Source organism: Zosterops lateralis (assembly GCF_965231275.1).
Source record: "Zosterops lateralis genome assembly, chromosome: 2".
NCBI classification, from domain to species: Eukaryota; Metazoa; Chordata; class Aves; order Passeriformes; family Zosteropidae; genus Zosterops; species Zosterops lateralis.
In genome coordinates, this window is record NC_139763.1 from 4898574 (window position 1) to 4959451 (window position 60878).

Genomic DNA, 60878 nt, shown 5'->3' on the forward strand with positions numbered 1-60878 from the left:
TCCACCAACCACTGGCCAAACCTTTGGACTTTGAAGAGAATTGATGGACGGGATGGGGGGGAGATACATTGGAAAGGATGGGTAGGGATTCATCCCGGGGAGGGACCAATGGGAGACAGTCTCTGGGCAGAGACCTGGGTTGTCTTGGAAACTCTTATCCACTTCTGATAAGAACATTCCAGGATAGGGACCCACTTAAGGTAGCTAAAAAACTACACTAAAGTTACAATTAAAAACTATACCAAACTTATAACTAAAACCTATAAAACAATTCCAGCATCCCCACAGGCATGGAAGGCTTGAATCTGTTTAATAATGAACCAGAGCTCAGAGGAACCTGAGGATGACATCCTGAATGCTGCTTGGAGAGGGTCAGTCTGAATCAGACACCAGCAAATAAACCTTTCTCAGCAGTATAGGCTGGTACAGAATTTAGGAGCAATAAAACAAATAATCATGGACAAATAATTCTTTGACCCTTTTGGATTTAAAAGATGCTTTCTTTTGCATTCTGGAGGATGAGCAGAGCCAGACTGTCTTAGCACTCAGGTGGGGAAATCTGACAGCAGGAAGAAAGGTGCAGCTATTCCTGCAGAACATCAGTGGTGGGACACTCTTTTGGGATGGTCACAACAGCTTGCAGGGATTTTCAGTAATCTATTTCACCCTATTATCCTTCTCTTAACACTAACCCTATTATGCTTTGTCTTAATGGCATCACTGAATATTTTGCATCTGAAAAAAATCATAAAGCAATTGACTTGCCAGTCATCCCTGTGATTAATTTCGGGAAAACATGTGATGTTCATAAAAAATGAGGCTTTTGAGTGCTGTTGTGGCTTCAGAACCTCAACTGGAGGTAATGATGAACAGCTCCCTAAAAGATAAATTATGTTTAATGTGTCTCAGCAATTGCAGCAGCTGTAGGAAAAGAAAAAAGAATAGAAGGAACTTGACATAATGTATCAACTGCAGCCAGGCATAACTTACTAAGATAATGCTGGATAGCAAGGAACAAAGTAAGGCCAGCTCATCAAATCAGGAAGGAGTAATTTTGGCAAGAGGAGATCACAACCACTGCCTGATCCCCCACCAACCCAAAAAACTCACTGATTCAAGAGAAGAGAAAGACTGAGCATGAGGACTAATTAGCAAAAGAAGTGAGAGAATCATTTAATCAATAGAACACAAAATCCTAGTTAATTCGAGAACTCTGTGACTTGTAGCCAGTGAACATTAATGCCTTTGTTTGTGTGTAAATAGTGACAAGTTTTGATAGTCGCTGTTCTGGCTTTGTGGATTTGCCACCCAGAACCTCCTTCTGTGCACAACTGTAAATGAACCAAATACCTAAACTCTGTGTGAGGATCAGCCTCTTGCTCTCAGGGTGAAAAAAAGCCATTTTTGGGACAAGAGTATGACTGAGAATCTCCTTCAGATTGATCTCCTGTTGTAGGAGCATCCGTGGACGGCAGGGAGAGGGAACTCTGCAGACCTGAGATATTCTAGAAACACGTGGTTTTATTGCAAGGGTCGTGGGTAAAAAGGGCTTTGCCTTCAGCCACCAGCCTGGGCTGAAGGGAAGCCCCAAAGAGAGTGGGGGAGAAAGAGAGAGAGGGTAAGAGGCAAGAGAGGCGGCAGGGATAAGTGAAGTGAGTGGGCCAGGAAAGAGAGGTAAGGTAAGAGAGATGGGCCAGGGGTAAGAGAGGAAAGGTAAGGGGTAAGGGAGGTAAGACCCCGAGGACCTTGTTACAATACATTATATCTCCTTTTGTGTTGAATATTCTAATTTACAGTGACCAACCGGCGCGAGATACAAAACCTACAGACTTTGCATGCAGCCTACGAGAACTGCTATATTACCATATCATCCTATATTCTAAACTCTGAAGACTACTTTTCTTATCTACCTTTTCCCTGATACCTTGGCAAAGTGGAGAGGCGCTACATTCTTGGGTCTTTTTGTTTTCTATCCCTCAACCCATCTCCAGCTAATCACCATCTTCCTGCCTGCCATGATCACATCTCAAAACTGACTTTCATTTCTATTTCACTCACAGGTTTTATTTTTTTAGTATTTCTTGCCAGGCAATAATATTTATAAGCTTTTCTTGTCTCATCTTTCCCAACATCCTGTATGATTAAGTGCAAGGACAGGGATGGTGAAAGAGGCCAGGAGAGCTCAGAGCTGTGGTGTGTCCTGCTGCAGCTGTGCCCAGCCCCCCTGTGTGTCACAGTCTGCCACCCACAGCCAGAGCTTGGGAACAAGTCCTGTGAGTCACTGCCAGGTGGGAAATGAGGAAAAAGGGCTGGGTCCATGGTGGAACCCTAGAGGCTGAAAATTCCAGCCTTTATGACCCTCAGGCAGGCACCACATTTAACTTGAGGTCTTGGAGCAGTCTCCCGAAATTGTGACAGCACAGGGGTTGTGGGTGTGTGGTTAGAGTGGTGTTGTGTGGTCTCACAGGGTGAAAACTTAGGTTTGGGGTTTTGATATATAGTGTGAGCCAAGATGGAGGGGTCAAGGTATTATCTGAGTTCTTCTTCTTCACCTTATTCCTTCTTCTTCACAAATTTGAGTGGTTTTCTCTAATTGGGTGAAAGATGTCTGCATTGCAAACCTCGAATGGTCACTATTGGGTCGAAAGCATAAATAATATAGGTGTCACTTTAGTATTGAGTAATTATCTCTTAAATAGCCTTGGTGAGAGTTAGAAGATCTCCATTTTGCCTCGTCTCTCTAACTGGCAAGTTGGAGCTCACGCTGTAAATACTGTAAATAGATCAGATATAATAAACAACCAAGACCAAACTCGACTCTACATTTCCCTTTAATCCTGACCTCAGCTGAGATAAAGCAGAACTGTAACAGGTCCAGAGAAGTGTGACTGCTGTGCAGTCAGGCCCATGGACCTGAGTGAGGCACTTTGAAACCCACCAGAGCACCCAGGAATTGAGAACAGCTGATCAATCGAGACAAGGGGCAAAACCAGAGGGAGTGAGGAGCAAGGGGGATCTGCATCCAGCTTGGAAAGCCCTTGACTGAACAAAGTATTCTGATGTTGCTTAACAGATTAGAGCCTATTAACAACAAAGAAAAAACCCAAAACACACACACAAAAAAAAAAAAAAATAGAGCAGGACAGCAAAAACAGCAGAAGAGGAATATCCTGACCTAGTGATGTTGAGAAAACACCACAAGGTCATGAGAAGCAACTTGGAACTGTCCTGAAGCTGTTCATAACAGAGATAAATTACACTGTGTGTCACTTTGCTGTCCTGTCACCCACATCCAACAACCTCAGCCATACCCTGCAGCCTCTGGCAGCCAAGGCACAGCCCCAGGTGAGTGGTGGCATGGTTTGCCACCCAGGCTGGGATGGAAAGTCTCACTGGGAGGTGGAAAAAATCCTCCTTCTCCTGTGGAGAGGGCCCTCACTCACTTGCTTTTTGCATGGAGGGTTGAGGAGGCTGAAAGGGTCCCCTGGATGGCACAAGACCAGCATCCCCAACCAGTGGGAGTGGGACACAGCTTGAATCAGCAGCTTCTGCCCCAGGTGTGAGTTAACTGGCTCACTGAGATGCCTTTTGGTGGGGAGGAAAGGCAAGTTGTTGCTCAATTATTTCCAAGTACCTCTGCTGTTTGTCCTTGAAGGAGGAGCTCAGCTGTGTTGTGAGGAGTTTCATTTCTGCTGTCCACTAAACATTCAGGGAAATGAAAGGAAAAGCCCAACACATTGCATTATTATTTCCAGAGCTATTACAAAGCTGTCACAGTATGAATTTCACATTTGCCTGACAGAGCCCCTCCAAGGACTTTCATAGAGACACTTTTGTCAAATCAAGAATTGTGGTTTGAGGTGACAGCTGCAACAGATTAAGAATTACCTTTGATAAATGCATTTGATGCATTAGTGCTGAATATTCTAAGGCTACACAGTGATTGATTAATAATTCACAATTCACTCAAAGTTCAGCAATAATTAAGCTTATCTTCACCTGGGTATCATCTGTTCAATAGCACTACAGAGGTGTGGCTCCTCTTCTGAAAGGCATTATGAGAAGACTGAGAGATTTTTACAAGGGCAGGTAGTAACAGGACAAAGGAAAATGGCTTTAAATTGAAAGAAAGTAGGTTTAGCTTGGATATTAGGAAGAAATTCTTCCCTAGGAGGGTGGGCAGGTCCTGGCACAGGGTGCCCAGAGCAGCTGTGGCTGCCCCTGGATCCCTGGCAGTGCCCAAGGCCAGGTTGGACATTGGGGCTTGGAGCAGCCTGGGATAGTGGGAGGTGTCCCTGCCCATGGCAGAGAGGTGGAACAGGATCATCTTTATGTCCTTCCAGCCCAAACCATTCTAGGATTTTCTGGCTCTCTGGACTTCTGGTTGTGAGGTCCTCCTTTCACTGTGAACACAATTCATGTGTTAAGATAAGATATCCATGTCCTAAATTGAGCCAGGTGCAAGGTAAGCAAGGGGTGCCCACTTGTGGCAACTCTGTCTTTTGAAACACCCTGATCATTTCCACAGAAGCCAAATATTTCTCCTGTGATAATTAGTTTCGTTTCTGCTGTTTCTTGTCATAAAAGAAAGGTGGAGCCTGTAAATAAAAAAGCATCTGAAGAAGTTTCAGAAACTCACTGCTTCTCCTTCCTACAGGACACTTACAAGGGTAAGTTTCTCTTTTCCTTCTTCTGAAAAGAGTAATGCAATTTTTTTACTGCTATCTTCATTCCTTCTAATGTGATAAGGCTGTATAAAGTGTCTAAAGTAAGTGTGGCTAAACAGGGTTACCAGGAGCAGGATTTTTTTTTTTTTCCCTGGGGTGGAAAAAAAAATAAAAAAGAAAATATGTTAGTATTATTTCCTCTTTAAAAGGAGACAACTGAGAGATGGCATTTAGGGATTTTTTAAAGCCATTATTCAGCAAGATGATCTAGCCGGCACTATTTATCAGTAGGATCATAAAATTTGCATTGCTTCATCTTCTTTTTAAGAAGACAGCTAGAGTTAATAAACATACAAAATAGCAACTGTGCGGTTTACCCAAATATCCTCAAGTCACAGGACGTGTCAGCCAGAACTCCATGTGCTCCTCTGGCTGGACAGAGAGTGAATAAATCCAAGAGCTGTGTGGGTCCAGCAGTGCAACTCTGCACCCTGGGTTTGAGAGGGAATTTTTTTCAGAAGGGGCTTTTCATCTCCTACAGATGCAAAGCCAAAGGGTCGTTGCAGAAAAACAAAGTGACTCCTCTTCTGACCCATGGGCAGGTTGGTGTCTGTGCAGGTGTTGTGCTGGGACAGGCTTTCTACACACAGGCAGGCAAATTCTAAAAGTGCAGCTCAAGGAAATCAGTATTGTCCCGACAAAGGAAGCAGGAGCAGCTCTGGAGAGAGGAAATGGTTGGCAGATTTTCAGTATCACACGTCATCCGGGTGAAAAGTCATCCGGGTGTAGTGTTTCACATGTGGATTCTGGCCCATTGTAAAAGGGCTCTTTACAATTGCAGCTTTTTTGTTTTCCTCTTCTCCTTTCTTCCCTCCGATGTTGTCAGGGCTCAGTACACAAAGAAATGGCTATGCCCGTGTGGCACAGGGAAGAGTCACAGAGCCCACTCACCCTTTCAGGGTAGAACAGCTCAGGTGTAGGCTCAGAAATCCACAGGGTTGTTTATCCTGGTGCTGACTGCAGGTGTCTGTACACACCCTGTGGTCTGCACCCCATCTCCATGTTTGGAAAGGGTGACTAAAGATACTCTGGTCTCCTCATGCATCCTCAGCCTTCCCCACGTCCCTTTCACCTCTGTGACAGCCACGGGGTTTGTCCTAAACAAACACACCAGGTGGGTATTGCGGGATGTCCGGATGTTTGCAGAATTAATTAATTCCAGAGATCAGGAACTGAGATGTTTGCGATTGACTTTGGTGCACATTGGCCACAAAAAGGATATACAACAGGGCAAACTGGTGGCATGAAGTTGCAGGAAGTTTCTGGGTTGATTTTCCCCCCTCCCCATCCCCTTCTCTCCCTACCCCAGGGATGCCCACAAGGTACCTCCAGCTCCAACGCTTTTGGACAGGTGTTAAAATACCCAAGGTCCACCCAAATACAGACATAAAATCCTAAAACAGCTCCAGAGGTGCTTTGTGGCTTTGCAATGGTGAGTTCTTCAAGGTCAAAGACAGTAAATCTGTACATTTCCACCTGAACCTGCTCATATTGTAAACCTTTAGACATGGACTGCTGAGCAAATCTGGGACTAAGTGGAGCAGGTTGCACCTGGACTGCTCTCAGAAATTTTGGAAGTAAGGGGTCTCACTTCTGACTCAACAGAAGGACCATGACCTGATTATAATCCATTGTAATAGATGATAGAGTTGTTATTTTGATGTTGCAATATTTACATACTGCATTAGCAATAAATCTAATTATAAACACCCACACAGTCACTGTGTCCACTTCCTTGTGCCTGGCCCACAACCTTCTCTCAATTGCTCTGCTACAATGTGTGTGCTTTTTCTAAACTTGTTTTACACATTGAAAGTATAACCTGCATCATGTCTGATCATCCTATTTTGGCATCAGAAATTAGAAAACCTGTAAACTTAATTCAACAACAACAAAAAAAATAATATAGCAGGAAGTTATTTCTAGCAAAGATGTGGTTCTTCTTATTTGTTTTCAGAAGTGGTTGAGTTAAACAGATCTTGGTTTTGGTAGAGGAAGGCTTGACAAAGGACTCTTGGTTTTTTTCCTTCCTAAAATCGCTCTCTCTGGAAATCCCCTTCCCTGGATAATGTCGCACCAAAAGCCACTGATTTCCTCAGTCACCCACAGAAAACAAAACTTCTCCATAAGGAAATGCTGAACAAGGAAATAAAAAGCCCCTAGACCTCCTTTCTCTAACATCACCTGAAGCAAGGTCTGCTCTTGGCAGAGGGTTTTAAGGTATAGAAGAGGGGACCAAGATACAGAGCTTCAAAAATGTGTCAGACTTGCCTCTGATGGGTATTTCTTCCACAAAAGAGGTGAGATGGCCACTTAGCAGGCGATGGATTGGAGCCCACAGCCCTACACTTCTGACCCCAGGAAGTTAAGGATTCACACTCCCTGCAATCCTGCCCTGATACTCACTGAGTTTCTCCAAACACCTTTCAGCAAAATATTTCATTGAGGAGGATCAGCTTTTTGCAAAAACTGCTCTAACATTTTTTTTTTCCAAAAAACAAATATTGGTTTTTCCCATGCTTTGTTTTTCTTAATACCAACATAAATAAATAAATAAAAGTGAAGAGTGGTAGGGAGGAGTGTTTCAAGCCTGTCCTCTGCAGACCAATTTTAGCGATTTGTAAAGAGCTGTGGCACTCGGTACCTACCAAGGGTTTGGAGCAGGAAATAAAGGTGATGTTTGATTTTCTTTGCTCTGATCACTGTTGCAAGGTGGAGTCACTCACTGCCCCATGTTTGGTTTCAGAGGCTGCACCTCTGGTTGGAGCCGGCAGTGATCAATTCTTCATCAACCACTCATGGACAACCTCCGTGGAAGCCTACAAAATCAGCAAGCCATGGATAAAAAGAAAGCAGCATTCAAACCACCTCAACCTTTTGAAATAAACAAAAATACCCTAAATAAAGATGGGTTTGTATTTTCTTTTGGAAAACCATTAGAAGCCTCTGCAGTGCCTCTCCCACCAGAACCAGACGAAGCTGCTGAGATGTCAGAGGATGTGTTTGGGACAAGACCTAAACATGAACAGAAGGACTTGGAGAATGGGATTTTTGGAGAAGAGGACAAAGTAAGGCAAGGAGAGGGCACAGATCCTCCCAGCTCTTACTCTGTATTTTCACTTCATGCCCCAAAATTAATTCCTTTGTGTCTTTGGGCAATCTGCACTTGTTAGGTCTAAGGAGAACTTTTGGGATGAGGCCTAGCAGCTATTCATGTAAGTGGGAAGAGAGGTACCTGCAATTAATCTGCAGGCATTAATTAATAATGCAGGTCTGAAAAAAAGAGATGGCTGCAGCCTGGAAGCCAATTTAATGTGTGGCATGTGTCTGCTTCCATCCTAGTAACAAATGTTGGACAGAAATCATAAAAACTCAGGGTTTTTTTTCCTTGAGGCTCTTCAACCCTCAACAGAAATGCACAAGAAAGTTTAATAATAACCTGCTTAGATATTTTTCACTGAACACAGATGGGTTTTAAGTCTGTGACACAGTTATTGAAGTTTTTTGAGAATTTACTAGCTATTAAACATTGTAGTGAAGAGAGTGGGCAGGGGTTACCAAAAAGGGCTTAAAAATGCCTGGCTCCATTAATGTGTTCTGCCTTCCTCATCCTAACCAAAAAACCTGCTTTGTTTGAGTTCATCTGGTCCATAGACATACTTCTGGAGGTATTTTTATTGGATAAAACTGATGGAGAGAAAATTCAAATTTTCTTTTCAAAAGGTTAGATTTGAATGTGCCTGGCCCAATATGTCTGAAACATATTGGTGTTCCCAAAATTGCATCTCTAAATGCAGCAGTCAGACTGGAACATGGAGAGAGGAACAGGGAGAAGAGACCAAGCTGATCTTTATATACTTTAGCTGAGCAGATGGACCAGTTTTGCCAAGGACTGGAAATTATTTGGTTTGTTTTCATGTAAGTGGAGAGCCTGTGTTAATATCTGGACCTGAATCAAACCCAGAAAATGACAATAATCAGTCATTTAAAACAACCCACTCCTATTCATGCCTTATGTGAGCCTAAAATGAGGCAAAGAAGGAAGAGCCATGATGATCTAAAAGATTTCAGCCACCTGTTAAAAACATTAGAGCAGAACTCTTTTGGTGTCTGTGCACAAACTAAATCTTCAAACTCTGAAACAAAGATCTAATAAGCTATTTTTTACCAAATTCAGTGATTTCTGGGATTAGTCTCCTTTTGCATACACGTGCTTCAGTACATCTGTGGATGAGTGGAACAAAATGGCAGTTATTAACAAAAAAAATTAACAAAGCACACTTAGTAATGTGTTCTTTACCATCTCAGGATGGCTTCCAAAATTTGGTATTTGTACTAAGGATGGTCTGTGAGCCAAACTCAACTGTTTCTTTCATATTTACAGACACCTGTTTATTACATAGAGATGCAAAGATGCACAGTGATATAAACTAGAGTTTGATGCCAGTAAATAACTTTTACTAAAGAACGATGAATAGAAAAAGCATCTTCTTTTTTTTTTTCTCTTTAATTATGGAAAATTCATTGTAAGGTTAACTCTAACAGGTTGCAGAACACACTTTGTACAACCAATATGAGGAGAAGATTCGACCCTGCATTGATCTTGTTGACAGCCTGAGGGCTCTTGGGATTGAAAAGGATCTGTCCCTGCCTGCGATTGCGGTGATTGGAGACCAGAGCTCCGGGAAAAGTTCTGTCCTCGAAGCCCTGTCTGGTGTTCCTCTCCCCAGGGGCAATGGTAAGAATTCACTTTCTCACATTTTTACTTTGATGAGAGGTGGAAGGGAATTTTTTGTGTGTGTGTGTTTTTTTGGTTGGTTGGTTGGTTGATTGATTTTGGGGTTTTTTGGGGGTTTTTTTTGTTTTGTTTTGGTTTGGTTTTGGTTTTGATTTTGGGGGTTTTTTTGTGTGTGTGTGGGTTGGTTTTTGGGTTTTTTTGGTTTGTTTTTTTTTTTTGTCCAGAATTGGATAACTCCATAACTGAGAAATGAGGTGCGAGTGAGGCACCTCAGGGTAAATCCAAGGCAAGTGTTCCAGGTGGTCAAGAGACCAGGAGTAAGAAGTGTGACTGACTCTGTGCATTTCCCAGAAAGCAACAGTGCAGCAGGATATTAATTTCACATCGAAAAACAGTTTATAAATTTGATTTTGGGGTTGTTTTGGGTTTTTAAAACAACATTTACTTACAGATATCTTTATTATCACTATGTGCAAAAAGTGTACAAAGATCTTTACTTAAAGCATTATTTAAGTCAGAGATGATTGTGGGAAGAATTCACAGCTCAAAATCCTCTTTCCAGCTGTGTGGTTTTTTGTACATATAAATTCTGCAAGTTCCATGTGAGTGTACAATATAATCTAGTCTTTTGGACTGGAGTTATGGAAAGGTTTTTCATAGGATGTAGTTGCAGCACTTAAACAGATCATCCAGAGAGGAGCAAAACTCCATCTGTGGAGGTCTTCAGGTCTGGGAAAGAGCCATGGTTGACCTCATCTAGCACTGGTGACAATCCTGCTCTGAGCAGGAAGCTGGACAAGTCCCCTCTGGGGCAACATCTCCTGGAATATTTCCATGTTTTTTGTGTGAAAACTTAGGGAACCCTGTGTACACCACACACTCCAAGGCTCTGTTTAATGCACAACCTCTGCCTTTGGAACTGCTGCAGGTATTGTCACTCGGTGCCCCTTGGAACTCAAACTCAAGAGGTTGCCTGAAGGCCAAGCATGGCAAGGGAAGATCTCCTACAAAAATGTCACCAAGGAGCTCCAGGATGCCTCTGAGGTGAACGGAGCAATAAGGATAGGTGAGTGGATTCGGCTGGCTCCAACTCCTATGAATCCTCCTCTTAGACTGAGCAGCATCCACAGTGATTGTGGAATAACACCAAGAGCAGAGGAAGCTGGGTCAGCAAAACTCAGTTCTCTCAAGGGAGTTGTACCAGTGCTTCAGTGGTGAAGATGATCTGTGATGCTGATCCCAGAATGGCCTGGATTGGAAGGGACCTTAAAGGTCTTCTAGTTCCAACACCTCATGCAGGGATGCCACCCACTGGATCCATGATCCTTTTATCCTGATCCATGATAAAGGCTCGGGCTGTGTCCTTACCTGGGTGGTGTCTTCCTGGTTTCCTGGTTTGGGGAGGTTGTCTGTCAATTTGAAAACATGGAAGCTAAATGGTTCCTGTTGTCAGTTCAAAAGCCCAGAGAGTGCTTGAGGCTGGAAATCTTATTATTTTGGAGAAAATTGCAAGAAGGCAGAGTACAGGACAGAAAGATTCTGCCAGGTACTGTGACCATGGGCTCAGTCACTGCCCTTCACATGTCTCAGCTTTACTGTTGTGGCATTTCATGCTGGGTAAGAAATCAGTGTTCTTTACCCACAGGGCAGTAAGCACTTGCCCTAAGTGTAAAGTTGGATTGTGCTTACTTCCTTGACAAGCACAGCTCTGAAAATTGTTATTCTTTCTAAATTTCTTTAATTAGCTTTTCAATAGATTATTTGGATATTCTCAAAACTGGTCAGGCAATTGGTATGAATTAAATAAGGTGATTAAAGAGCTGAAAATCTCTTATGAGAATGACTGTGAGGTTTCCTTGCTTCTCTGTGTTCACAGTTCAAGCATCATTGCCTTGTAGCATCTAGGACAATCTCAATCTCTAAAAATTATTTACTCCCAATCTCCCTATCAAAATGTGAAGAATATAGAACAACACCTATTTTTCTTTCACGACATCCAAGGTTTAATTAATGTTTACAAAGTCTCTTGTGGCTGAGGAAGCATTTCTACAGCTGACCAGTATATATGATCCCTTTTGTTGTGGTTTATTGACATGTAGTTTGTCTGCATACACAAGAGTCCATCTGTAAAATATTACAGCTCATATTCCAAAAGGACTTCACATCAACTTGTTCTGCATGATAATTTCCTTAGATTTTTGCATAAGTGGATTTAAGTGTGTGGCTGGATCTGAAAGAAAAAGACAAGCCTGAAAGAGCCTTAGGTGGTAGTTGGTACTTTTCAAAGTCATTGTGCTCAGCTTTGGTTTGATGCATCATTTGAAGCTTGCATTCATTGCCTTGCTCTTCTCACAGCCCAGGACTCCTTGGCCGGTCCTGGAGGTGCCATTAGTGGGAATTTAATTTCCCTGGAAGTTCGGTCCCCTGATGTCCCAGATCTGACACTCATTGATCTTCCTGGAATTGCCAGGGTGGCCGTGGGGGACCAGCCAAAAGACATCGGGGAGCAGGTAAAGCTCAGCCTCTTGTGCCAGTCTGTGCCCAGGATCTCATCCCTTGAGGGCTCCCAGCAGACTTTCTGTGAAGTAAACAGAATAAGTGGAGGGAATCTCTACTCTTCCTCTGCCTGCTTTTAGAAGAAATATTGTATGGGTTTGTTATTTTCTTCTGTTAGAGCTGGGATTAAAGGCTGGAGAGATGCAGTTCGTGTTTGGACTCAGATGTTTATTCACTCTTATCTATGTTACAGTCTCACAAGTTGTGAGCTTTGGCTAACAAAGTGAAAAATGGCTCTGTCTCTAACTCTTTCCAGGGTCTTTTAAGCACTAACTGTTCAATTAGGAAATGACACCTAAATTATTTTTACTTTTAACCCAATAACCAAACACATGTGGTCCACAATGTGGATTTTTCTACCCAATTACAAAATACCACCCAAACCCATGAAGAAGAAGGTGAAAAAGGACTTAGCTTACACCCTAAAACCTCCATCTTGCTTTATATATATTACTATATTCTAAAATCTTAAAATCTATGTTTTCCACCCTGTGATATCACACACTTCTATTCAAACTCCACACCCACAATCCCAGTGCTGTCACTCAATTTTGGAAGCCTTTTCCATGGCCTCAGGTCAAATGCAGAGTTTGCTTGGGGGTCAGTGCCTGTCAGCACAGAAAGCCTAAAATTCTCAGTGCCCAGGGTTCCAACAAAACTGGGGAATGGAAATAAAAATGTTTGGATAATGCCTGCAGTGAGGGTGATGTGCAGGAGCTGGGTGTTTTGTTTCTCCTAAAATACCTTTAAATAGGAACTTGGAATAAAAGGAGCCCAAACTAAAGTAGATATACCAAACAGAAATGAGACAAGATCGGATTGTCTGGGCTTTTTGCTGGGAGGAGAGTAATTTAATTCCACAGTTAGATAGTAATCTTTGTATTGTATTGAGAAGAAAGCAGCAGATGTGATAAAATACAAACATTTCCATTGTCCCCAGATGTCTGCATGCTCCAGAGATGGAGTGTACAGCTTTGCAGCCTGTCAGAAACCAGGATGGGTGGGAAGTAGAAAAGAGGGGCATCTTTACCAAAATTCAAGGGGGGGGGGGGGCAAAAGAATTAATTTACTGTGGAATAAGCACAATAGAGCTCTGTAAATCTTCTGCAAAACACAAATTATGAGGAACTTATTTAGTTTGGCATTGAAACATAGAAAAATGACAACCAGATGTCATTTGCATCTTCAGTTTTGGCTTTTTCCTACAAATATTCCACTGGAGAATAAGCCAAAGACATTTGTGCTTCCTGCAGAGATAAAAATTTGAGATTTATCAACATAATTGAGCTTGTTTCCTTTCCATAAGTATGTACCTACACGTCAGAACCTGATTTTCTTACATGTGATTAGATATCAAATACCTTTAATATTTCCATAATGAAAGGTTATATATGCACAGGAGATTAAACTCCATGTAGGTGTTGAGACAGGCTTAACAACAATGGTCTGGTCTCATTCATGCCACATGTTTGGATTTATCCTGACTTAAGAAAAGAGTCTGCATTCTTCTGCTGACCCCTTTCCATGCCATCCTCTAGCAGGTAACACTCTCCTCAGCATTTGTGGCATTTAATGTCATCAGGCAGTGGCTCATATTGCTAGAAATTGTCACATTCTACGAGCAAGTGCTTGATTTCACTGAACCTCCTCACTGAATCTCACTGAATTGCAGATCAAAGCGCTGCTTAAAAGACTCATTGGCCGCAAAGAGACACTAAATTTGGTGGTGGTGCCCTGTAACGTGGATATTGCAACAACAGAAGCACTGAAAATGGCTCAAGAGGTGGACCCCACTGGAGAAAGGACATTAGGTGAGAGAATTTTTAAGCCATGAGCTGAAAAGGAGGCCAAATCTTTTTTCCTCTCCCCCCCGCCATGAGGTCTGATGTTCTGTTCTGCACTAGATCTAGAAATTAGAAGAAGAGGAAAAAGAAAAAAAGAAAAAAAAAAAAAAAAAAAAAAAACCAGCCAAAAGAAATATACTTGCAAGTATTTCTAGTCACAGTTCTTGAGCGGCTCCAAGAATCCCTTAGTTTGGTATCCTGCTGGCACTCCTGTTATGAATAACTGGAAGCTGAAAACCTCAGTTAATGGCAGTTGATCTGAAGTTAATGGTAAAAAAGCTTTGCTTTTTGCCTGTTAAAAAATGGTTTGCAAAGCCAAAGGCATGGTGGGAGGCCAACTGTAGAGTGAGTTTTACAGGCTCAGCAGCTGAGAACTTTCTAGGAGAGAGAATTGAAAAAAAAAAAAAAAAAAAAGCTTTATAAAACATGGTACAGAGTGTTCCTGCTTGGTGGTTAAATTTATTTCTTAATTTCACAGGAATCCTCACCAAACCCGACCTGGTGGACAAGGGGACTGAGAAAGCCATCATTAACATCCTCCAAAACAGGGTGATCCCCCTCAAAAAAGGCTACATGATTGTGAAGTGCCGTGGGCAGCAGGACATCTTCAACAGACTGACCTTGGCTGCTGCACTCCAACAGGAGAGACACTTCTTTGAGAATCACAAACATTTCAGGTACTCCTCACACAAAGGTTTCCCATCAAAAACGTGTTAAAGTTACCTCAAAGTTTCCTGTTGATTTGCTGGGATTTAACTTAGGGGTTGCAAAGAGTTATACTTTATATTGAGTATAATAAAATATAGTATATATACCTTATATATTATATATTGAGTATTAGTTATACTCAATATTTCTCATTGTCCATGTAGGGTTGTGTTTTAGTGACCCAGAAGATTTTTACATACTGAATAAACTTTTTATTTGGGTTTGGGTTGGTTTTTTGTTTTATTTTTTGATGCAAACTACATGGGGGAAGTGCTATGAAATTCAAAAGTCTCAAATAGTCCCAAAGAATTCAAGTTAAAGCATCTGAGCACTTCAAGTCAGGCACTGAAGTATTTCTGTTCACTGGAAAACGTGGAGGAACAGCAGGAGAAAGAAAGGCTGTGCTGAGGGCACAGGCTGCCCAGATGACTCAGCAACAAATTAATCATAATACAGAGAATGCAGAGAATGGCATCTGACAAGGGTTTTGAATCAGTGAAATTCACACACGAAGAAATAATAGAACAGCACATTAATCTGCTGTTAGAATTTGCGTTTTTCAGATTTTTCTCTGTTCCCCTTTGCTCAGTCAGAAGCTGGCAAATAGCTCTTGGATAAACGTGCCCAGAGAGTCCTGGGCTGTCACCATGTCTGCACCAGCATGGCCCAGAGACCCTTCCTTTACTCAAACTGTGAAATAGAATTAGTGAAAACAGAGCAGAGCATCAGTGCTGCCTCCTTGCCCTGCACAGCCTGGCTATCCAAACCCACCTTTTCCTTTTTTTTTTTCCACAGGGCTGTTATGGAACAAGGAAAGGCTACTATCCCCCATCTGGCAGAGAAGCTCACAAATGAACTTGTGAAACACATAATTGTAAGTAACAGAGGTCCCATACTGAGCTGGATCAGTTTGTATCAGTTATTACCTAAAAACAAGTTCAACTCTTCAACCTTGGAGTGTAGTTGGATTTCATCTTTATGTGCTTAAGGATCCTTCAACTCAGTGATCTGAGGACAAACTGAACTGAGAGGCAGAGGTAAAAAGCCTCATGCTCTGTCCTCAGATTTGTCTTTTAACTGCATATCAACAATAAGCAAATTATTTCATCTATTTGTGACTCATAATTCCTGCCTTTTCAATGGCAGCTCTGATATTTCTTTTTGTTTGAGTGTTGATCACCTGGGTGACAAGTTACTGCTGTCAGCTTACTGAGACAATGATTTCTATTCAACTGAAAATGTCTTCAAAACATTCAGATGTTCTATTTCATTAATATATTAATGTAAGGATATTGGGGGGGGGGGGGGGTTATTTGGTACAAATCTATCTGCATGCAATATATCTTATTCCATTAAGAGAAGATGCTAAAATATCAGGAAAATCTAAATTCAGTCTCAGAGGAGGAAAAAAAAATTATTTATGTAAATTTACAGAAATTAAGCAACTAAACAGCCGTGTTCCATCAGGTATTTATCAGGAATTGAGCAGTCACCACTTCCCTGGCACAACCTGTGAGGAGATTGGTTTTGGCTCACTGTGGGTGAATTCTTGCCCTAGACTTGCAGCTTTTCTGCCCAACCCTCAATGAGGTCCAGCCTGACCCCCCAGGGAGATCCTGGCTCCTGCATTCCCTCAATAAAGGCCATATTTGCTCTTCCATGTTATCCCAGTATTACACATGGGACACTGACAGCAAGCTCTTGGATTTGTAAAAACAGCAAAGATCCCGTGCAGGTGTAGGTCACTCTTAGAGGGATTTTATTTTCCTTCCAAAAAAGGTTCAGCCTATCTCAGTGTCCTTCTTCACTGTCTCCTCCCCAGAAAACTATGCCAGCACTGGAGAGCCAAATTCGTGACACCCTCCACAAAACATTAGCAGATCTGCAAAGGTACAACAGAGGCACACCCCAAACAGAGTCTGAGAAGCTGGTTTTCCTTACAGACGTAAGTATCAGTGTTGGTCACAGAGCAGAGCAAGGAGGTGACTGTGGGAGAAAAAGAAACTGCCTGAAATTATCCAAACATCAGCATGGATCACCATGGGAAGTTCGTGGTATCCATCATTTCTGTGAGGGTCACACAGACAAACCACACCTGCAAAAATAATGGACCACAGGAGCTCGTGCCCCCTTCTAGCAATTTTTTTTCCTGTGATTATGGGACAAGAAAACTAAACAATTTGGTTGATTGGGTCAGAATCAATCATCTCAGCAAGGGAAAACTTAAACTCCTGCCTGCTCAACACTTTGAAGGGTACCCATTGTTTACAGCACTCGTAAGATCAAATGTATTCCTGATATCAAAATGTGGTTTGCAAGTCCATCTAAGTGCCTCATCTCAGGGAGGGACTCCCTGAGTAAGCCTTCAGTGGGTATTAGAGGTGTTTATGGAAGCTCATCAGACTTCATTCAAGTCTGGCCTATTAGAGTTTAGTAAATGGTTCTAAAAGTCTACAGGGGAAAAATCAAGAGTATCAAGTTTGTTCTCCTCTAGCTGTGACAGTTTGGGGGGAGCAAATGAAAAAACCAAACATACCAGGAGCTAAGTGTATTAAAGATGTAAGAAAGGGATGGTTTCTATGAACTGCGTCCCTGCTTTAACATCAAACAACTGCGGATTTACACTTAACATCCACAAATTAGTCTGAAGAGATGAAACTTCATTAAAATGCCTGCTTGTTGTTCCATTCACTGCAGCTGATCAAGCTCTTTAACCAAGAAATCTCCCGGAGCACACGGGGGGAGGAGGAGCTGTTTGGAGATAGGGTCAGGCTGTTCACTGGGATCCGCAAGGAATTCCGCACGTGGGGCGTGACTCTCCTGGAGTTTAATGTGAGGGGTAAGCACAGAACCCACCCTGGCAGCTCCCCTCAGAGCCCATCCCCTTGCTTTGAAACCCAGGCACAGCATCTCCAGTAAATATTTCTCAAGGAAGTTTAAGAGCAAGAAGGCAGGAGCATCCACCTGTGGTGGTGTCTTGGGGACACAAACAGAGTTTGTGTTAAATGATGTCATTACAGAGAGTTCAGTGCTTGTTCCTCTTCTCCCAGCACAGCAATAAAATCAAGACCCTGGCATAGAATTTGCTGGTGATTTCCTGAACCATTCTTCTAAATAACAGCAACACCAATGAATAATAATAATTAATAACAATCTAGATAATATATTTCATTATTACTCTTAATGTTTTTATTATTTCTATGAATGTTTTAGAATCTGGATGGGGTTTGTTCCACTTTACCTCTGGGTTAAGGTGATACTTCAAAAAAAAAAAAAAGTAGCAAATTTGTATAATATCAACAAAGAAATATTGACTGTGGTATCTTAAATAAGGATAACTAGTCAACAGTAGATTCCCTGGAAAAAGTGTTTAGTGAGCTTGGGGATTTTTTGTTTTGTTCAGGGTTTTTTATAGACTTGGAAGTGACTGGTAATGGCCAGCTACTTCTGTGAGGGTAAAAATACCAAGAAAAACCTGAATTTTTGCAGCCCATCTTAATTTCTGTCAGTCAGATGCTTGATGCAATGTGTGAGATGGTTCATTCAGGTGTTAGCTCTGTTCTGTGGTAACAAAAAACCATCTCAGTAGTTTTTCCTCTCAAGAACAACTCAAATAGGAGAAACAGACTTCTTTTTTAAACTTGAAACATATACATGGAGTGATTTAGTAGCAAAGCAATGTTATTTTACCATTACAGCTAAAAAAACTGTCCCTGATAAAGTGTGGAAATACGAAGACCAGTACCGTGGGAGGGAGTTCCCAGGCTTCAGCAACTACAGGACTTTTGAGGACATCATAAAAGAGCAGATCAGAGAACTGGAGCATCCAGCCATGGAGATCCTGAACAATGCAATGAGTATGGCCCAGTATGGCTCTTGTGTGGGGGACACTGCTGGACCTGACAAGTTTATTTTCCAGGAGAAAATCATCAGCTCTTGCTGATGCTCTCAGGATCCTTCAGAGTGTGGAAATAAATCTGATTCAGCTTGGGTATTGCTCCTTCTCTAGAGCCTCCAATCTCCAGCATTTGTTAATACTTTTCCCAGGGGCTCTTGGAAGGGAGATAGAAAATAACTATATAATAAATAACACAGCAAGGACTGGTTATACCTGGTGTTAAGTGGTCACATTCTTGGCCCTGGAAATCTAAATTTCTACTTGTCTGTGTGTGTCATAAAGGCAGTGCACCAGTACAGCAGCTCAGCTATTTCTGAATGAATACAGAAAATGAGTAGTCTCCCAAGTTTCATATTAACAATACCTTAAAACCCTCACTTACTTACCTGACTTTGTCTCTCTGTTTTTCCCTTAGGACTGGTTGAAGAGAAATTCATGGAACTGGCTAATAAGCATTTTGCTAATTTTCACAATCTGAGCAGAGCTGCCAAGGTGAGGCACCACCTATAAGCTGAGATTCTCAAAAGAAAGAATGGCATTTGTAAATTTGTAAATACATTCATGCTGATGGTACCTGCCTCACTGCATTACCCTTACGCAAGTGTGGAATCTTTTGCAGGAAAATAAGAAAGAGCAAGACAATGATACCATTATTATAATGGCACTAATGAAACTGCATTCTGCAGAACTTTGACAAGATCTAAAATATACATTCTTTATTCATTCTGCTCACATTCTTGATGTTTGCAACACAATGCAAAGAAAACCTGGTGTGGCTACCTTGAAGAGTTTAACATTAATTTCAGATTTAAGTCCTGCAATGATTTGTCAGAGTACTGAACTGGTTTTCCCTCTGTGAAAGCAAGCCAGGGTTTTAGCCAGTGCAGGAATCTCATCTCTGATGAAAGTTAGCAGGAACAGACAAACCAAAAACCATCCAGCCATGTAAAAACTACGAGATGGCTGTTCACAGTTTGGGCCACTGGCATGTTTTGGGGTGGAGTTCAGTGATATGGAGGTCCTTGAAGGCCTTTTCTCAGAAAGAGCTTTGAGGAAAAGATGAGAAGCAATGCTGGGAGCCAGGAAACAGTTCACTTATAGGGTACTGCTGAAAGAGGAAATTCAGAGGTAAATGTGTGTGAAATAGGTGGTTTGCTTTTTCACTTGCATGGTCAAACCTTGCTGAGCTCCCAGGCCAACCAGATAGTGAACAAATAAATTATTCCACCCCAACACAGAAGTGTTCAGGCAGGTTCTTTAGGTGTAGCACAGTGAGAGGAATGAAAGAGGGAAGAAGTTTTGGCAAACACTGGAAGTGAGAAAAGAGATGCTAGGGATCTAGCACCTTAGGGATGCTAGGAAAGCATTTTAAGGTAATTTGAGCATGACTGAGGGAACTTTGCTGCCCACAGATTTTTAGGTGGAAGTATCAAAAAGTGTCAGGTGGCTGCAATAAAAGCACCAGACAGAGGTTACACAGGCTTGGTTTGCTGACTACAGATATTGTCCTTTGGGTTTCAAGCACCAGGGTTTGGACTGATCTGACTTGTGTAAGAGGGGACAAAACTGCCATATTTTCCTGCTCTTTCACAACAAAGAGACCACAATCCAAAGCTTTACTCCATATTCCCATGTTCTGGGATTAGGCAGTATTGCACGAGGGCAGTTGAACACTCTGTCCACTTTGCCATTCCCTGGGGACACTGCTGAGCACTGGCACCTTCCCAAAGGAAGGAAATGTCTCAGAACTTCTTGTTCCTTTCTTTCCTAGATGAAAATTGAAGACATCAGAGACAAACAAGCAGCAGAGGCTGAAAGCCGCATCCAGGCACAGTTTAAAATGGAGAGAATCGTGTACTGCCAGGATGACCTCTACATTGGTGATCTGAATGCTGTCAGGGCAGAAATGGGTCCCACCGTGCCCTCGGGGAAAGGGCTGCAGTTTTCTGCTCCAAAGGAGACCTCTATTGCCGTGGAGATGCTTTCTCACACCACTGCCTATTTCTCTGTGAGTTGCCAGGCTGTGATACAGCAGATTTGCTGCCCCCTGAATGCTACAGCAGAGACCCCTCAGCCAGATCTTGCTGGAGTCATTACAGCCTCAGTAGCACTGTGCAGGGAACAGCCAGGGGGTCTCTCAGTGCCTCATTCAGGTTCATGCTCAGCTTCTGTATAAACTGCTTGGAGCTTCTGACCAGTGGTGAGAGTGTCAGGGCAAAGCAGGGCTGCATCAACAGGCTGCAGGATATGGTGATTAGAAAAGCCTGAAGGTGGCAGAGTGACAGCTGGCTCCTGAATCACTTGTAAGCTGCCTCCCAGCCTGGCTCAGGTCAGCCTCAAGCCACTGTGCACATTCCTGCAGCCAGCAGAAAGTGGTGTCAGTGGTTTGCAGTCAGGTCCTAGACTACTACAGCAGGAGGAGCAATAATAAAATGTTACATTAAAATATATCAGCTGCCCGTAGAGATCAGAGTGCATCTGCTGTATTGCAGATAGCACCCTGTAAGTGAAGTCTCTGAAGACAAATGGGGTGTTTTAACAAAGGGTCATGTTACAGAAAGACAGAAAAGAGAACATGCAGTATCAAGATTTGCTTTGCTGTAAAGCTCCCTCAGAAAGCACCAAGTTCAATATTAATAACTCAGGAAGGCAGGTAGCACCTCACTTTGAATTCCAAGAGCAGGCTTTGTGACAAATTCCTGCAATTAAATGGTCAGGCTGCTCAGGCTGACAAAGAGAAAACCGTTGGCTTTCATAGAAAAGAAACAAAGCCAGAAGTGCATGAGGCACTTCCATCCCACCTTGCTACACACTCTGCTCTATGTCTATATCTGCAGTTAAATATTTTTGTAAATGCCCTGAGAGCCATTTTCAACAAACCCCCAAATGCCAGGGCACCACAGCTCTGTGAGACTGACTTATGCAAGGCCAAATATGGTTTGGATGAGATGGAAGCTCTTAAGTGTCCATGGCTGCCCATAAGACCTACGAGTGCCATTTTCAAGTTGTACTACAAAAAGAAAGACAGAACTCTCAATTGCAGCCAGGCACTTGGGTCTAAGTGCTCGCCCAGCACCAGCCACTTCCCAGAGCTGGGAGAGGTTTAGAACCTCATGTTGCCTAAAAGCACCAGCTGGGCCCCCAAACCCTGTGGATGTCCATGAGGAAAGGGTCCTACAAGCCCTTCTGGGTCAATCTATTTCCATTTCATAAATCAACCAGGCAGTTGGTCAGGTCAGGCAGGAGATTTATCTCATGGGGATCTCAGATGGAGTGCAGGCACAATCTGGTCTCACTACTGCTGAAGACATTTCTCCTTACGGTTAAAGATTCTTCCAAAGCTGTCTTAAAAGGACAACCACATCAGAAAAACCATCTAAACACCACCAGCTAATAGAGGAATTTTTCAGCTTTAGGAAAAATCACTCTCTGATTTCCTACATCAAAACATATTGTTAGCATTCAGTGAAGGTTGGACACCAGAAACTCTGCACAAGTTCTGTTTGTCATGAACATCCTCCTATAACTTGTCCCAGGGACAGATGATAGGGCTGAGCAGAGAATAACCTGCCTTGGCTTTAGTTTGCTGAAGGAAGAAAAGCAACAGCTGACATCCCCATGACTCCTAACTTTTAGATTTCAGGCACAAAAGACATTGGTTGCAAACATTTTTTATTTCATAGCAGTACTCCCCTCTTGAACAGTCAGCCAGCCTAGCATTTTAAAACCTTGGAACCACAGATTACCTATAGACCCTTCATTTTTCAGTTCTTTTTACCAATTTAGTATTTTGCATTTTTTTTCCCTCCTGTCATTCAGGGAGCAAGTAAACGCCTCTCCAATCAGATACCTCTGATCATCCTGTCTACTGTCCTTCATGACTTTGGAGAAAACGTGCAGACCTCAATGCTGCAACTTTTACAAGAAAAAGAGAAGTTAAACTTTCTCCTCGAGGAGGACTCTGAAGCTGCTAAAACCAGGAATTGTCTCAGGCAAAGAGCTGATCGTCTCAGCAAAGCCTGCCAGTACCTGAGAGAATTCAGCTTGTTGTAATTTTTTTTTATAAGTTTTTTTTTTCTCCTCGTCTTCTAGCATTACTGAAGAATTTAATATAATCTCATAAAAATGTAATGTCCTTTAACATTAATTTCTAGTGTTCAGTTTTTCTTTATTTTCCATAATCAGTTATATACAAACAGCTGCCTTTGCATAAGGAGCTCCACTGGGGGAGTTGTGATTAAATAAACATTATCCCATTTTTAAACATTTTCTTTATGAACTTTGTGCATCCGCTGGAACAGCCATTAAAAAGCTAACACTGAGAACTATATGTTTTGTTGGTTTGGGTTTTTTTCTCTTTTTAATGATAGAAGCTGTGCAATCCACAAACAGTAGAAATCAAACTATCTAGCTTTCCTCATTGAAGCTTAGTGCATGACACTCATAATCTCCCACTTTCCTTTGTGTTTTTTGTCTCTCTGGGGTTTTCCTCTTTCCTGCTATCACCTAAAAGACACCTCTGCAAAGTGTCACCACTAAATGTCAGCCCAGGAGGGAGCGGGGAGCACACAGCGGGCATTAAACCATTCCAGCCTAGAAGGAAAATAAAGTTTATTTACTTTATGGTGGATCCAGAGGATGGCATTGGCTCTGTTGAGTCTCCTTTCCCAGCTGTCTGATTTGCAGAAGGCCAAGAGGCTCGTTCCTTTCAGCTGAAATTTCGGGACTGATGGGCAACTCACTAGAGGGCAGGATTTGGATGTGCAAAAGGAAAGAAGCCTCCCAGGATGTTAAACACTACAAGGGTGTCTCAGCCTGTGCTTTTCTGCCTTTCTCCTTTCCCTCCCCAGGGCAAGGAGAACCTTCCCAAAAACTCTTTCATTCCACAGAGGCCGATGCAAAATATGTCACACACCGTGTTCATGACATCTTTCACATGGAAGATTTGGTTTAATAACCAAAAGTAATGTCTGCATCCAGCTAGAAAAAAATGTGCTTATACCAATGTGTGATGTAGGAATTTCCAAGTTTCTTACAAGAGAAGCCTTCTCCCCAGGCTAGATATGACAGAAAGGGTCTGTCCCTGTGGCATGGAACTGCAGCTGGTGCAGCTTTTGGTGCAGCATTCACCCCAACATCCAGGTTCCTTCACCTTCTTGTACACTCCAGCTACTTTCCCCTTTCTTCCAGTCCATTATTTTGTTATTATTGACTTGCAGTGCTGCAGGTCAGAAGCCACAGTAAAAGTGGCTGTAACAACCTAATTTTTTTTAATTTCTGATTTGAAAGTACTTTAAAATCCCTGGCCATTTCACGGTGTGCCCCCATCCCCCAGGGTGCACTTGATGCACAAGTGCTACTGAAAACACCCCTCTCACACCTAGAGAGGAGAGGCAAGGACACATTGCTGCAGGCAGCACCAGGTGGAATGACAAAATAGGGTGTGACTCCCTCAAGCCACTGCCTGCAGGCTAAACTTCCTTATTTAATTCAATTAAATCACAGTGACTTCATCACACCCAGCCACCAAAGACACTCTGCATTCCTGGACATCCTGCCCTCTTTCCCTGGGTTTGTTCAAGGACCTGAAATATTGGAATTAAAATAATCTCTTGGCTCACCCTCTTGAGTTGTTTGTTTGTTGTTGGTTTTGGGTTTTTTCACTCAGACTCTCAAAGCACTTCATACACTGAATCCAGCAACTGCTTCAAAAGAAAAAAGATCCAAGTAAACAGACATAAAGCACAAATAAGGAAAACTATTAAAAAAAAAAAAACAAAACACAACCAATTTATTTGGTGCAGTGTTTACATGTAAGATAATTGCATTTCAATACCAAAAGAGAAAACAAGACTAGTGGAGTCATTTCATTCAATAAAGATTTATCCTTCTTAACAAAGTGACTTGATATGGCTTTTTGATCCTCTACCACGATTATAAATTATTCTCAAAACCCTCGTTCAGGTGGCACTCGGATACGAATTACATTTTGCTAAAAACATACAGGCAGATATGTAAAGGAGAGCTCTAAGGAATCAGAAGCCAAATTTAACAAATGAGGTAGTTCATCTCGTCCTGCAGAAATGCAGTTTTGTGTTTCCTTGTACTAAACATCCAGTCTGTGTGTGTGTGTGTGTGTGTGTGCCTGCAGCTCGAGGTGCAGCACAGCCTGGATTTGCCCTTTGCCTTTCACAGCAGGGAGAGCTCAAAAGTCACCTTCAGTGTGCTCAGCCAGGGACCTCAGCACTGAGACTCTTCCTGCTGCAGCTCTGGGGCATCCCTGTCCAGGGCATCCTTATCCAGGGCATCCCCCCTCTGAATCCCACATCATCGAAGTGCCCATTTTTGGTTCAGAGCAGCTTAAGGCAGAACAGCACTTTCTGTAAGGTCTGAGGCAGCCAGACTGCAAGTCTGGCTTTGATTGAGATCCTGAGGATTTTTAACTACCTGAATATACAGGATTATTTTTTATTATTATTATTATTTTCTGTGCCTGTACTGTAGTGCATGAAAAATTCCCTTCATATATATCCCTCACCCTCTGCTCTCCTGAGACCCCACCTGGAATACTGCACCCAGCTCTGGGATCTCCAACATGGACCTGTTGGGGCAAGTCCAGAGGAAGCCACAAAGGTGTTCCAAGGGCTGCAGCACCCCTGCTGTGGAGACAGGCTGAGAGAGCTGGGGTTGTTCAGCCTGGAGAAGGCTCTGGGGAGACCTCAGTACCTTCTCCAGTCCCTAGTGAGCCTACAAGAGAGCTGGAGAGGGACTCTGGACAAGGACATGGAGTGAGAGGGCACATTGACATTAGATTTTAGGAAGAAATTCTTCCCTGTGAAGGTGGTGAGGCACTGGAACAGGTTGCCCAGGGAAGCTGAGGATGGTCCAGCCCTGGAAGTGTTTAATGCCAGGCTGGATGGGGCTCTGAGCAACCTGGGATAGTAAAAGGTGTCCCTGCCCATGGCAGCGGGGTTGGAACTGGATGATCCTTAAGGTCCCTTCCAACCCAAACAATTTTGTAATTCTATACTAAAAAAAAAAAAAAATCATTTCTTTTTAAATTGCCAACCAGCAGCTCGGAGATTCAACATTCACATTACTTAACATTTAATTTAAAAACTACTAAACCAACTGTCTCAGCAATCGTGCTACAAAAATCTGAAATTAAATTGTGATTTAAACTGTCATTATAAGTCTGATCATCAAGTGAAAATTACTCAACAAAAGAGAGACTTTTCAGCAAGCAGGTGACAGAATGACTCTGCCAGGCACCACGAGAAGAAAGGTGCTCATTGTGATAATCCTTCACTGATCAAGACCTGTCACTGTAGCCAGCACAGAACCAAGTGTGCAATCCTTCATGTTGCTTTTGAAAGGAAAAATCAAAGAGGAGAAATAAAATCAACCGCAAAGTGAATAAATATCCCAGGCCCCCATGGCTTCGTTTATTCTTGTCCTCGGGAACATCCATTAGCAAGGAGAGTGTTGTCATCTGTTTGCCTGTTTGAAAGACAAAACAAAACAGGTTCAGGCTCTGTCTTAACCATCACTTGGATGCTTCCCAACAAAAGAGCTTAGTTATCATGCAAGCCACATTTATTTATTAACTTTTTTTTTTTAAGTAAAACCACTTTTCAGGATGTGGGGCCTTAACATTTATGAACAAAATATTTTCATCCGAATATTTTACCTGCATATTTTTATAGATCCAGTCTGTAAACACAGTCATATTCCCGTACACTCCAGGTTTGTTGGGAGTGGCACAGCCAGTGCCCCAGCTGGTGTCTCCAACCAGCCACCACACAGAGTAGTGGTGAGTCACCAAGGGGCCTCCACTGTCACCCTGCATGGGACACAAACTCGTAAGTGACACAGCCACCAGGAAAAACATGACTCATTTCACTCCAGGAACACAGCTTTTGTTTCAATATGACCCTACCTGCCACTTAGGGAGTCACTAAGACAAGATATGATGGTAATTTTTGTGTTAAATGATATCTGCTTCTCATAGGAATAAAAATAATTTGCCCAGAGCTCTCTGAGTAAGATTGGCATTAGTGATTTTCTTGTTCACAAGCACAATGCTGTGATTAATAATATAATAATGATAATAATGCTGTAGTCATGAGGAGCATTTGATCACTTTCGAGTACCAGGTAACAAACCATCCTTGAAGCATTAAAAAGGAGCCTCACCCTCCTTGGGAATTTAGTGAGAACTCAGCACTGGCAGCCATTCAGATGGTGAAACAAAACCTCTCCTCTTTCAAGGGATGCACCACCAAATGAACCAGAAGCCCAAGCAGATGTAATGCAAGTTTTAAAATTTTTTTTTTTTTTTTGGGGGGGCATAGGATTTATTTGTAAGAGAGAGAGAGAGAGAGAGATAAAAACCTACTAGCAAAGCCACAAAATAATCAGATCATTATTAGCTATTGATTAGGAATAATTACCTGACAGGAGTCAATTCCCCCTGCTAGGTTTCCAGCACAGATCATTGTAGGCAGGATCATGCCATTGTAGATATAAACAGCATTACACCTCGAACGTTCTATCAAGGGCACCGCAACAAAATTCAAGTTATTTGATGTTTTACCTGGAATTGAAAGATGCACAAAGGTGCAAAGACAAAATCAGAATAAGCAGGACATTACTTTGCTATTACAAAAAAAAAAAAAAAATCCCAGCAGCCAAAATGAAATAAACTTTCTAGAAGCAACAGGATGGAAATTTAAGATGTAAGAAGCCTACAAGAGGTCAAGAGAACCTCCCCCAGTACCTTTCTTATACAAAAAAAACCCAAAAAAACCCCCTTTCCTCCCTTTCCTTTTTCCAGTCTTGCAGATTGACTTGCATCACTCTATATTTCAGCCTGAGGTGGTGGAAAGGAGCAGCTCCTGCCCTTTCCCACATCCACAGGACACACTTTGCACACAGCAACCCTTGCTGCAGGAGAGGTGGCCCTGACAGCAGGGGCACAGAATTATCTCCTGGATGGGAATTTCTGGCCTCCAGTACTGATTTGAGGCTCCTCTGCACTCTGCTGAATGCAACACATCACAGCTTGCTTTGAGACAGAATGCTCTGGGTAAATATTGGGGGTTGCAAAATGGGTGAAAAAATAGTGTATGAACAGATCCAATTCCAACTGTCCCATTAGCCCATGTAGCAATATTCATAGGATGAAGAGGACTAGTTTCTGTAAAAAACCAAAATATTCCAGAAGCACTTTTTACCTCCTTGGTACTCTGCTCCCCACCCTGATATCCAGCACTGCTGGTTAGGCTGGAACATCATTCCTGGATTGGGCAGACAAACTGGCCTCACATTTTCTGCAAAACAATCAATCACAGATATTCAGAAAGAACTCAAAATAAATGTAAATGGCCACCACTTACACACCGTGCATTCCCTCTGTGCTTTACATTCCTTGCAGGCAGACAATGCAGAAAGAAGCAGAAAATTTACCAGCTGCCCTTTCCCTGAGGGGTACCTTATCTTTACCTCAAATCCACCTAATCTTCACCTCAAGATGAGGAACAAGGAGTTAATGGTTCTGCCTTAATTCATCAGGTTAAATAGAACAATTAACACCAGCTCTTCTGAGCAGTAGAAGACAAAGAAAAAAAATCTGGAAACTATTCTCGTTGCAAAACTCTGCTGAAAACAATCCCAAGACAAGCAGAATTCAGTAGTGATATATACAAGAAGTGTGCAACACAAAAACCTGGAAAACAGACAATCTCCCTGCTCTCAGCAGCAGAAAATCCCTTCCAGGTTACTCCTGGTAGTTTTAAACTGATGTACTGAAACACAAAGGGCCAGTACACAAAAAGCACTTCAAGTTTAAATAAGGGCTTGTTCTCTATTTTGTACCAATTGCTTACAAGCAATCTACATCTGCTTTTATGAAAGGAGCTTCTTGTAATGTTGAGTTCTGAAGGGGGTTTTGACCATCATTTGACCTGAGTTTAGGGATTTAATCAGCTGCTCCACCACTGCACCTGTAGCTGTCTGCACATACAGCAGTGGCTAAACTGAAGCAGCACAGAGCATTCTGAGGTAACAGTATATTATTGAGATGAGCACCCTATCCATGTAATAGATTTAAGTAAATTCTGCTTAGGAAATCAGTGGCTGTGCTCTCTGTCTCTGCACCCTGTTTCTAGGGTCATTTTGTGTTCTTCCAGTAAGTATCTACAAGGATTGCTTGATGAAATTCAGAAGTTTTAAAAGGTGTGCTCAACTGCCACTGGAATTTTTTCCCTTTAAAGAAGAGCAGAATACCTACCAGTAAAACTGAGTGCTGTCTCCAGCTTCATAAGGGCAACATCGTTGTCTTTAGAGTCTGTGTCATAATCTGGATGGGAAATTATCAGTTGCACTCTGTATCCACTTCTGAAGAACATCTCATCCTGATTCAGAATCCCAGCATAAACCCTCCAGCTGTGTGGGTCAGAAAGTCGCCTACAGAACAAAGAAAAGGTCTGAAGGTTTTCTTCTGTGGTGACAAGACAGGGATCAGAACCTCAAAAAAATGTCTTCAGGACCTGTAGTCAAATGTTTGTGTGACCAAAAATGTACATGCATTTGGCTACCATTTCTGAAGAGTAAGGCAAACAAATTGCCAGACATGCAACGTGAGGAAAGCTTGGCTCTAGTTTCAAAAATATATCAAAAAAATCTTTGCAGTGGTTTTAGTATCACTGGCCATTCCCTTAATCACTCAGCACAACAAATTAAGTCTGGGACTGCAACACTGAAGCCTTTTGATTTCCATGACTGAGGGATCAGGCAGGTATTTCTGAAGTCTCACATGTCAGTGGTATCAGCAGAAGCCAGAATTAGTAAAAACATGATCTAGTGAAAGAATTTCACTATCTTGAAAATGCCAGGATTGTTTTAGGCTGGTTTTGTGTCTTGGTGGGGGTTTTTTAACGTTAAGCATGCTTGCTAGATGTTATTTAAGTAGCCTCTTGTGCTCCAGCACAATTTACAAAAGCTTAACAGAAAAATTGCCACAAGTGTTAAAACCTTTTCCATGAGAAGCACCAAGGCAGTAGTGCCTGCAAAAAAAAAACTCAGATCAGGCTGAAAACCAAGTTTGTGCCAGCTGCAGCTTGGTTGCCATTCCCAAAGCTTTTGAGCACTGCAGAGCTAAAATCCAGACAACAAAGCAGGGATAAGATCTCCAGGTAGAAATCAACACTTGCATTCCTTTCTCAAGGTTAAGGGCAAATATTCTTCCTTGCCTTAGCCTCAAATTGTGATCCAGCCAACCACCCATTAAAAATGTTTTTGCTTTGTGCGTTTTCCCTCCAACAGAAGCAGCCACCTTTTAAAGAAATTCTGCCCTTTCTGAGAGTACACAGAACTCTCAACTCTCTTTTATAGGTTAAAAATGTACAAAGCACCAGCTATTTCTCTTGTTGATGGCTGTATAAAGTGCTCCTTGGATAGATATAAATCTGTATTTAATACTGACTTGGACTTTACTACCCTGTGGCAAGAAGATATGAAGAAATAAATGGCACAGGCATCTTTAAATTGATCATATCTACAGCAGTGAGATATTTGAGAATTGTGGGGGGAGGGGGGTAGTTTCCCTTGGGTTTTCTCACAGCGCAATTCAACATCTTCATGAAAACATTTGTATTGGCTGGCATTAAATTTGGTGCCTTGACTTTACATCTTGAATGGGGTGGGTATCTGTGCCCAACATCACTCATTTCATTTTGTAAATAAGGCAAAACATAAAATAAGGCTTCTTGTAGAAAGCAGGCAGATGAGGAAGAGGATCTGCAGTCAGCCTCTTCCAGAACCAACTTTCCCTTAATACTTCAGATTTACTGAAGATGAAATCCTGTACCCAGCACCTGCATGCCAGGCAGCGAGAGGAATTGCACGTTAAAGGAGAAAATTGGGAGAATTGAATAAATTCATGCATCCCAGCTTGAAGAAAGGCAAACAGCCACGGAGAGAGGGACTCACCCTTCCACACAGTGTGCTGCAGTGACAATCCAGTGGTGGGTGATGATGGATCCCCCGCAGACGTGGGTGCCCTGCACGTGCAGACTGACCTGCCAGGGCCACTGCCCCAGCACAGCCCCGCTGCCACCCACGATCCTGTTCATCATGCTCACGCTCTTGCTGGACAGGCCACACTCTGAAAAGGTCAGTCACACACAGAGGTTGATCATAGAGTGAGCTGGGAGATGGATGCTGCACCCCAGGTTTCCCTGGCAGAGGGGTGCACACACTATGCGTCTTGGGTTGCAATGCAAAGTGTAATCAAAGGTATTCTATTGTAATCTGTTGAAACCATTTGGGGAGGTGTTTTTTCTTTAACCCATCCCTCATAACTCTGGGGGAAAGGGTGGGTGTCTTCTGTTAATGGGTCAGCTGTTAAAACCAGGTGAGGCAGTGTTCTTTATCTCTGCAAGGGATCTCTGCTGTCCATGGCCCATCCAGGCTCACTGCAGGGCTGATACAATTCCATCATCCCATGGGGAGATGCTCCACCCAGGGGGAGGAGCCCAGCATTCCTACCTGGATAAAACCTGAGATTCAGAACACCAGCACAGCCTGTTTGCACTGGATTCCCAGAGGAAAACAGGACCCATCTCACCACTGGACCTTCAGAGAAAACTACATCCTTCTACAGGCTCATCTCTGCTCCAACAGAACCACATCTGTCACTCCAGGAGGACTTGACTGGACTGACACCAACACCCTGACCAAAAGGGTGTCAGGTTGTGTTCTGACTCTGTCAGTTTTTCTTTGTTTGTTTGTTTGCTTTTTTTTGTACTACCACATTTCTAACATTCCTAGTAAAGAACTGTTATTCCTATTCCCATATCTTTTCCTGAGAATCCCTTAATTTCAAAATTATAATAATTCAGAGAGAGGGGGTTTACATTCTCCATTCCAAGGGAAGCTCCAGCTTTTCCCTGGCAGACACCTGTCATTCCAAACCAAGGCTCTTTGTCTGACCTGCTGGACACAGCACAACTCAAAGCCCTACCCTGACACCAAATCCCAAGTTTGCCATTGCCCAGACACCCGTTGAAATACAGACCCCACCTGGCAGCTGCTGCCCTCGGTTCACCATAAACTCTTGCCACCTTTCAGGAATCTCTGGTGATTCAGACACCTCTGTGCTGGGCAACAAAGCAGCCAACAGCCAGGAGACTCCTCAGGACAAGAATCACCATCAAGAAGGCACTGCCCACCCAATTGCTGAATCTTGGAGAGCGAATGTGCCACAGACATCCCAACACACCTGCTGGGGGATGGATGTGGAGCTTCACCACAAGTCATTTAAAGGAACCAATGGCAGCAAAGACAAAAACACCTGGGGGTCCACTGTCTTCCTTGTCTCCTCTCCCATCCTCCTCCTAAAACTGCATTATTTGGGAACCAGAGTTAAATCATTTGCCCATGCAAAACCAATTAATTAATGCCACAGGTCCAAAAGGACTTGTCAGCCAGAGTATTTCAAAGCATGAAGAAGCAGAAGTTTGAAAAAGCCAGAGAGTTACCTATGCAGCGCAGAGAAACCACACTTCCTGAGGCACAGGAACCACTGCAGGGGAAATAAAAAAAAAAAACAAACAGCATCTTAGGCACTCAGTGAAGGAAATGGTGAGCAAAGTCCACACTCCAGCTGCTTTCTACCCTTTCCAGCTACGTGCCCTGCCTCCAGCCTCATCTTCCTTCCCCCCTTTTTTCACTTTCTCCAGCTACCCTACCAGCAACCATCTGGCCTCCACCATGCCTTGCATTCCCCAAAACTATCCTGTGGGACACTGCAGACATGGGGACAAAAAGTCTACTGAGAAGCAAGGTGAAGAACAGCTTGAGAGAAAGTCAAGTTGATTTAGGGAGTCATCGCAGAAGAACTCAACAAGGGAGCTGCAGGAAGTTTGCAGGCACAGCAAGGTAGAGGTTTTGAAACTGGACACTTCAGAGCTGTTTAATGGCAATAAAAACTATGCTTTCCACAGTCAAGATCCATTTTTGCATGGTCTGTGTTCATGTGACTGGAAAAAAGGCTGTACCAGCTGCTGTGGATGTGTTGCAGCTTGTAGCTCTTGTCACCATTCACAAACTCCTGCTGATGGTCAGAGTGCCTTTGAAAAATGCCTTTGACATGGCAATTTTCTAGACAGCACGGAATTTTTTTTTCTTTTAGAAGAGGACAGAGAGGATGGGAAAATGACAGCTGTGTTTTTAAAAAGAGGGAAGAACAGTTGCTGAAATCAGATTTAAACCAAAGTCTCATTTCCTCCAACCATCCCCACTGAAAGATGTTGCTTGCATTCTGCTGCAGGCAGAAGCTACACCCCTTGCAGCATCTGGAGAAAGCCTGCATGAAAGGAGAGAGGCTTTTATTAAACCAAGATACCTGATGTACAGCTTTTTGTACAAGTCTATATTCCCAGCACTTGTGTTCAGCTTCATGTAGCTCTTAAAGCTGACGTCAGGGACTACCCCACGACTGTAGAAATAGGTATCTCTGCAAAACAGAAAGCCCACTATGAAACCCAGCAGTGGTTTCAGCTTTCAGACAAGTGATAACAATGAGCTGTGCCAAGCTAGAGCCTCTGACATGACAGCACTAGAAATATTTATTTTTGTTTTCCCCTGAATGCTGAACCCTGGTGGTGCAGCTCAGCCAGAGTCAGAATCTTTAAACATTTGTCAAGTTCCACTTCCCACCAGTCACTAGGTTAAAATAATATTTTTATCTGATATGCATGCACCTCGTGTAACAGGGCAAAATCAAGAGATGCCTTTGCCAGGACATTTTCACAGCAGAGCTTCAGACACATTAAAAATGGCAAGAAGGAAATTTTAACCTTTCTGTGTCAGAGCAAAGGCTGACAGAGGTTGGACTTACATGTTGTAGCCCATGTCTTTGCACGCAGTCTTCCCATAATCATCATTCCAGCCATCTTGGCAAACAGGATACCAGGATTTGCTGACAGGTGAATAAACTTCCAGGATAAAATTTGGTCCAAAAAGTCTAACTGCCAGAAAAGGAAGAAAGGGGAAAAGAAAAACAAACAGAAACTAAGAACACCACATGCTATTATTACTGCTTTCTCTGCTTGAAAGCAGTTACCCATAATATCCACTTCATGTATGAACTGATGTTAATTTAATGCTCCCTTCTTCTCAAATTCTGAATATTCTAAATATCTAGTAGACAGAAATATGCCAATGATTTACTTCTTTTCATGTAAGGTAATTTAGAAGAACTACCAGTTTTAAAATGCAAATGTACAAGATAGGATTCATACTTTAATTTCAGCTTTTATGCTCAAAATTCTCTTTTATATTCTACCACTGAGAAAGATTGCAATAATGAAAATTTTCTGATCTTTTCTCTATGCAACCATATATTGCTTAATCTATCATTTACTGTGTATAAATAAAATATGATCTATCAAAAAATACTTTGTATTATCTCTTAATACACCAAATTTCTTCAGAGAAGCTCTTTGCAGAACAAGAATGTAACCAGGAGCAATTAGCTCTGACATTCCATGTCCTATTATGTATTTGCCTGCACAAGAATTTAATAAAAAATAGTTCAAGCAAAAGAACGGATTGAAACAGGCTTCTCCAAGAGCCCCTTATTCAACCAAATGGAGTGGAACAGCTGCCAGCAAATGCTAACCCTGCATGAGAATGTGCTGAATTAAGGTTTACAGAGGGAATTTAAAGCACAGCTGGAGTTTTCCAGCGTGGCATTGGCACAACACAAGATGCCAAACCTCTGGAATGGACAAATCAATGTTTCCACCTTCTACCTTCAGCTCTGCATTAAAGCTGCCCTTGGCATCTTTTCAGTTCAAGGCAATGCTTATGCCAGGCTTTCTTCCACAAATGAGTTGTGAAGTAGTTGAAAAACTAAAGGGAGAACAGGAATGCAAAATACGTGGAAAAAGACAAGCCTGACTGAAGACCACCAGGTTTATGTCATCACCTGGAGCTTACTGAGAAGTCACCACTGACTGTTCCATCCAGAGACAATGCTAGTAGATTCAGTTCTGCACAAACCCCACTCAAATTAACAGGTGGTATTTTAAAAACTGACTCAAAGTCAAGGCAGCTCAAACCCCTGAGACAAGCATTTTATTTCGGCTCTTCAATCAGTCTGGAAACAAACTGAACATCTATCTATAACACACATCCTACAGCATTTTAAAGATAGACCTGAGGCTAAAACAGCCTTGCTGCAGCTTTGGCAAGCTCTGGACAAGGCAATCTGCCGCCAGGCTCCTGCAGTTGATGCAGGATTTTGCCCCCAGCCCCTGGATGGTGTCACTCACCACAGCGGTTCTCGTCCTCCCCATTGGGGCAGTCGGTCACTCCATCACACCATTGGGAGGGGGACATGCACACCCCTGAGGATCCACACTCGATCAGGGAGCTGAGACAGTGGTTCTCCACTGCAGGGAGAGAGAAACACAGCCATGAGGCTGCACACCAGCCCAGCTCTCAAAGAGTTTCCCACTTTGATGGAGAAAAACATTGGAAGCGGCTCTTAAACCTGGGGGTGGGAGGGAAGCCCCCTAAACCCCGCCTGCCATGGCAGAGGATGGATTGTTCTGTCGTTTGCATCACTTGTCAGATCAAGTCTCTGATGCAGCTGACTGGATTTTGGCCACTGGCCTCTCCTGAATAATCAGGCACCATTAAATTGTCAGAAAGGAGTCAGCACTGGCACAGCGTTAACACGCAGAAAAGGAGGAGGAGAGCGAGTGCCTCAATTAGGTACTTTTGATCTTATTTAAAACAGGACTACACTCATCCTGCTTAAATCAAAATGAATCAAAAAACCTGCCCCTAAGAACACAAAGTGTCATCCTAATAGCTCCAAGTGAACTCCCTTAAAATCATAGAATAGTTTGGAAGGGGTCTTTAAACATCATTTTAGTCCAGGCTCAATGCAATGAGCAGGGACATCTTCCATTAGATCTCTTCCTCTTTTCCTGAGCAGAACAGAAAGGAGAGGCTCCTAAAACCAGCAAATTTTTAGTTTCCTGCTTTTTTAGCAAAGCAGCTTTCATTGAAAGGGAAATTAAGACAGCACAAGGCAAACTTCACCTGAGCTGAACAGAATTGGTCCAGCCCTGCTTCAGAGCTCAGTCACCCCAGCTGGGGAAGATTTCCAAAGCAAATATTCATGGAACAACTTTAGAGTGCTGAGACAGGCTGGGCTCATGCAACGTTTACACAAAAGCCCCACAGAAACAAATCAATGGATGTAAATGACTTCTGCTCCAAGGGAGATCCCATTTTAGCAAAACAAAACACATCTTGAGGATTTACTCTTGCAGTTAAGGTTTACACACTTACTGCAATTCCCTCCCTTCACCTAAGAGAAGCTCAAATTTGGAAAGTAACAGCACCATTAAAAAGAAAGAACAAAAAAAAATCCTAAAAACCACAAAAAATAACCCAAACAAAAAACTTAAAAACCCTCAACCCACAAACAAAACTGAGCCATTAAGAAGCAACATAAGCTTCTCTTAGGAGGAAAGGAACAAAGATTTTTCTGTCCTTAATTCAGCATAAAGCATAATATGAGAATGGATATTTCTAACTTAAAAAGCTTAATAAATCTTTTCTTAAAAAAAAAAAAAATGAAGGAAAAAACCCCCAAACTTACCAAAATACCAGATGAAGAAAGCAGCAATTGCACAACAGATGACTATTAATATAGATAATATTATTATTATGGTTTTCCTTAGACCTGAAATGAAAGCAAGGAGGAAAAGAAAAATTAGGTTCAAAAGTAATTTCCACCCACCACACTACTTATTTAACATTTAAATCAGCTGGTTTTAGCCAGGCTTTTCTCCATTCCACCATCCTTCCTCCAAAAGCACCCCAGCCAGCTGTCCCTTCTTCATCCACAAGGATGAAGACGGATCATCTCCTCCAATGCACAACTTGGAAAGGAAGGTCTCTTCTCTTTGTTATCTCACTTGGGCAAATCTCAGGACCAAAACTGGGGAGAAATCACCCCCAAAAACTCACTGGCTGCACACGTTCTCCTGGGTGGGCTTGCTGGTGGCCGGGTGGACTGGTGGGTGGCCACCCTCGGGACGTAGCTTGGCACGGAGGGAGCGCCGGCGGAGAAAAGCTGTGGGTAGGGGTTAGCACCTGCTGCCGGCCTGGCAACGTAGATGGGCTCTGGCTGGAAGCCCCTGTTCTCGTAGTATGGCGGTGGTGAACCCTGAAGGGTGGCATGGGGAGGAAGGAAAAACAGGAAAAAAGTGAGGGAAAGGCAGAATTGCAGAGCCCTGCTCTGTAAAACACACCCCATGCACGCAGAGCGCTTACTGGGGACTGCAGCTTACACAGACAGACAGGTTCACAGAGCATGCCTAAAACCTCGTGTTTTGAATGATAAAAATGACACAGAGAGAGGCTGGAAAACCTCTGGCAAGATCAGTTTGCTGATCCATAGCAACCTAAGAAGGATTCTTGAGCCCAGCCCTCCTCCCAAGCTGTTTGCACAAACGTTTGCCCTGGGATGTCTGACGGGGTGGAAATAAACAGCGAGGACAGCTGTGGGCAGCAGCATCACAAAGAGAAATGCTGACAAGTAACAGCCTTTGTGCAGGTCCAGGATAAATGCTTACTGCCCCATTTCATGCTGTGACAGCACCAGGTACGCCTCAGCTATTTCTACACACTGGCCTGCAACAGGTCGTGGAATATTTATCCTGGAAGAGCTTTAAGGATTAGTTAGAAGCCACTCTAACCTATCCCACCAAGCTTAAATAAATCAAAAGCATGTGCTCAAAAGCATAAATCTCCCCTGAAAGTATCTGAGCACTTGAAATGTTGGTTAATTTGAGCCTCTTACAGCTGCCTCACAGCATCTTCTCCCCTTTTTGCCAAAAAGGAAGCACAACAAATAGTCCATGTTTCATAAGACTTGTTAATCAGGACATCACTCAGCGGGCTGTTACATGGAAAGAAATAAAACCACATGAAGAGAAAAAAAATCAGAGTGGAGCATTGTGAATATTTTGTTTACTTACTAGAGTGGAGGTCATTTTTCCTTTGTCAACAGTACAGAAACAATTCAAGTGTAAAGGAGTCAAGTGTGAACCTATACAAACAAACAAAAAAAAGAAAACAATCACCACTGGAGGCTTTGTCAGGCTTTCCCTTTGGAAAAAGGCCAGATTTGCAGAGAGAAGAAACAAAACAAATTTCAAATAAATAAATAAACAAATTTTAATATTTTTTTAAATTGTAATAAAGAAATAAAAAACACATACACATAAAAAAGCCACCCCAAAGCAAGCGGAAGTATTTGCAGAGAAGGTACAAATTAAGGTGCAGCATGAAATCAGATCTCAGCAGCCTCTCAATGCAAGCCTGAGGATTATACAGTGGCAACTATTCATTACCACGAGGGCAGCACAAACTGAGAAGGTCAAGTCAGTGCTCACTCTCGCTGGCAGAACCAGAGTCAAAGAATATCCTGGCAGCCACCCACACAGTGTCAGTCCCATGCTCAGGTCCTCCTGCCTCTCTCAGCACTTACTCAGATCAGATTTTGACACAGAAACCAGCAAAGCATCAGGAAATACAAATTCAACCAATTCATGATAGCAGCACAACTTGCAGCCCCCCATAGGCAGCGTTTTTTTTTTTTTTTTTCACTCTTAGGTGTTCAAACAGTTGTTTTCTTGGCTGTGTGTTGTAGTCATGACACCAAAAACAGGGAGAGAAGAGTTTGCAAGGATCACCCTTGGAAAGAGGGTAAAAAAGAGGTTCTGCATCCAAAGTTTCAAGCATCCAGCAGTTTATTTTAAAGTTAAACATTAACGTTGAGCAAAACCACTGATTGCCACAGACACATGAAATACAAAAAATATTTGCTGGTGCAGATCTAGAATAGGCAGTCACACACCTCCACAAGCAGCAATTCTAATAAATGCTGCTATCTGCTTAGTTCTCTCATGTTGCTCCACAAGAAAAAAAGGCCTAGAAAGTGCCTCAGTCCTGCACTGAGAAATATCTTTCTCCACCTTGCAGAGCAAAATCCTGCAGCTGTGTAAAGACACAACATAATTCAGCCCAAAGTAATAGGTTATTTTTGCCTCTATCAAGGCATCATCTCACCCAAAACTGAACTGCAAATGTCACTGAAGCAGATTCCAACAGCTGCTGGGCACCTGCTGTGCCAATTCTTTGTGACACTTCAGCAAGGCTGAGGCTGGTATTTGTTTATCAGCAAACAGGTGTAAATAATGCACCACTGAACTTATTTGTGTGGCAGACAGGTGAGAAATGAGTCTCACTCCCACTTACTGAAAGTCCATCAGACTGGTGACTAAGGCTCCAGGACTTGCGCTTGGCTTTATGTCCCATCCATCCTTGCCCAGCTCTTCACAGCAGTCGGGAAGTGCAGCTCTGCCCAGACTTAGGGACAAATAAATCACAGGAGGATATTTCTGCTCCTTGTCCTCTGAAAAGGAGGAGGAATAAAAGGGTTAGGAAGTTTAGTGATACCAGAGAGAAGTGGTGATTCTGAGATAAGCCGACAAAATGACAAAAAAATCCCTAATTTATTTTTTACATTATTACCATTTGAAAGGCTTTGCAAATTAACAGGGAAGAGTGTCCCTCACCCTTTTTTGGGAGTTTCTGTGAGTGGTTTGTTTCTTTTTTTTTTTTTTTTTCTTCAAATGAACTCAGGAAAAAAATATCTCCCTTGTTTAGCTGGTTTTCCACCACCACTCCCAATTTAGTTCTTGTTAATCTATTTCCTATCCAGCTTCTGATCAATAACAGTGTCCCTGTTATAAAATACAAGAACTCAAAGGTAAATACAGACTTCCATGGTATTACAAATACACATTTTCCAATCTTTTAAAACTACATGAAACCAAAACCACCAAACTCTTGTTGCTTCTACAAATGTTTAAGGCAAAAATCAATCTGTAGATCCAATAACGATATAATCTGCTTTTCCTAAGCACACATCGCTACCACACTTCAAAATGATTCACAGAAACATCAAGGGAACTGCAACAACTTCTCAGATAAGGAAGCTGGGTCACGGAGAACCAAACTGACCTGTCAAACACTCCCCATCCCAACAACTAGAGCTGGAAGGGACTGGTCTGCCTTATCTCAGTCCAACACTCTGGCCTCTAACTCACCTCACACATCAGACAAAATTATATAGACCATTTAGAAGTGTCATAAACCCACTCTGACAATGCGGAAGAGTTCAGTGGGAATGTACAACTGTCCTTCCCTCTCACTGCTCTCCTTCCTCCTGATGTCTGCTATTAAAGCACTTTACTGGGTGCATCTGAAAAAAAACTTCAGGGAAAAAAAAAACTTTCGAAAAAAAACTTTAAAGGGAGCTGGAGGTCCCAGGCAAGGGAACTGGGGATAGAGCTCCACACCTGTGGTGGTTTAGCACGGATGTGAGGCTGGGCATGGGCCTGGCTTACTGATAGGAGTGTTGTCCATGTTAAATCAGAGATCCCAGACAGCTCGGCCCTTTTTTCCTTTCCCAGCTGGCAAGGAATTAGCATCACTTCATAAGTCAAGAGGTTCAGGTCTGAGCCCCCAGGGCCAGGCCTGGCCAGGCCTCCAGGGGAGCCACTGCCTGTGGGGGAATTGCCTGGGCCGGCAGTGTCCTCTCTCTGTGTCCCCTCTCTCTGTGTCCCCTCCCTCAGTGTCCCTTCTCAGTGTCCCCTCCCTCAGTCAGTGTCCCCTCTCCCCCCCGGCCCGGCTCCTGACAGGGGGAGGAAGAGGAGGGCTGCAGGTCAGCAGGCCTGGCCGAGTGTCCGGGCCCACAGTGGGGATCAGGGCCGGGCCCACAATGGGGATTCTTGGGTTTTTATAGTTTCTCTGCCCAAGATTCCAAGGCTGGTGGTTCAAATGGGTCCGAGGGAGTGTTTTTTCCTCTCCGACCTCTGAAGGCTTTGGGTCTGGTTCTGTGTCTCTGTGCTCAGTGCGGCGCAAGAATGATGTGGAGTCTCAGGGTCTTGGTTTTCTTGGTTTCTCACGTTGTTTATTAATTCTTATCTTACAATTCTCTGTGTCCAGCCAAGGTGTTCACAGCAGCTCGGACACGATGTGACTCCCCCTGTGATGGGAGGTCACTCTGCTTTTATTCAGATAACTACGTGGCTGTGGTTTACCATTTCATACCAATGCCTATCACCTCTACTAACAGAGTCATTTCTATTTTGACCCAATCCACTGATACTACCTTGTGCCCACATCACTGCAGAAGATGGATGCCAAGGGAGAAGAAGAAGAACTTAGGGATCCACCCTAATTTCACCATCTTGTCCCTTTGCATCTACATTCTAAAAATCCCAAAACTACAAAATCTTCTACACGGTGATAACTACACTATTCTCTGCCACGCATTTGTGACTTGCAATTCTTCTTTGTATTGGATGTTTTTCACATGGACCAAAATCAAAGCCTGTGTCCTCCTGGGCTCTGTGCCAGGCAAACCCCCCTGCACAGACCCCAGACCCTCTTTTTCGGGTCCCAGGCTTCTCTACCGAGGTCTGTGACCTTCCAGGGTGCCCAGAGGGATGCCCTGGACTCCAACAGGGATCGGGGCTGGTCACAGCAGGACTGTGTCCCCACCCTTGGCTGCCAGCACCCCTGGCCCGAGGGGAGGACGGGATCTCTCCCCCTACTCTATGCTGGGCCCTGAAGAGCAGCTTTGAGCAACTCACGCCTTCAGATGGAGAGTGAAAGTGAAGGCATCCATCAGCCTTCACCCCACCATGGCATGGCTTTGAAACCTTTGGAGCTCCACCGCCGGCCTGGGCAAACTCTAACTCCTTCCTAACACAAATTGAAACTTTAAATTCTAACCCTTCTCAGAGGTGAGAGAAAAGGCCAAATTGGAGACATGTAAGGGGACAATATAGAGATCTCAAAGCCAGTAAAAGAAGAGTGACTTTTTAGGTAGAAGAGATGACAAAGTGCCTTGGTTCTAAGCTGAAAATCTCCTGTGGGTTATGGTAACAGACTGTAATATGCTAGAATAATCGTTTAAATCGTGGACAATATGAATTGGGGAGGTGGTTTGTGGATTTGAGCAAAAGTATTGTGATGGATTGAGTGAATATTGAATTAGTAGCTGTGATCTTGTGATTCCCATGAGAAATTGGAACAGAGAGAGATGAGAAGAAGCCCCCTGTGCCAAGTAAGAAGACATCTCTGCTCCTTGAGGTGAAGAATCCTTTGCCTTTGAAGTGGTCTATCTTTAAAAGTACCACCCCAATACATATGTGAGTCTACAGCCCACACGTAGTTATGGGAAAGGCTACATGGATATGGGAGGTTCCACAATTGCAGAATCTCCTGGGCAGGCTGCATTTGTGTAAGTTAGAAGCCACAAGCCGATTGTTTCTCTTGTGGAAAGTTACAAAACAACAGGAGAGACTTCTCTCTCTCCAGGACTGAAGGAAAGACTGTTTTGTAAGTGGTACTGACCTGGAGTTTTGAGTTTTGCCCCTTTACATTGTTTGTAGAAAATTAACAGTTGGTGTGGGAGAAAGGGTTGGTTTAGAAATTCATTTGTGGGTTTCTTTTCCTTTTCTTCTCTTAGTGTGTGTTAATAAAAATCTGTTTATCTTAAGCTGGGGACTGTTTTGCCTTTTTCTCCCAAAAATCCTATCTCCCAGTTGGCAAACAAAATTTGACAAACATGAAACCACCACATAAATGATGCTGAAACTCGAGATAAATGAACCAAAACCACAACATCACCAGAGCAGGCTTTGAGGGTACCAAAGGCTTGAGGGTTGGCTTCTTAACACCTTCCAGCTCTGGAAAAATTGCACCCAAATAATGAAAGGGACCCATCAGTCCTAGGCAGTCAACTCCTTAAATTTCAAAAATTCCAGTATGAATGGAGCAGAACCAGCATTCAGACCTCCAGCAACACAGAAGGTCCAAAACTGAGTGTTTTTCCTTTTTTTTTTTCTATTGTATAATAAGTCAAAATACAGGAGTAAAACCACTGTTTCTAATGACAGGAGAGACAAAGAGTAAAAAGCCACCACTGACAGAGTTCACTGATGAATAAAGCAAAATGTGTTGCCTCACAGCTGGCAGCTGCTACTTGAAGTATTTGAGCTTCTCAGAATTGTTAATGTTATGTCATAGGTCATTAAGATTAAAGAAATGCATCACTATTTCCAGTAAATTTGTCAAAAAGGAAAACAAAAAAGGAATGCAGCCAAACACCAATACAAATATATACATATATATATTCAGAATAATTCAAAACAAATTAAATCAAATCACTTTGGGGGGGGGTTAAATTAGTTTTTCTACAGATTTCTGCAAATCAGGTCTTTAAGTAAAAGTTGCAGCAGAGTTGGCCTGCACTTCATTTGACAACATCCTATTTAACCAAAAATGGACTTTCCAGACTCTCAGCCCTCCAGAGGCTTGTCCTCCTCCCTACAGTGACAGTCCCTCTGTGCCCTGGCCAGGAAACACCAAGCACTGAGTTGTGCTCTCAGCTGTACATGGTCTTCACCATCACATGCTCCTAAACCCTTCACTGAATTTTGGGCAAAAATGAGACCCTGCTTTTGCCTCATTCCAGCAGCACCAGCTCATGGCCCCCTCACACCTCCTGTGTCCTTCTCTGGCCAGGAGCCAACATCCCAAAAAGGCAACAAACAGAATGAAAGGCAAAGAAACCCTAAAGGTCAAAGCAGGATTTTGTAATGACACCAGAGCTGCCTTTTACCCTGGCTCTCCATGCAAGGACTAACAGGATTTCCTCAGCACACACCACGTTGTAATTGTTAATTGGTTTCCACAAGCTTTTACACAGAGATCCCTATAGGCTGTTTCCATGCCCGAGTCAATAGGATGGAATAAGTACCTCCAGATATCCTAAATCAACACTGTGAATTCAACTGGCCAAAGAAGCCAGAGTTCTGTTGGCAACGGCCTGTTTTCTGCATTTACATATTCTGTCCTGTTTCCTGAAACAGAAACAGCATCAGCTGTTTGCTCAGCTCTGTGATGGTTATCAACAATTGAAAAAGAAACCCCAGAATGAAAAAAAACCAAACTAGTTCTTCATAGTTAGACCTACATAAAGGAACCACATGTAAACAAGAAAGATGTAAGAGGACAGAGCAGAGGTCAAAAAACAAATGAAGTTAAGTTTATCTTCTAAAAGGAGGAAGCATAAAAGCATCCAGACATTCTACATGAACCTATCACGCTGCATCACATCCAAAAAATTTCCTGTACCAAGCAAATCAACAGAACTCAATGAGATAGCAAAGCAGTAATTTCAGTGCAAAGCTCAACCCTAAGGAAGGGCAAGCCAACACTTTATGGCATTGATGACGCTAGAAAGGAAGTCTGCTTTCTTTTTATTTTCATTTCCAACCTTTTTATGGCCACCTAGAAGTTTCAGCAACATAAACGTGAACACAATATAACCATGACGTGATGGTGTGGAGGAAAGGTTAGTGAGAAAATTAAATAAAATAAAATGGGAAAACAAGCAAAGAGGAGGTTCCAGATTCATTTTCATGATCTTTTCACAGAGCAATTTCACAGGACAGTTCATGCCTTGTCACCTGGACAAGAGGAAACAAACATGGTCAAGATTCCTGTTTAACAATCAGTATTAAAAATTATCATGACTTGCAAATGAAGTATGGAAAGGTTAAAAAAAATCCAGTTATGAATGAAAAAGGAAAAGAGCCAAATAAGATTTTTCATCCCATTTCATTAGCAAGATTTCCTTGACACTTCTTCAGGAAGTGGCACTGAGTATTTTTATTGTGATGATTTTAAAAAGTGATTTTAATTTATTCCATTTATCCTCAGGCAGGGATCAAAGACAAATTAACTAAATGTCTCAAAATCATCAAAATCAGGGTCCTGCAATGTCCTGTCCTTTCCACAAACCTCAACAGAAGTGAACTCTACTCAGCATGCCTGTGCAGTAACATCACAAGTATTTCAGAAAACTCCTGAGACTATGCAAATATTTACCAGAAAGGTTGCCACAAACAAAACCTCGTCCTTCTCACAGCTCCTAAGAAATAGTTTTGAAGCTACTCTAGATTAGCTCCTCAAATGCCATTATACTGTACAACTACTTATCAAGAGGTGTAAAAAACCAGTGCCACTTGATAAGCACTATCAGCAGCCACTCAGTGAAGTCCACAGCAGTATTCCCCAGGCCAGGAAACCAAGATTAATTCTATTTCCACGTGCAAAATAAAATAAAATTAAAAAAAAAAAAATAAAATAAAAAAAAAATTAAAAAAAAAAAGGAGGCATTAAAAATCTCTGAGCGCAGCAGTCAAAATTTTAAAAGTTATAGGGTGCCATACTCATACTACAAATATTTGTCTATGATTATTATCATTATTATCTGTCTGAAAACAGACAATGGCTTCGAACTCAGCCTTGTCACGAGTAGATCATGTGCTTTGTTAGGAACAGTGGGGTGAGGAAGGAGGTGGAAATGCTCTTATCTGTTTTCTCATTTCACTGAGCAGGTGGTGAGTGGCACAAGACCCTACAAAACCAGCCATTTCTGAAACAGAAAGGACCAAGAGCCCAGAAGAACCAGAGGCATGGTAGGACATGGACCCATTGTTGGCAAAAACCGCAAACCACAGCACCCAGGACCAGATCACAGGAGGGGCTGGAGGATGCAGCAACAGCCAGTTTGGCCTTTGGATTCTCACTTCTTCTCCACTACATCCCAAGTTCTGCCCTTGCCTTTCTTCCAAGGCATAAGCAAATAACTTTCTGTCTGAAGCATGTTTGCTAATCATCTTCGTATTTGATTATTACCTTCTGGCTAAATTCAAGTGTCTGTCTACACCATTGAAAGTCACTGGCAAGGAATAAACCTCTCCAGAACTCTTGTTCACCATATTTGAGCTGCAAATTAATGTGATGTGAGTAAGGTAGCACTAGGTACCCACACTGCAGGAAAATAAAACCCAGCAATGTCAACAAACCGGACTTATTTGGTTGTCCAGGTCAGTGATTTTTTTAACCTGTGACCTACAGGTCCTGAGGAGCTGCAAACCACTTCTAAGAGGTCTGTGACAGATAACAGTGAAAAGCAAATCCTGCTGGCAGGAGGTTTGAATTCACTCCACGGGGAGCTCATATTGCCAGAAACAGGTTTGAGGATTCACACCAAAGCACTGCTGCAGAGCACAGGCACCACACTCAATGTGGACCAGCCCTGGACTGGCACAGGAGGAAAACCCCACATCTTCAGGAGTGGCAACTCCAAGACAAATATTTTGACCAGCATCCCAGAATAATGTGCTGCTTTGTTTTTCCATCAACATCCAGGAATGTAGATCCAACTTATTTCCAGTTTCAGGCTAGGCTACTGTGATAGATCAGCTCTAGTTTGACTATGAACCAGAATAAATTTTAATAGTTTAAGAATGAAAGGCAGAAAGACAAAAAGGTACACGAAGTCCTACTTTGATGTCAACTTTTATCTTGGCCCACCTGTCTTTTGGCTTTACATCTACACCTGTAGGAAAAAGCCTTGCCATTTTCCCAGTTCATTGATCTATGCCACACACAACGTCCACCTCTTTCCACATCTAATATTGCCTTGAGTGATGCAAATAACCCAAGCTGCTTCCTTTGGCTCTTTCTAAACACTGGAGACATTAGTGTCACTCAAACTCAGGACAAACAGGGCCACTGAGGACAAAGGCTCAGTGTGACAATGCTCCCTTAAATCCACAGACACCCACCACCCAGGAAGTTCAGGTTGAGATTCGATGCCCAGGTAAGCAATGAACATAAAACCACCTGCGAGGAGGTGTGGACTGGATTGACCTCAGCATGCAAAGCTTTGGCACAAAAGTTTCCATGGTGCAGCTCTTCTAAAAGTTACTTTTCCAAAATCATTTGACGAGCTGTGGCGACTTTCACCCAAAATCAGCGCTTTTGCTAAAACCCTCAATACACCCTGCAGAGGCCCCAGAACTAAACGTCTCTCTGCTCGCTCGGTGACCTTGAGGAAGTTGCCCAATCTTTTACCCTTCATCGCCAGGGCAAGAGATGGACAAAGCTGCAGCTGGAGCGGTGCGGGGCGGGCCGGGCTGGCTGAGCCCTGCGCACCTCCTGGGAGCGCGTTTATCACTGAATCCACAGCGCCCATCACCTCCTGCCTTTGGCTCCCGACTATCCATCCATCCACCTCCTTCCTCCGTGCGCCTTTGGCTATCCCGGCTTCCCAATCCTCCTCTGTGCACCTCTGGCTCCCGGCTATCCCGACTATCCCGGCTATCCCGGCTTCCCCATCCACCTCCTCCCTGCAGCTTTGGCTCCCGGCTATCCCGGCTATCCCGGCTCCCTATCCACCTCCTCCCTGCACTTTTGGCTCCTGTTTTCCCTTTACACCCCGGCCCGCGGGAAAGCGCAGCTTTATCGCGCTGCATCATCTCCCACCGGAGAGAACCCGGCTGCGGACAAGGGACACCGGGGAAAGCAGGGGGAGAACAGAGCGAGAGCCACGTCCCCTCTCGGTTTTCAATCCCCCGGCGCCTCCTCCCCCGCGGGATTGGGGCTCCCAAACGCTGCCGAGGTCCCTCCTCATCCTCCCCAAGTTTCTCAGGGAAAAGCCAAACGCAGCCGGCCGGGACGGCGATTCCCCGGTGACTCCCGAGGCGAAGGGGAGAGCAGCGCTTACCTGGGGCTCGGCAGGGGATGGAAGGCGGCGGAGGGAGCCGGGAGCGGGCGGTGCGGCCGGGGAGGAGTCTCGGAGCGGGGCAGGGGCTGGGGCTGGGGCAGGTGCCCGCAGGTGGATCCCGCCCGCCGCGGGAGGAAGGGGCCGGGCGGGACCCGCGCCCGCCTCGCTCGCCCCGAGCAGCCCAGCGGGCCTGGATGGACACGGATGGCTCTTCTTCCCTTCCCTTCCCGTGCCCCCAGCCCTCCTCCTCCTCCTCCTCCTCCCGCGGGAGTTCTCGGAGCCAACGCTCCGGAGGGAGGCGAAGGGAGCCCGGCCAGGGGCAGGCGGTGTCTGTGCCCCTTCCCCCTGTAAAACCCCCTGGTTTGGCTTTCCCCGCTCCAGCCCAGCCTGCTGTTGTTTGAACTCGCCCCTGGGTCCCTGCTGGCCTCCGTTTCAGGGTGTTGCAGGCAAATAAGGACTCGCAGCACTTCCCTGAACAGGGCAGGTCAGCACCTGATAAAGGTTGTTGGTAAAATACCGGCCGGGGAAAAATGACTTCCGTTTTCTTCGGACTTTTTTTTTTTTTTTTTTTTTTTTTTAAGAGTAATTTAATAACGGGGTGCTCTAGAAAATTACTGCCATCTCAATGGTCATTTTACTTTTAACGCTGTGGTGATTTGTGGTGCCACCTGTAAGGCAGTGAGGAAGGGGTTTTTCTCTGCCAAAGCTGAGCTCCACAGAAAAAAAAATAAAAAAAACAAATAATAATAATAATAAATTCCACCCACTTCCCAAAACTTCAGGGTAGTACTGGAAAAATAAGTTCTCAGATGAAGAAATTCCACTCACTGTCAATAACAGCTCTGATTGAGCTGCAGTGTTGCTGCATGTTATGCTCAACATCTCTGTAGAGGGGCTGCAGATAAGGCAAAGTACACAAGTTTGGCATGCAAATGTCTGCGGTTTGTTTATATTTCCGAATGCATATCAAGGAATTATATCAAGAGCACCAAGATTGTACCTTCAGTATTTTTCCAGGTCCATGTGTTTGTTCAGAGAGAACTATGAATCTGCAAACCCCTTGGTACAAAAAACACGAGGAGTATTTTCTAAAACATCTTTAAACTTTAGCTTTGGTGTTTAAACTGGACCATTTTGTGGGCTACTTCTGCTCCCGAGCTCCCAAAAGGAATCAGTGACATTCATTTTCCAGGAGGGATTCAGTTGCAGGAATTTGATCTCAAATTTCATCTGAAGCAAAAGGTAAAATCATCCCAGATACAACCAAAAAACATCCCAGATACAACCACCTTCTGTGGTTCTCTAACATGCCCACCTGTGTGGCACGTCCTTGTCTTTAATTTACAGCAATAGATGGCCTTCACACCTCAGAGATGTTTTGGGTTTGAAGCAGGATGCCTGGTCATGAAATTTCTTACCAAAACTGAGAGAAATAGCCCCACAAATTGTTCCTTGGCATCGTGGCCACAAGAAAAACATCCTTCAAGATCTGTTCAGTTCTACTAGAGGAGCTGCACACTCAATTTCTTTGGAAATTCGAGTATTCATTTCTTTGAAAGTCGTTTGGAGGTTATTTACTCCTGTACTGAAAGTGTCTCGTTCCTCTCTCAAGACATAACCTAATAATTCAAATCTATATTTCTTTTTGAGTTTAGAATATCCTGGAGCTCAGTTTGGATTTGTCCAAACCTCTTGCACGATTGGCTATGGATAAGGAGAGAGATTTTAAAAAATATTCGCTGGTTCCTGTCAGTCTGTATGAAGGCACCTTTAAGGTATGACATCAATCCAGGTGTCACAAGAAGAACTGGGCAGGAGGTAAAAAATACTCCGAGCTGCTCTGCCAGGGGAGTTTAAACCCTTTACGAGGACCCGGCGCTGCTTTGTGCTCTAGGAAACAATACCAGACCCGCAGGAGCGGGAGATCCAGGGCAGCCGGGTTCAAATGAATGGAGCTCTGCTTAGTTACAGCCTTGAAGATCTGGGCTGTCGCCAGCAGCTCGCTGATTACCCCTGTTAACACCTTTTCTTCTCGCAGAGAGCCGGGCTGGTCAGCGAACAGCGCATTCCCAATTCCCACCCTCTTTCCCCCGGTTATTCCCTCCCTCCTGCCTGGTATCTGGCTCACTAAAGGGCTCTAAAGTAGTAAAAGCTTTTGCCTTTTTTTTTTTTTTTTTTTTTTTTTTTTTTTTTTTTTTTTGTGTGTGTGTGTTCCCCAGCCTGGGTTAATGTTCCCCGAGGTTAACTCAGCTTGCTGACAAAGGTCAGAGGAACAGGAGAGGCAGCCCTGGGGAGGGGGTCATTGCCTCCTCTTGGCAGCAGAAGCTGCCTGGTCTGTTCAGCTCGTCCTCCCTGCTGAAGGCTGAGCTCCTGGCCCTGTTATCTCATCCGAAATTATCTCCGGGAGCGTGTAATTGTGTTCTAAGTCGCGCTGTGGCGGAGCGGGATGCGGAGCGTTCGTTTTATTAATGGGTTATAAACATCCTCTAAAGGAGAGATCAGGGCAGGGTTCGGGTTTTTTCCGAGTGGCTGCGTGTTTTGGGATGAGCAGGCGGTGTCTGCTGGAGAGGGATGTGCTCTTGCTGGGCAGCCCAGAGGTTACTGCCCAGAATTCAGGGTGTGGAGACCTTCAGCATGACCCAGCAATCGCTCCGAGCACCTTTATCGCACTTAAATATTAATAAGCTCAGAGGTATATAATAATAAAAGTTATTAATAAGTTAAATGTTTAGCAAACCACTTCCTCCTCTGTATTTCTGCAGCAAAACGATGTTTGGATGTGTTCTTTTGGTTCCTCACAGGAGTGCCAGCCAATCTCCACAGACCAGTGCTAAGCATCTGAATAAATGAATAAACTGATGAATAAACTGCTCTTTTCAGGCGTCTGGCATCACTTACATTGTGCATCCTACCCCGGGATACCTCTGGCTTCCTCTGGCACCTCCTCAGCCCTGTTCTATGAGGTAGCTCTGCCCACATCTTTATAGAATCATAGAATATCCTGAGTTGAGAGAGACCCATCAGGGTCATCGAGTCCAGCTCCAGGCCCTGCCCAGACACCCCAAAAATCCCACCCTGGGCATCCCTGGCAGCGCTGTCCAAACACTCCTGGAGCTCTGGCTCGGGGCTGTGCCCATTCCCTGGGGAGCCTGGGCAGTGCCCAGAACCCTCTGAGGAAAGAACTTTTCTCTAAAATCCAACCTAAAGCTCCCGACTGAGCTCTATGATGTTTCACCGGTCAGGAGAGTGAAGAGATTGGTACAAGAACCATCACACCTGCCCCTCCGTTTCCCCGGACCACAATGAGGTCATTTGTCATAACTCCCTTTGTTTCTGTGGGCACTTTGTCAACACTGTTCATTTCCCACTCGGTTAATGCCCAACTTGCCATATGCTCCCTTGTATTCTGATTTCTGCCTCTTTTTCAGGTGTCTAATCAAAACCCCGGGGCAGTGGGAGATAAAGTCTCCCTAAATCCAAACATCCGAGTGCCTACTCCAAACACTCGGGGTGAGCTTGCCCTTGGGAATAAAACACAAAACTTCCTTTTACTGTTCCAATAGAAATACAATTAAAGCAATCTCCAGAGAATTTCGATGCTAAAGCCCACAACTGGGGAAAAAAACCCCACCAATATTCAATTGGTGATATCTTCTGTGAATTTTTTTCTTCACTCAGTACCATAAAAGATCCCTGTACTTGACAGAAAGTACAGGTACCCACTCACCCATAAAACTACGCCAAACCCAGGAACATAATTAGTCATTTAATAACTAAGCTTAAACTGAGTGAATGTTGACTTTGGAAGTACGTTTGCATCTGGCTGGCATTACCATGAATACACACACATAAATTCACCTGCTGCAGGTATAGTTGAAAACCAAGATAAATGGGCAGACATCTTCAAATAGAATATTATTATTATTATTACTATTACTATTATTACTATTACTATTATTATTATTATTCCAGTTGTTGAATGAAGCCAAAGGTGGTCCTTTGTTAGGGTATTAACTAAAATATGCTGAAAACCCACAGCTTCTTAAAGCAATTTCCCTGTTATCTGGGAAGCAGGAAAGGGTCTCCTGGGCCTGCAGATTAGAAAGGTGTGTCCTTGTGAACATTCTCACTTCTGACCCAGCCTTTCAGAAAATATTTTAAAGAGTTTGAAGCCCCACATAGATGGAAACACATAAAATTGCCCAGCCTTTTTTAGTTCTCAATTATTTTTTTCCTTTTTCTTCCCAATTCAGCTTTCTGGTATAAAGGCAAAGTTTCAGAGCTGCAAAATTAAATTCTTTGCTGTCTCTCAGAGAGAAGACAGGAATAATAAGTGACCTTCACTTTAGTTCAGGTGTGTGTTGTTTCAATGGGTCTCTCCCCTGTTACTGTATACCAAGGGAGAATAAAAATTCAAATCCTTGCTCTTTGTTGGATTTTTCTGGGTGTATCATGTAAATACAGCTGCATTTTCCCATATCAGAAGAGAATTTGACCTACAAATTTGACTCCTATCCACATTAAAATAATCCTACTTTTGTGGCACACAAATGGAATGACAACTTTCATTTATTGTATGATTTTTTTTCCTGACACTTGGGACTTTTTTTCTTTTTCACTGATCTGATAGTTCAGCTTTGTCTTGCACTTGTAGCACAAAGCAGCAATAAATCCAAACTGCTCAGCCAATTAAGCCAAGTTTTAGTTACTCATATGCCAGCCTGGTCTGAAGCAACTACAATGCATCAGTAAATTCGAGTTTCGATGCAGAATGATCTCACTGTTCTCATAAAAAAGAAATGTCAAAAATGCATCTTAACTTTTTAATTTTTTTTATTTGCAGAAGAAAAACTACTCAGTTCTGACCTGATTGGCTTCAAACAACCAGTGAAAGAGCTGTGTTTCAGTATAAATTAGAATCAAATACATTTAGTCTTTCTAATGCATATAGAAAAATAATGGATTAGTAAAATAAAAAGAAACAAAGCGCAAAAAATCTTAAATTAAGATTTTTTTTTTCTTCTGAATTAGAAACCAAAAATTATGTTTTGGGTATAATCTTGGACAAAATTAACATCGATTTAATGGAGCCAGATTTTCTCAACTGATCATTTAATCATAAAAAGTTTTTTTAACATTGCCTGTTAATCATGCCATCTCATATTTAAAAAAAAAACCAGCCCAACTTTATTTTCTATAGCTCCTTGAAGACCAGTGTTTTTCATTCATTTGATAATAATTCTATGCTAGGTAGATTAAAAAAAAAAAAAAAAAAAAAAAAAAACAAAACAAAAAAAAAAAAAAAAAAAAAAAAAAAAACAAAAAACAAAAAAAAAAAAAAAAAACAAACAAAAAAAAAAAAAAAAACAAAAACGAACAAGACCTTTTGAACAGCTGCATTTTCTGAATACCTGCATGAGATAACCAGAGATAAATCCCATCCAAAAAGAATTGCCCTTTGTTTGTCTGAATAATAAAGAGAGGGGTTTTTTTTTCACTTTCCACACTAGTTTAGCTCTAGATTTGCTGCATAACTTCAGCGAATTTGTTCCTATCTGCCTGCATTTCCTGCTCTGCAAAAGGGAATTAATGGTATTCAATATCAGGAGGAGAACATCTATATTCACATTTAACCAAATATTTGTAAAGGTGCTTGGAGACTTGTTGACTGACAAGGGTAACAATAATGTGTCCTCTTTATATTTACCTGCAGCTACAGGAGCTTTTATGGACTGTTCCTGCATCAGGTATAAAAAGCACTTGATTTTTATCAACAATTGGACATTGTTTTAATTCCATGATAAATGGAGCAGATGAAGTCAGAAAACTGTAAATCACTGATTGGTCACCAACAAAGAGCTGATCCAGCTCATTGGATCGGGCAGGTTATAAAGGAGGAAAAAAAATGCAGCTCAGTTTCATCTGTTCATATTCTTCAGCAAGCCAGTAATTCACTTAGGACAAAATCTATTTAATTGTGGTTATGAGGAAGTGCTGTTTGCCCATGCAGTTTGCAGAGAGCTGTGCTTTCCATGCAAGCAGCCAAATGTGTTGTCCATAAACTTTTGACAAGACAACTTTGTCTGTGACTAAGGCAGGATTTTACACTTTGGTTCCAATATGTTCAATTATTTCCCTATAACTTTCTTTTTAATTTTAACTGAAGTAGCTCACTGAAACCCTATTTGCACTATGAATATGATTTCAATTGGAGGGAGCATGATGATTTCTGAAATTGTTTCTGAATCACAGTCACCATTCTTCCATGTCTTGGTATAAAAATGATTAACTTGTTGTAGGGTGTCACACACTTGTCACTCTTGCTGCATTTTCTTCGTTAATGACTAAAATATTTTACTTCACCAGTCTTAATTTAGGTCTGACTCTCTCTTTATTCTGGTTCAGTGGCTGCTTGAATTCCTTAAGAAAGGATTTGTTTGCTTGCCTGCTGCCTGTGGAAAGAAGCCTTGTGTTTGAAGGCACAAATCAAACCAAAATACTTCTCATCTTTAGAGTAGGTAGCACAAGGAAACAGATCCTTTCTGGTCAACAGCAAGAGCTGTGGCATTACAGTTTTCCTCTAAGAGGTGAAAGATTGATGCTTTAATTCAACCTTCACCTAATTGCCAACACTTTGTAATTAAGCAAGTCAATTTTCCAAGAGGAAATTCCCTGGCTGTGTTAACCAAATTGATTACCAGATTTTTAGCCCATTGATCTCTTTTGTTATCAAAACCCTACCATACTAAAAGATATCAAAGCTTCTTATGAAGCTGGGAGCAGTTAGCTGGAAGTGTTTGTTTTCTCTGGGATTGGTTGGACATTGGCCATCAGACTCCTGTACAATCACCAGGTGAGTAATTTTCAGGAGGAAATTTGAACCTGTCCTGGGAAAAGGAGTACAAGCTGGCTGATACGAGTTTCTGCTGGTGATGGGCCTGTTTTCTTAAATATTTCTGTGTGGACAGCAGCAATAATCTCATAAATACCAGCCAGGGCTGGCACCTGCACTGCTGCTGTACGTAAAACTGCTCAAAGTGCAGGTGCAATAAACACCACTTGACAAGAGTGCATGGGAACTGTGGAAAAAAGCCTTAAGAAATGGAGAATTTCCACAAATACCCAAAGCTGACACAGCCTGTGCTTCAGATCTCGGTATTTTACCACTATCACTAATTGGTGATTGCAACATACTGATTGTCTTGCTGCCTGTGTGGGCAGGTTTTGAAGGAAAAAAAAATAAAGGATGGCATAAATGTAACTCAGGTAACTGAAGCTGACCAGCTGATAGTTAATTTTATGAACACATGTCTGTAGTCAGAGATTTTATTTTGCCACCTTTTTTTTGCTGCTACATGCTGCCTAATACATAACGAGTTGTATTTGTTGTGGGGCAGTTGTATTTCCATTCCATCCATTATTTTTTGAAGTTTACTTCAAGATCATCCTCCCCTTTTGATGAAGGTACTTTTTATTTTTAATTTTAAAAAATAATTTTAATTAAATTTAAATTTAATATTTATTTTTAATATTTTATTTATTTATTTTATTTACTTTAATTTTCCTTCATTTTGTCCCTTTATTTATGGCTCTGTAATTTTTCTAATTTCTGCTTGTGCCTATGTAGATGTGTACATTAATATGAACTATGCAGTAATTAAATCTTTTTTCATATTTTCATATTAATGTGTACATTAATATGAACTATACAGTAATGAAACCATGTTTTATTTTTCTCTGCCCTTGTTGTATCATCAAGAGAAAACAATCCTCTGCCCCTGTTCCCTGTGAATTTAGTTCTGCTGAACCACTGCAGCTGGAAAAAGAGGATTTCCACACCTTTGAACGAGGTGCCTGTTGTACGAAAGCAAAGAGCTCACCTTTTCTTGAACTGGCTGAAGTGGCAGAGAGAGTTGATAACTTCAGATTCCTGCTCAGGAGTGATGCAAGAGCTCGGTGCTTGTGTGTCCTGTCCTTTCCTGAGCTCTCCAGGCTCATTCCCAAGGGAGACTGGCTTATCAGGAGTGCCAGCTGGTAAACACATGAAGTCCAGACCTTGGAAAATGATAATTCCCAGGGTGTGGGTTGTCCTCAAAGAGCAGCAGGATGGACACCTCACCACAGTGCATGTCAAAAATGTTGGCAGCATTTGGGTTTTAATATTTAGTATTCTTAAAATATATATTTTATATTGGGTTTTTTTTATATTTTGGGTTTTAATATTTAGTATTTGTTATTTTTTATTTTTAATATTTAGTATTTTTTTCCTACAGCTTTTAAATAAAAAACAACCTTCTTATTTAAAGTTATCCTATACAGTTTGTGTATCTTGATACCAATCAGATTTGTTGGAAAGCCTATATTTAAATAGCCTTTTAATAGTGGACTACACTGAAAATAAGGACTGTGGGATTCCAGATGAAAAATAGGATTTTCAGGGTATCCTTGCAGAGATCAAAGCTGCGACTCAGAGAGGAAGTTACCCTTGAAGTGTTGGGAACTGTCAGAAGACCCCAAGGCAAAGAATCCACAAAATACCCAGATTTTAGTGTCCCATTACACGCCCCAAAAGGCAGAGTTGGAGCTAAAAATTCAGGAGAGCGTCTCTACTTCAGCACTTGCTTGATCCCTGCCTGAAAAGACTTGGAATTTCTGTCTTAGATATGCGAAAGGTGACAAATTAGCCCAGATGCCCAGGAGTCATTTCATCAGCACAGCCTGCCTGACCTTCAAACTCAGAGTTAGTCACTGATGAAAGGGTTTAAAGGAGGCCACTGTGTCTTCTGCATCCTGAGCACCCAGAGTAGGGAAATTTTATGTAATTCGAATACAACCAATCCGCACTAATGCAAAAATTGTAGCACCATGTGCAAAAGCTGCAGCCTTGACTCTTAACTAAGTGGGAGATCAGGCTGTGATGGGGCAAGAACAGCAGGTTTTGACTGTGGTGGGATTTGACTGTGGTGGATCTCCCATTTGTATGTGAACAGGGAAGCCTCATGCCGGTGTTTCCGCATGGATTCATCGACACCATCCTCAAAGGGCTACCAGGAGGAGCAGCAGGAATTCCCTTGATAGTTTCTTCAGGCCTTCCCTTCTGCAGGCCAGCAGAAATTATTTCAACCAGCTGAGCTTTGCCTGCTTGTCTTGTGGGAGAGGGACAATTCTCTTGTCCTGGGGACATCCAGTGACCCAGTGCAGTCCTGTGAAACACCCCTGAGATTGTGTCTGCTCTTGTGGGTGCTGTTGTGCACAAAATACACCCAAAGATAAAACTAAAAAGTGGAAGTAGTGGGGTTACACCCACAACAGATCTCTCAGTTGCTCTCCCATCGCTTGAATAAAGGAAAAGTGAACATAATAAAAGGCTAAAAGGGAAACCTGCATCCCTCTCAGAGGTGCATGAAAAATTGAGTCTTCCTTAACAGCAGGAGCTTAGACAGTTGCTTGGACACAGACTGGTTTAAAACCTGCAGGAAGGCAATTTTTGGTGTGGCTTTCAGGAAAAGGGTTGATGTGATACAAAAAGACGGGGCTGGCTTGGCTTCAGAGAGAAGTGGTTACAGAGCATGAAACTGCAGAGCAGAGGAGCAGCTGTGTAAGGCACGGGTCAGTAGGGACAAAAATAAAATACATTGAGGCACTCTGATTTCACTCTGATGCTTTTGAGGTTCTCTTTTGTCAAGTGTCCACAAGAACATTGATGCTTTTAATAGGTTACCCTCTCCAGGTTGTCTGGAGCTGCCTCCTAAATGTGGGCATCCCTTGCAAGTCCCTGGAAGGAACAATGTTCCAGCCAGGGCTCGAAATGCACTTTTAGTTATGCATAACACTCCAGTCATCACAGCACATTCTGTTCTCAGAGCCACTATTTCTGTCCCCTGGGAGCGGAGCAATTGCAAATTGCCTTCCATTGAGACTATTGTCTAGTGCAGTTATGGATCAGAAACTTGTTTTTTTTCCCTCCTGGGCTCTGCGTGGAGCACACAAAAGCCTCCTGGCTGAGCCACCCCAGGGTGATTGGCTGCCACCCACAACTTCTGGGCCAGCAGGGTGTTTTGACTGAGCTATAAAATATATCCTGAAAGGAGTTTGAGGGGCACAGTGTCATGCCTTAAGCTTTAGCTTTCATATTTGCATATTCTGTGCTGCCCAGGGGTGCAGTTCTGAGCCTCATATTCAGTGTTAGTCAGTTCTCTTCACAGAGTAGGGAGACTAAACAAATCCTTTTCCTGTTGAGAATCAAAGACAATTTTCAGGCCCAAAAGCACAAACAAGGGTGGCTGAAGAGAGGAACAAGAAGGATGAGACCTCACAACCTGAAGATGTAATTGGACAATTAAACCCCAATATGCAAATGGACCAAAACTTATAAAAATCTATGATCTTATGACCAGTCAGCCATTTTTGTGACTATTTGTAGGGGACCCTGGGTGCAGCCTTGGTCAGGCTCCTGTGCTGCCCAAGGTGTATCCTTAAAGGCATTTCAATAAATACCTACTTTATTCTCTAGCTCTGCTCAGTCTCTGTTTCAGGTCAGCCTTCCAAGGCATCAAGTGTACAACAATGGCATTACTGCTGCTGATCATTCTGGGAAGTGGCTCAGGCTTCCATGGGATTCCCCCCCAGGAGTGTTTGTCATTAACAAAAACAGACCTGTGACAGAAGTTTGCACCCAAGGGGATTCAGGTATGTTCAAAGGCTGGTGGGGAGGCCTGGTAGACCTGTAAAAATCCCAGTTTAGCCAATGGAAGTGCTGTGGAAGGGCTCAGGGTCAGGTGGATGTTAAACCTGGAATCAGGAGCTTTCCCCTACCCTCGCGTGGCGTGTGTCAGCTGGAGGATGTGTGTGTGAGTCAGCACAGGCAGGCAGCCAGAACAACCACAAACAACCACGAATTCATGACTAAAACACCAATAATAAATTGATTTCCATTGCCTCTCTAAGCAGGGGATCCCCGAAGCAGAGGCACAGGAGAGGAGACACAGACATTGTTAAACTCCTGCCCATGCCAGGGGATCTCTGGCCCTGCTGTTTGCACAGCCTTATCAAGGGTTATTCCAGCTGCAAGGTCACTTGGGCTGGTTTACAACCCTCCTCCAGCCTTCTGCTTGTTAACCCATTCCTCCCAAGACTTGGAGAACATCAAAGAGCATCAAAGATAATTTAAGAGCATTAAAGAACTGTGCCAAACATCTGATGTGTCCTATTGAAACCTTGCCTGGAAAAAGAAAACAGACGAGCTATTCAGGACCATAAATCCACGCCAAATCAAGAAGGAGCTGGTTCTCCTTCCTGGTGCACACAGAGCACTCACTGTACTTGTGTGAAACTCTTGCCAATGTTTTTTATGGCTGCACCCAGGAAAGGTCTGAGACACAGACTGTAAAGCCCCTGAAGCTTTTAAAGAAGTATGTTCAGAAATGAAGAGCTGTGTTCAGTCTGAGAACAAGCGTGGAGCTGGCATCCTCCTTCATCCTTGGGCTTGCTTTTCCATGTCAATACCTTGTGCCAGTTTGACATTTACTCAGGCCTGGCTTAAGAGGTGACTGAAATGCCTGGGAAAGCTCAGGTACCTCATGATCCTTGTTTTAATTAAGAGATTGTTTGCTATTCTTCTCCTCACAGGTGCTGTTCAGTGTGTAGAGATCCACAGCTAAATCTGAGATCTCCTGAAGGGAACACTCAAGCGCAACCTGTCTTTTTTCAATGATTTGTCTGGTTTAAAGCCTGGGTAAAGAAGCAGGGAAATTCCTCTTTTTTCCCATGGACTTTCATGGATGGTTCATCTCTTGTGCTGCATTTCACAGCTGTAGTGACAGACTCCATGGAGCATCCTACTGAAAAAAAAAAAAAAATAAATAAAATAAAAAAAAAATATACAGCTTTCAGGATCCTGGAGGGAAAAAAATTAAATCTTTTTTTTTTTTTTTTCAGGGAAGAGCCCTGCTGACTCTGGCACTTCTGGCACTTGTGTCTCCTGTTTAGTTTTGTCCCACACCACCTGACCTCAAAGCAACATACAGCAGTGAAATTGGGACCTCAAAACAACAGACAAGAGTGAAATTAGGGTACAGGCTCCTGCAGGATGGTTTGAGAGATGGAAGACATAAAGAGTTGACTGCAAAAATATCTTCCACATTCTCCAGAGACTGACTGATGGGCAGATATGCTCCTGGGGAGGCAGCCTGCCTCTGTCAGCATCAAAGGGGCAGGAATTGCAACAGCCTTTTCATACTGGCAGTGCAGCAACTTAGGGAAAAACAAGATGAAAAACATTTAATGGGGTATTGCATAGAACAGGCTGCCTCAAGACTACTCGAAAAACTTGTTTCAGTAAAGCTACATGAGAAACAAACAGAAAAGCAGTTACTTTGTGTCCTGTGATCGATTGTTTTTCTTGGTTTTGGCTGGGGCTTTTTGCTTGCTTTTGGGTTTTTTATCTGGTTTAGTGAGTCTAAGGTGAGAGTGAGCTCTTTTGTGCCCTTTTTTCTTACCTTTTCTGCTAAACATCATTTTGCAGGACACCCTCTGGTATAAGTTTTCCTCAGACAATTTTGTCCAGAGTGTGAGATGCCAGGACAACATGGTACCACTGGTGGCTGAATCTCTTTGGTTCTTTGGGGTTTTTAGTGTCATTCATCCCTTAGAAAGGAGCTGTTTTGGTCATGTTAGCAAAGGTTTAAGGGTGCTGGCAGGAGTTGCCTGGATGTGGAGAGGAGCTCCCTGCTGACCCCAACACCTCCCTCATTTCTGTGTGACCCACATCCACCTTCTGCTTTTCCAACAAAACCAGCATAGAAATGTCTAGTTTCCTTCTCCTTTGACCCACCTCTTTCTCTTCATGATATGTTTTCTGATCTTAAATTTACGAGACCACTGCTCCATTCTGACCCCTCTAAAAATGTAATTCCAGAAAAAAAAACCCTCCTATCAACACAAGAGAAAGGAGAAACCTCCCTGAGTGTGATGTCCATAAGGAGAGGGGGTTTCAGAACCCTCTTCACCTGCATTTTGTTGTGAACATCTGCCAAGTCCATTTTTGTCACTATATAACAACACCTTAATATTAAATCTTGGAGATTATTCATTTGATCAGCTGCATGACTGCAGTGAGTACTCACCTTCTCACAGACTGACATGACAACAATGAATGCATTGAAAAATAAATGGCAGCAGCCAGTTCCTTCGAAATCCAGTTTATTTCTTCATAAGGCACCCCATTTTTAGGGAATACAGTGTATTTTTAAGGAATACAGTGTATCTTCATCCTTATCAGCAAAGGCTGACCTTACATAGCTCAGTGAGGACAAGCATGCATAGTTTATAACCAACCCTTTCCCCCAAAGGTAATCTGGTGGAACATCTTGCCCAAAAGCACAAGTTTAGGATTGCAAAGGCGCATTTTTAGCTCTTGATTGCAACACAGGTGAAGTACAGTTAATACCTGTGATGTGGCTTGGGCTGTTGGCTTTGAGAACTGAAAATTCTGAGGGCAGACAGAGGCTGCTGCCCCCAAGGGCTGCCATGGGACAGCCCCTCTGTGCTGGTGGGTGTTGAAATCCTGGGCACTGAGAATTTTGGGCTTTCTGTGCTGACAGGTACTGACCCCCAAGAAAATACTGCATTTGACCTGAGGCCTTGGAAGAGGCTTCCAA

General features: G+C 42.9%; 2 protein-coding genes and 1 long non-coding RNA gene across 6 annotated transcripts; 2 read left to right on the forward strand and 1 right to left on the reverse strand.

The window, feature by feature from the left end:
- Nucleotides 1-4626: 4626 nt before the first annotated feature.
- Nucleotides 4627-25542, forward strand: LOC310923897 (interferon-induced GTP-binding protein Mx-like). The gene is made up of 14 exons (XM_083884758.1): nucleotides 4627-4670; nucleotides 7474-7795; nucleotides 9273-9465; nucleotides 10394-10531; nucleotides 11821-11975; nucleotides 13694-13832; nucleotides 14344-14542; nucleotides 15369-15447; nucleotides 16396-16518; nucleotides 17271-17412; nucleotides 18272-18430; nucleotides 18887-18963; nucleotides 20243-20479; nucleotides 22291-25542. Exons 2-14 carry the CDS (start codon nucleotides 7526-7528, stop codon nucleotides 22522-22524), a joined length of 2145 nt encoding a protein of 714 aa, XP_083740884.1. The 5' UTR covers nucleotides 4627-4670; nucleotides 7474-7525; the 3' UTR covers nucleotides 22525-25542.
- Nucleotides 24235-48113, reverse strand: TMPRSS2 (transmembrane serine protease 2). Of its 3 annotated transcripts, none has more exons than XM_083884760.1 (15): nucleotides 47988-48113; nucleotides 38820-38976; nucleotides 37538-37608; nucleotides 36525-36723; nucleotides 36154-36237; nucleotides 34811-34960; nucleotides 33373-33502; nucleotides 32878-32988; nucleotides 32012-32055; nucleotides 30462-30636; nucleotides 28762-28937; nucleotides 27707-27802; nucleotides 26924-27066; nucleotides 26162-26314; nucleotides 24235-25971 (listed from the first exon to the last, which is right to left on the reverse strand). In XM_083884760.1, the coding sequence occupies exons 3-15, from the start codon at nucleotides 37550-37552 to the stop codon at nucleotides 25960-25962; spliced, it is 1488 nt and encodes a 495-aa protein (XP_083740886.1). In that variant the 5' UTR covers nucleotides 37553-37608; nucleotides 38820-38976; nucleotides 47988-48113; the 3' UTR covers nucleotides 24235-25959. The 3 variants fall into 3 exon arrangements, with proteins under 3 accessions (XP_083740886.1, XP_083740887.1, XP_083740885.1); XM_083884761.1 differs by lacking the exon at nucleotides 47988-48113 and adding an exon at nucleotides 47221-47299 and having other exon boundaries at nucleotides 34811-34930; XM_083884759.1 differs by lacking the exon at nucleotides 47988-48113 and adding an exon at nucleotides 47221-47299.
- On the forward strand, nucleotides 47444-52600 carry LOC310923899. Of its 2 annotated transcripts, none has more exons than XR_014592715.1 (4): nucleotides 47444-47728; nucleotides 48331-48760; nucleotides 48876-50183; nucleotides 52064-52600. It is a non-coding gene; the product is annotated as an uncharacterized lncRNA (long non-coding RNA). The 2 variants fall into 2 exon arrangements; XR_014592716.1 differs by having other exon boundaries at nucleotides 47444-47704.
- Nucleotides 52601-60878: the final 8278 nt, after the last annotated feature.

Excerpts from the sequence above, each read along its gene's own strand:
- LOC310923897 (XM_083884758.1), top strand. The coding sequence starts at position 7,526 with ATGGACAACCTCCGTGGAAGCCTACAAAATCAGCAAGCCATGGATAAA. Across the intron at positions 10,532-11,820 it reads GAACGGAGCAATAAGGATAG|CCCAGGACTCCTTGGCCGGT; the intron begins GTGAGTGGATTC and ends CTCTTCTCACAG. Across the intron at positions 13,833-14,343 it reads CACTGGAGAAAGGACATTAG|GAATCCTCACCAAACCCGAC; the intron begins GTGAGAGAATTT and ends TTAATTTCACAG.
- TMPRSS2 (XM_083884760.1), bottom strand. Across the intron at positions 28,938-30,461 it reads GCAGCACACTGTGTGGAAGG|GCGACTTTCTGACCCACACA; the intron begins GTGAGTCCCTCT and ends TTTGTTCTGTAG. Across the intron at positions 27,067-27,706 it reads GGGAGCAGAGTACCAAGGAG|GTAAAACATCAAATAACTTG; the intron begins GTAAAAAGTGCT and ends TTTCAATTCCAG.